The sequence below is a fragment of the Magnolia sinica genome, chromosome 12 (assembly GCF_029962835.1).
Source record: "Magnolia sinica isolate HGM2019 chromosome 12, MsV1, whole genome shotgun sequence".
In the NCBI taxonomy this organism is placed as follows: domain Eukaryota; kingdom Viridiplantae; phylum Streptophyta; class Magnoliopsida; order Magnoliales; family Magnoliaceae; genus Magnolia; species Magnolia sinica.
The window spans coordinates 27,124,390-27,196,478 of record NC_080584.1 but is presented as its reverse complement, the minus strand read 5'-3'; the positions used below and the strand labels follow the sequence as shown (position 1 = coordinate 27,196,478).

Sequence of the window (72,089 nt, the reverse complement as noted above, 5' to 3'; positions counted from 1 at the left end):
CCAATGGCTGGAGTGGATCTGCCCAATGTGGGCCCCACCTATGAAAATCTGTAGAAAAATAGATTTTTTTTTAAAAAAAGAAAAGAAAAGGGAAGTAGTAGCGCTGCTGTTGCAGAGCGCACGCAGCGCAGTTGGCAGACGGTTGGGCTGGCCCTCACGGCCCCAGTTGTGGGCCCCACGGTGATGCATTTCGAACATCGACACCATGCATTTAATGGGTCACCTTGGACCAGGAGGTTACCCCAAAAATCAGCCGATACGGAACTCAGGTGGGCCACACCATCTAAAATCATGTGAAGACATGCCTAAAACATATAAAATCACTTGGTGGGGCCTACCTGAAATTTGGATGTGGCTGAAACTTGGTTTGAACCCTCAGCCAAGTGGGACGCACATAATGAGTGGGCTGGATTTGTGAACCACATCACGGTGGGCTCCCTGTCCATGTGATAAAAATAAATAAATAAATATCACGGTGGGCTCCCTAACCGTGTGACCCTATCAACAGGTTGTATGACAAATAAATGTTACGGTGGGCCCCAGTCCCACCCAGGTCCACGTGACCTTATGAACAGTTGGATGGCAAATAAATGGTACAGTGGGCCCCAGTCCCACCCAGGTCCACGTGAACATATGAACAGATTAGATGCAAATAAACAGTACAGTGGGCCCCAGGTCCGCGTGATCTTATAAACAGGTTGGGTGGAAAAATAAACATTATGGTGGGCCCCACTTATGTATTTATTGTGTCCACACCTTTCATCAGTGTGGACCTCCACCATGAAGTATGTGATTTATCTATGCCTTCCATCCCTATGGGACCTACCATGATGCATGAGTTTCATCCAAACTGTCCAACCATTTTGGAGATTATTTTAAGGCCATGTGTTGCGGCTCATCTTGGTGTAATTGTGGGCCATCCATTAAGGCCCACTTTGATTTGTATAAGGCCATTTGTTGAGGCCCATCTTAATGTATTTGTGGCCGCCCACTAAGGCCCATTTTGATATATATGAGACCATGGTTTGAGGCCCATTTGATGTACTGGAGGTCCATGGGTCAAGGCCCAATAGGACATACATAAGGCCCATTATAGTGTGATTCCACCATGGTATATGTGTCGACCTTTATAGCGGGCTATGCTTTGGGAGAAATGATGGTTTGATGTCCACATTGCAAGGATGATGTTGGTTGAATGTTCGCATTGTCACTCTCCCTAGGGCCCTTTGATAAGCCCATACCTGTAATGTGTAGGCCGTCTAGGCCCATCTTCGTTTTGATCAGAGCCCATCACCACATAACATGTATAGCATAGATCCATGATTCATGATCATACGCATTATATGTATGCCTGATATGAGAAGTGACTAATCATAGCATATGCCTTCGGGCAGATCGTTTATGGGCTCCCTGACAGGCAGAGTTGCCCCACATGAGCCCTTGGTACGCGCAGGATTGTTGCATGTCTGATAGTATGATTCATGCACTTGCATTAGCGTGATTGTGATTACTATATGCCCTAGTGACATCAGGGCCATAGCCTCCACAGACACATCGTGGGTGGCTAGATTGGATACCAAAAATATTGTTACTAAGCATCGGGGCGCCGTAGATGTCCCTAAGTGAAAATTCCTAAACCCGATGGTACCAAAGGATGACTCCAACATCGAGACCGAGTGGATATATGAACGCACAAGGGCCGAATACTAGGAGGCCGCGTCTCTCACTGTATCGTGGTCATTTGGAAAAGGGGGTGGCCTTACTCGCCTGAGGGTAGGGGGCAATACTAAGCTGAGTTTGACCAGCTCGTGAATGGGTCCGCTATCGACATGCCGGATAGGTATTGGCAGACTATTGGCCAGGCGGATAGTGAGGTTTCTTACACTCACTTGGACTGTGCGGCTAGGAGAGCGACAGTGCCACTTGGAGTGTACTAAACCCCGGTGATTATCCAGAATGAGAACTGTACTGATATATGATGAGGGTTGGCATGCTTGAGTTGTATCTCACATCGCATGGCCATGTTATGGCCAATAGCATTCATATCTTGCACCACATAGCCTTGGTACGGCTGATTGCACTCATGTACTCATCACCATTATTCCACATTACTCTGACCTTGCATTCTGAGCATGCTTATATTGCGCACACACTTACACCACCCTTTAAGCTTTCTATAAGCTTATGCACGATCGATGCGTGCAAGTGACGTCAGGACGCAGTCGCAGCCATAGTCCCACCGCAATTGGAGAGTGCAGCTGAGCTTCTCAAGTTTTGTTGCTTTCGTTATATTGTATTTTCCTTTCATACGCACTGTATCCAAAAGTTTTTTATCGTAGTGGATTTTGTGATGGTGTTCTTGTGGTTATTGTTCGTGGGTTATGCTTATGGTTATACTCATTACAATTAAACTGATGATTTAAAATTTTCCTTGTAACATCCCAGGATCGGAACCTGGTGTATGGGTGCCGGGAGCCGAGAATGGGGTACTATGGAGGTTGTAGGTGCCAGATTCGGCGATCGAAAATTTTGTGAGCCCGGTTTCCAAGTTTGGGGTGTGACATATTGACTATGATGAAACCTTTGCACCAGTAGCACATCTTGAATCAATCAGACTCTTTATATCCATTGCGTGTTTTAGAAAGTTTAAGATTTACCAAATGGATGTGAAAAGTGCATTTTTAAATGGTGATCTGCATGAGGAAGTTTATGTTGAACAACCAATGGATTTTGAAGACCCCAAAAATGTTGATCATGTGTGCCGTCTTAAAAAGGCACTTTACGGTTTAAAACAAGCTCCTAGGGCATGGTACGAGAAACTAACAAAGTTTCTATTAAGTCATAATTTTCAACTGGGATGTGTTGATAAAACTCTGTTTATTAAAAAACATAAGGATCATATTGTATTAGTTCAAATCTACGTTGATGATATCATTTATGGATCTACCTGTACTGACATGACTATTGAGTTTGCAGATTTGATGAAATCTCAGTTTGAAATGAGCTTGGTTGGGGAATTGAATTATTTCCTCGGGTTGCAAGTAAAACAAAAACCTGATGGAATGTTCATTTCTCAATCTAAATATGCTATGAACTTGATTAAGAGATTTGGATTTGAGAATGGTAAGAACTTTGATACTCCTATGAGTATAAGCTTGAAACTCTCAAAAGATTCTGAAGAAAAAAATGTGGATCCGAAATTATATCGGAGTATGATTGGTATCTATTGTATTTAATTGCTAGTAGACCAGATATCGCTCTAAGTGTTGGTATTTGCGCTAGATTTCAGTCTGAACCTAAAGAGTCGCACTTGACTGCTGTCAAGCGGATTATACGATATGTCGCAAGTACTATTAATCTCGGTCTCTGGTATCCTCATGAGACTAGTGTTCAATTAGCTGGGTACTCGGATGCTGACTGGGCTGGTAATCTTGATGATCGAAAATCAACCAGTGGTGGTTGTTTTTATATCGAAAACTGTTTAGTTTCTTGGTTTAGCAAGAAACAAAGTTCTATATCACTTTCAACAGCTGAAGCTGAATATATCGCAGCTGGTAATGCGTGTACACAACTTATTTGGATGAAACGTATGCTAAGTGATTATGGAATTAAACAGGATTCTATGTTATTATATTGTGATAATTCCAATGCCATAAATATTTTGAAAATTCCAATTCAACATTCTCATACTAAGCACATTAATATTAGATTTCATTATATTCGGGAATTAGTTAAAGAAAAGGTTATATCTTTGGAATATATTCCTACCGAGAATCAACATGCTGATATTGTTACTAAACCGCTCGACAAAAGCAGGTTTAACAAAATGAAATTTGATCTTGGCATGTACATTTTAAAATGATTAATTATGCCTATTTGTATCATAGTATATATATTTGCTAGTTTAGTTTTCAAATCTGGAAAAATATGCAAAAATTAGATTTTTTTGGCCTGTACTCAACCAGTCGTGAATCGCGTGGATTCACTTAAAATTTGGAGGAAATCACTTTCTTTTTCATTTCAATTTTACTCTCTAACGAGCCGACACACAACTAGTCGAACCCATCTTCCAAAATCTTCAAGGTTAATGTTCCATTTGCATTTTGCTTGTAGATTTATGTCTAGATTGCTTTTATTTCTCTCTTGGAGTTGTCTATTTCGAATTTAGTTGAGATTTGGGTTTTTCTTTTGAAAAATCTGATTTGAGAAAACCTTTTCTCAATCCTTTGCAACTCTCTATATTCTTGAAATCTTTGTTGCATATGGCTTCTAAAGGAAGAAAATCAACGTCCCGTGGTCCGTCTTTTTCTTCCAGATCAGTCCCTATCACTAAGCGTCATCTTAGGGCTCCTGAGGACAATCCATCTTATGTTCGGGACATAAGATTACGTAATGTTATTGTTGAGCATCCAGTAAATATTAATCATGTTGCTCCTTTTGATATTTTTCCTATGCTCCAATCTGTAGGTTGGAATAACTTATTGCTTTGGGGTGGGCCAGCATACTGATCCATTGCCCAATCCATGTTTACATGCATATGTGCTTTCTCACTGGAAAATTTAACTTTTTCTATCTCCACAAGAGAAGAGGCATTTGAAATTGATCGTTATTTGATTTCTGCCCTTATGGATATTCCAGTAAATGATGAGGGTATTCCCATCCATACTTTATCTGATAAACCCTCTGTCGCTGAAAAACGTATGTTGACTAAGGACTTATGCAATTTGGATGTACAATGGACACATAAAGGGAATGCGCTTCCTTCAAAATATCTGTTACCCAAATACAGAATTCTTCACAAAATCTTTGTGTCTAATTTGTATCCTCGGTCGGATAATAAATCTAAATTGATGTCCTTTATGGTTCGTATTCTTCATTCTGTTGTCGGCGGTGTTAAAATTTATTTATTATCCTTGATTTATCACTTCATCATTCAGTTTCGACTCCATCCTGGTCACAGTGACATTTCGTTTGGATATTTGATGATTGTGTTGGCTACACATATGTCAGTCGACATGCCGGTTGGAGAGGCCCCTATCCATCATCTGATATTTAACAATCCTAATATCAATAAGATGAAGCTGGATTTCCTTCCTAGCCAAGGTGATGGTGTTGGCAGTGCCGAAGCTAAACATGAGGAAGAAGCTGGTGATCCTCCTCCTGATGATATTAACATGGATGATATTTTTGAAGAACTTGAGTCCGATTCTACAAATGATCCAGATTATGAGCCTTCTTCATTTGATGCACGTCTGAGTGTATTGGAAGATAAAGTTGAGAATCTAAATATTAAGATGGAAAACATGTCCGTTGCCCATGATTTACAGTTCAAATATATGCGCAAATATCTTAGGCGCTTGAACAAAGGCATGCATCAACTTGATCCTTCTATTCCTGCTCCTTCATCTGGGTTAGATTAGTATTTTTCAGTTTACTGGTCTGTAATAACTGTAGTACTCTTAACTTGTTTTGAGTTTATCACTCTCTTTAACTTAGCTCAGTTTATGAATTATGTGCGTTGCTTATGCTATGTTCTCATATCTTGACTAGTTACCTCTCATATTTCTCATTGATTATTTCTCCTTAGCCATCTATTTTGTGCTTCTTTTGTCCTATTATGACAAAAAGGGGGAGTATGGATATGTTATAGACATGTATATATGGATGTTGTCATGAGGAGGGAGTAACATTGTATTGTATGGTATTTTATAGGTATGTTACTTAAGGGGAGTATGTGCAGAGGTGTGTGCAGAGGTGTGCAGAGGTGGACTGAATATTGGTTTACAAGTCTGCAGGATGCCAGTTGATAACAACTGGTGCATGATTCTTTAATCAGATATTCTGTGTTATGTAACATATCTTGAAAGTGTGTTTTATCACTAATTTGACAAAGGGGGAGATTATAAGTGTCATAGTTTATAGCCTTTTGTATTGTTAAATTTGTGGTGCCAAAGACACTGTTATGAAGCTTGCATCTGTGAAGAACAATGCTCTACTCAAGATCAACTTAGTTTAACAAGCACTATTCACAAGTCAAGAATCTCAAGAAGCTTTCAAGTTCAACCTCAAGTTCAACCTCAAGATCTCAAGAAGCTTTCAAGTTTGAGCTCCATCAAGACTTCAAGCTCCATTACTTTCAAAGGTCACTCGTCTCTGAAGTTTCAATGTCCTTGCTTCACTATTGAGGTATGACTGACCTTAGGTTGACCTTTAGAGTAGACCATTTGGATACATAATTCATATGTTTTATATAAGTGAGTTTGGTCTGTTCTAAGACTAGTCCTGGACTTTGTTCAACTAGTCCTAACACTGCTTCGACCTGTCTAAACATTTCCTAAATTAGTCGTAAATTTGTTACAAAAATTGAAAATTTTCTGTTAGGCTTCAACTAGTCCTGGGGACTGTTTGACCAGTCGTAGGAACAGTGTCGACTGCATCTTCGACCAGTCGTACACCTACGACTCAAAGAACAGCGTTGAAATTCAGCCACCTACGACCAGTCGAAGGGATCCTACGACCAGTCGAAGGAGACCTATGACCAGTCATGAAACTGTCAAATCTTATCGCGTCCGAATTTTCAAATATTTATTGGTTCTATGACCAGTCGTAGAGGTCCTTAGACCAGTCGAAGCTGTGATTTACTCACCTATAAATAGAGCACGAATCTCAGAATAAAACAAGTAATTCAAGTTAATTTAATTCGGTCTTCTAAGAGATAAGTCAGTGCTCCATTTAAGCTAAGTGTGCATATTTAATATTTTCTTTCTTTAGCTTTGTTAATTGATTTTGTTTCTTGCATTCTAATCTAATTTGAAAAGAGGAATTGTTGTTTTCCTTTTTCTGGAATCAAAATTAATTAGAGCTAGCCCTTTTGTTTTAATTTAAAATCTATTAGAACCTAGAACCATTATAAAGTAAGTATTAGACATTGAACTTTGACATTCAAATCTCTACTCCAACTTGGTTCTTCTGGGCTGCTACAACGAAGGAGAAAATCAAGTATTTTACAATTTGTGTAATTTATATTGTTTAGTTTTATTTGAGGTTAAGTCAGAAAAATCTCAAAGTTGTTGGTTATCTGAGGAGAGCCAGTAAACTCAGAAGTGGGGGTTTTTGAATTATGTAAGCTCTTTGAAAAAGACACAATTGTGAAGGTTTTAGGTGAACCTGTGAAAACCTATTTGATAGTGAACGCTAATATCCCCTGTGTGAGGATATTAGGAGTGGAGTAGCATTCTGTGTGGCTGTTGTTTAATAGTTGGTGAACACACAAGCGAACCATTATAATTCTTTGTATTGTAGATGTGTGATTTATATTTCCTATCTTTTATCATTCAAAATTGTGGAATGTACGTGTGAACGTGAATGTTGTAATCATTTCATTTCAAGCACACTGGGGAATGTTGTAATAATTTAGATTTACATTTCAGTATTATATTTTTGCTATCTTTTTATTACGTTAAGCTTCAGTTTCTCTGTTTGTTCTAAAAATAAGGTTGTCCTACTATAAACTTTGGTTTTTGGTGTAAGATTGTCCTTAGAACAATTTTTGTTTCTAATTCTCTATTTTAGGTTGCTTTCTATTCCTATACTGTGATTGGTGTATAGTGCTATCTTTTCTTTGTTTCATATTTCGCAGTATTTAAATTTAATTTGGCATAGTCCTATTCACCCCTCCTCTAGGACATATAGCTTGGCCATTTCAATGTTACTGGACGTTCGATGGTTAGATCTTTCAATCACCTCTTAGGCTTTCAGGAGATTTGAAATGGGAGTGTTCACCACCAATAGTAAAAGGAATTCGATCAATTTAGGCGCATGAGTGTAATATTCTGAAATTTCTCGATACTCAAGTATTAAACGTACTCGAGTAAAACTAGAAGCTTCTCCAATTCAGTAGACAAAAATATATACACATGTCTGAATTTAGACTCAAAAACTAAGAGAATTGGTATATGAAACTCTGATTCTAGAATCCTGACGCCATTAAAATTATGTAGAATCCTTTGATACATAAATCTAGCTGTATGAATTTGATTTAACACCCATAGAAAGACGCTGATTTCGCTTAATCACCCTACTTTTATGCTAAACCCTGTGATTTATAAATCATAGGCCATGATCTAAGAAAGCTATCATGGATTGAACCAAGTAACTGAATTAGAATGGAGATCCACCAAAGAACCTATTTAACCAATGGCTTAGATCTTGATTTTCCTAAGTTCGTGAGTCAAATTGACTCAATTACCCATGCAACATAAGAACTGTATGATCTTAATTGAACGCTCTTAGACCATGAATAAATGCACCTTATAATCTAAATCACATGTCTAATAATGCATGCAACAAATATATTACCTATATCTATGAAATCTTATTCCCTAAATCACCTTAAAACTGGTCAAAATGTCCAAAAGAGCTCTACACCATTCGTTGGTGAGCCAACGATCGTGAAACTATAGGAATACGTTTTCCTTAGTAGGCTTGACCTCTCACATGGATCAGATGTTCGAGATCATACCCTATATCACACAACTTAGATCAGGACCTGGAAGTGTAAGTTGTGTGAGTTGCCTCAGTTTTTTAAGAAAACCATGTATATGAATTTCATTTAAATTTTATATTAGAATTCAGATTTTAGGATTTCTTAAATGTTTTTTTCTAGAATAATTTGATTTTGTCATTGTTTCTTTCATTTGAGTAATGCCTAGTAATAACTTAAAGTCTTCACCATACACTCAATTTGAGAAATTGAAATCATGTCTTTCTTATTTTAATTGAATTTTGTTTGAAATTCTTATATGGTTTTAAGGTTTTTTTTTTTTTTTTTTTTTTTTTGCATTTTTATATCTTAAATGTTATTAGTACCTGGAATCGCATCCTAAGGTGAGGACTATTCTTCTAAGTTAGCTTTTATAAGCTTCTAATGGTTTCAGTTGGTAAATTTTACGTGTTGATTGAAATTATATGTATTCAAATGTTAGAATTATTATATGGTCGCGATTCTTATATATGTGTGGAATTGATAATATGTTTCTTGGGTTGTATGAATTTAGTATTCATCTGGGCTTGATTTAGTGAAAATAAGAAATTGTTCATTTCTCATGCTAAGTGTTTAGTTAAATGTCTAAATGAAAATTTTGATAAAATATGATTAATTCATGCCTATGAACATAATTAGGATATTATTGACTTGCTTTGTTTGAGATTAGTCTTTAAAAAACTGGTAGAATTGTGAAATACCTACTTTAGGTTTGGCTACTACAAATAGATTCGATCAATAGAGACAGAACATGGCCGACAAACTCTAACTTGGGCTATTCATGGGTTGCTTTGCACCCATGGCTGGTTTAGTATATGTTCCCTTGATCCACAAAATTAATTTAATCCGATGATATTCATTATTTTATAAACGTTGACATACATCCAATCGAATCCATTATACCACGATTACCATTGATATATAGTCATAATTCATAGTCGTTTGTACTGTGATTCAACAAGCTACTCGTTATAGCTCATAGACTAGGCATGGTAGTATGAGACACTATGTCTATGTTGTCTCTAACCTATGTAGACAAGAAAGCCTTATGGAGGTAATAAGCCTACCAACATTAATGATTCGAAAATAGTATTAATTTGAAAATTATATGCTCGCGATAGTGGCCTTCTTAGTCGACAAGTAAATCCTTGAATTCATGATTTGTGGCGTCTTAACGTGTCCTTATAAATCCTCGGCAATTCTGTTTTCATGTTAGATAATATTGAACACCGGGTGACAACACAGAATGGATTAAGAACCCTAGTGATGAGCCATGCGGTTCTTGTATACTTGACTCGTACTACAATTGTGGTAATCTAGCTTCGCTAATACTGCTAATTGAATATACAATAATAAAGGCTTGAAAATCATGCATTTATGTGCATGAGTGTTATCAAGTGTTATGTCTGTTTGATGAGAACCCTAGAGTATCACTCGACCCCTAACATAGCATGGTAAACTAGAGAACTCCACATCGTAGTGGGCAAGAGAGCCACATGTTAAAAGTTCCAAAACATGCATCCATGCATTTACACTCATGCATTAAACAAATAGCTTAGGAAAGTGCTTGTGATGCTATGCTTCATTATCTGAACTTGATCGTGTTGATATTATGTATAACTTAAGTAAATGGTAACACTGAGTTGCATACTCACTCCCATCTTGGATAGTGTTTTAAAACACCAACTAGATCTCATGTATGCAGGCGTTACCAAGGTCGTTATTATGAATAACTAAAAATAATTTGGTAGGCCTCTACTTCAGAGTTATCATAAGAGTCGAATACAGAAATATCAAGTTGTGGAATTACTTTTAGACATTAATTTTGAGATCCTTATTAATTGAAGTTATTGGTTATATATAAATGATGGTATGGACACTAGTGTAATTGTATTTTATCATTTAAATTTTTTCTATTATGCATTGTTTCATGTAAATTTCAACAAGTATAATTGAGTTGATGTCAATCAATCTAATCGTTAAATTATATTTCTACATGCATTAGTCACACTCGGAAATTCAAGAATCGTGAATGTACTCAACCCTTAGATTTTGGGGTGTTCTAATGAGATTGGTAGAAATATAAACTTTTGATGTTGTAGGAAAATTTTGAAGTAAGGATTGCCAAAAATTATTCTCTTAGAAATACCCTAACCCTTCTTATTTAAAATCATATCTCTAAGGTGGAAACGCATTAGAAAGTCAACCCTTCCCTTAAGTGCGAGAAGGAACTATTAATGTGCATGTGGACTTCAAGGCATATTATTTTTTAAATTATTATTGTTATTATTATTGTTGTCATGCATCGAGCAACATGATTACACGACCGAGTTAGAGAGCTAAAATAGAGAATTTAATGGCCTACTTAAAAGATAGGCCAATTCACCTCCTTGATCTGATGGAGAAGAAAGTATGCTTACAACACAATCCTAGTAAAAAGCAAGTAGATGAGCACCACATTATATAATTTATCTCCTCCTTTATCTCGGCTCTAAGTGGTTTGACATCACAAAGAGTGGATGCCTAATGCATAACCCAAGGAGTGCAAATACACAGTTCAAAAAGAAAGAGTAAACCCTAAATGAGAATACGAGTGCGTCGTCTACTAGAAAGAGGCAAAAGTACATGATTCAGGGGAGAGGGAGTGAGGCCCAAGGTGAAGCACAAAAGCATGGTTAATGCCTAAAGTGGAGCATCTGTTATGCAATCTAAGGGGGGTAATGAGGATGATTAGAGTGCTTTGCACAATCAAAGGGCATAAGGCCCGAGTGGAGCTCGTATTGCACGGTATGAACCATTTAAGCACTAAAGGAGGAGAGAGAGAGAGAGAGAGAGAGAGAGAGAGAGAGAGAGAGAGAGAAGGGGGGCATCGCTTCTCCCTCTATCCCGTCCTCTCCTCCTATCATGGTTGGGGCAGGTAGCCCCCACTAAAGGTTGTCACATGTCTTACATGTTAATATCTCAACTTTACCTCATAGTGGGAGACCACTTAACCTTGTAGTGGGAGACAAATTTTCTAGTTTGCCTCAATAAAGTTAACGGACATCATATATAAGTAAGAATCGAAAAGGTGGGCCCAATAATGATTATAGTGTTTATATACACAGATGTTAGTATGTTAAATGATCATCACACTAGCACACAACCTCCTAAGGCCTACCATTATATGCACTTAGAGCCTGTTTGATTTTTTGGCTTAACTATAATTACTATGTAAATGAGTAATAATAATTTACCTAGGTAATTCCAACATCTTTCCCAATGCGGATGTGACAACTTACTTTTTTAGCACTTAAATCGAGGAATTTACAAAATCAATGTGGGGCCCATCGTGATGTATGTTACTTATCCACACCGATCATTTATTATACCAGTTGAATTTAGGGCACGAGAAAAAAATGAGGCAAATCCAAAGCTCAAGTGGACCACACCATAGGAAATAGTGGGAATCAAACGCCTACCATTAAAAACTTCTTGGGGCCCTTAAAAGTTTTAGATCAAGCTAATATTTGTGTTTTCCCTTTATCCATGTCTGTGTGACCTTATGAATGGGTTAGATGATGAAAAACCTCAATGTGGGCCTAATGAAGGAAATAACTTTCAACGATGAACGAATTAAGGCCACTGTTTCCTTTCGTGTGGGCCATTTGAGTGTTAGATCTACCTTGTTTTTCGGCTCATGCTCCAAAATATTCTAATAAAATAGATGGACGGTGTGGATATATCATATATATTACTACGGGGTCCACATATTTAAGTCAACACATTTGTATCGATTTTCAAACAAGGTGAAAAAGTAATAATTAGTTATTTATCAGGATTTACATGTATCATGGAAAGTCAAATAGGCCCTTATCCTCTTATTGATTTCAAATCACAAATCTTTTGAAAATAGTCTTCAATGTTAATTTTGAGAAGCAATCGTCATTCCATAAAACTCGATAATGATATGATGGATAAGTCCCAAAGTCCGTAATCATAATCTTAGAAATTTGACGCCACTACCAATGAGTTTTCTCTAGCAACTCGCAAAGTGTTAATGCACTGATTTGTGCACCTATTTGTTAATCATGTCCATCTGTGTGTCAATGAGTTAGTTGAGCCCTTGAAAACTGAAGACCGAAAATACATGAAGACTTGGAGCATTAAGGAATTGAAAAACAAGTAAATTGAAGTGACTTGATTACCATAACTTTAGAACCAAAACAACCTATCCTCTAGGTAAACTTTGATTGATCATCCCTTAGCTTGAAAATCATAATTAGAACATTATAAGTTAGGTAAAAAGAGGTGCTAAGCTGTTGTAAATCAAACAGTTCAAAACAACAACTTCCGAGTGGTCTTCAATCCATTGATAGATTGTCGATGGGTTTCAATGGAATCAATGGACTTCTCAATGCGATCGAAGAAGCAGTCCAACAACCATATACAAAATTTCTAAATTTTCTTAATGGGATCAAATGACAGTTCGATCCTATCAAAGGGCCTTTCGATCCTATTGAAAGAATCGTTATCTAGCCTTTTATAGTCATTGTAAGATGAACTCTATAAAATTAGCATTTGCTTGTTGGGCAAAGTAATGTGTTTTTGGTGCAATAGAAGCTTAGGTGATTCTTCATTCTTATTAATCATCCTAAGCCTATAAACTTATAAAATTTGATTCATCTTCTTGAGCTTTACTACTCTAATAATGATTCTAACCTCAATGATGAAGATGAACTCAATCTCCACCTTGTTCTAGAGATTAAACCAAAACTTATAGTCGAATCATTGTCTAAATCCTCTAAAACACTCATTTAGGTGAATCCCCTAAGAAATCAACTATCCATTAGTTGTAGGAGATTTCACCATCCTCTCTTGCCTTTGTCACCTCATTGGAACATCAAATGCACAGTGAACGATCATATGAGTTGAAGTATTGACATCAACGATTGCGGAAGTACAAGGGGAGCTTATTGAAACATGGGAGAGCATCGATCAAGCAACCTAAACAACATGCATCAACAGGGCTCAATCTAACAAGTAATGTTGTCAATTTAAAGTTCATATACTCTTTCCTTGTGTAGGATTGAGTGTAAGAGTTTGTGGCTAAACTCGATAAGTTCTTGTATGGGACCTAAGCTCTTGTGTAAGACTGAAATCACTGAACATGGGTGTATACGTGTTGGTCTCCGTGGGAGCCTCCAGCAGGAGTAAAACGTAGGTCTTTGGATTAAGACCGCTAGTAGTTATTGGTTAGCTGATGGAAAACCAAACTAGTATCCGCGGGAGCCACCAACACTGGTGGAAATGTGTTCCTCCAACACGGGAGTGTGCGTGCATCTAGATCCTTATGTATGATTATAAAGATTAGGGATAAACCTATTAAAAACTCTTAAAATAGTGAATACTGGTATACTTGAAAAGAGTATGTCCGCTGGGAGTTGAGTAGAAAAATCGAACCACTATACATACTTGTATTTGTGATTATCATTTGATTACAATTTTATTCATACTTATATGTTTGATTAGTTAAACTATGTGAATACTTGAATTGGATTGTATGCTAGGCACTTAACTTGTAACCACACACAAATTCACTATATTTTATAAACTACTTGCTTAATTGTTATATTATTTATATTGTATGTGATTGGACCCACTTTGGCCTAGAAGTTTAAGTGTTATTTATCTTATTAATTTAATCTAATAAATTGCTTTAAGTGATTGGACCCACTTTGGCTTAGAAGTTTAAGTGTTATTTATCTTCTTAATTAAATTTAGTAAATTTCTTTAATTATTCAAGAATTTTTAAAGTGGTCCTATTCACTCTTCATCCCTCTTAGGACTTAGCCGTAATTCTAAGCTCTGTCAAGCTTCCACACGCATAGTAGTAGACAATCTACGCAATTTCACTAAGTTGTTTATCTCGTAATATATCTTTAATTGAATCAATCATAACCATATACATTAAAGTAGTGATACTTAATCCCATCCTCCTATACATAAAGGCGGATAGATGAGGGTACAAGGGTCAGCTATCAGACCATCCTGTTCACACAATACACTGATCAAATTGAATCAAGCACTAATAGATAAATCAGTCCTAAAGCAGAGTCCAACTCGACGATACGAGCACGTGGTCACTCACTCACGCCGCAAATTAGATATTACTAAACATACATGAGTCTACATTAGACAAATTTCACTTAAATCATGTGATTATTGACTCAGCATAGTAGCTATTAATTTATCTCCATGCAGGGCATATATTATCAAGAGATAGAACTTTCGACGAAAGTGCATGAGTACTAGCTCAACAACTCCTAACATCATCAAATAGAGGTCTTACATAAACACGTCAGTGCGAAGTTAGTAAAATAACTCTTAACTCTGTTACTATTGTGAATATCATTCGACTCTCAGAGTCTCATTCCCAGTCACAGAAAGCTATTTCACTATATGATATCACAAACCAAGAAGCATTAAAATATGTGTAAAAAAAAAAAATCATTTCAATATGCCCAACACATCAAGAATCTAATAATAGATATGCATAGCTATGATCACAAGTGGGCATGCCTTGCGCTACTTCATTTTCTACATCGCTAATGAAGGCAATTGCACCTTAGTATGTTTTCTCATCATAAATTTTCATGTGCATGTTTAGGATAATGAATTTCCATAGAAGTGGGGAAGACCGGTGTGCCATAATCCCATCTTCATCCATTCATTCATGTGGTCCACCTAATAGACGAATCTCTTACTTTCCTCTCCGAGTATTCCCTTTATTAGGGATAGATTGGGAGAGACATTGATCGAAAGAGGAACAACGTCTACACCATTTAAGACACAATCACAAGTTCCTAACCATCCTTTTTAAATCTAAGAAATTTAATTTAATCCATATGGAATAAGATCTAAGAAAATAAAATATGAGATTTGCAAAGTTTTACTTCCATATTTCACAAATTCCAAATGATATGCACTTGACTGAAAATTTTCAATTTTGAAATAAGAGGATCTTTAAAGTCGATTAGATTCTAAGACTCTCAAGATTATCTAACCAATTGCAAGCCCTAAGCACAACATTTCCAACAATTGAAACATTCGACCCAACCAACATAATGTGCCTTACACCCAACTCATAATTTGTAATGAAATAAAACATGATAAAATTATACATCAAGTAACATTATAAGACTAGCTTATATATTTGAAGATGACATATCTAGCTATTGAATAGGATTGTAGGCAAACTACCATCAACTATGAAGCATCAATAAACTTAAAAGATGGAATTATAGACAACATGTAATCTACTAAACAGATAAAACTAGTATGAAATAATAATGTCTTATGTTGTAAGTCGTTTTTAGATTCTTTACTACAATTGGGGTGGTTTGGTAACATGAAGATGGTGGTAATCAGTCGTAAAAGCAAAAGGTAGGGGTGTTTGGAATGATGTTGAGTCACGCATTTTGAAATTCCCAGATTGAGGCTTGATTTCAAACCCGTTAGCATGAAAAATCAAGTAAATTTAATTTCAAGATTTGGTGGGCCCAACCGTAATGTTTAAGAGAAATCCACCCCGATCACTAGGTGCGTCATTCCATTTTAACCATAGGGCCCAAATGTCAGCCCAGTTCATGATTCAGTGGGCCATACGAAGAGAAATGACCGGGGAGAGGGAAACCCACCTTGATTTTTTTAGGGTCCATCGTGATGGTTATGTGAAATCCACTCTACCCATTAGATGCAAGACTAAAATTTAGGCCTCTGGACAAAATTAGGCCCATAATTGATTTAGGTGGGCCACACAAAAGGAAATAGTTTGGAGCGTGAATGTTAATGTTTCCCTTCATGACTCACCGAATCACAAACGGGGCTAATTTTTGGACCCTATAGTTGAAATTGAGTGACACACCTTGTGATTAGGGTGGGTTTTGGATAAACATCATAGTGGGCTTGTGTGAAAATTTTTTAAGCGTGCATGGTTCCCATTAGAGACTTCTACATGAAAATGGCCCCAATTTAACTTCAAGAATTAGTGGTCCCACTGTGATGTTTAAGTGAAATCCACCCCGATCACTAGGTGTGTCATTCCATTTTGGTTGTAGGGCCCAAAAATCAACATGGTCCATGATTCAAGTAGGCCATACAAAGGGAAACAACTAGGAAAGATATGCCCCTTATTCTATTTTCAATTGTATGGTCTACCTAAATCACAGACTGGGTTGATTTTTAAGTCCAACGAATAAAATGGATCAACACACCTAGTGATCAGGGTGAATTTTACATAAACATCACAATGGGCCATGTATGGGAATTTTGTTGGCATCCATGCATTTACGTTTGTAACTTATGAAAATGGCTCGAATTGTACTAAATTAATGAGCTCCACTGTGATATTTAAGTAAAATTCACCCTTATCACCAGGTATGTTACTCTATTTTACTTGTAGCGCCCAAAAATCAGCATAATTTGTGATTCAAGTGGGCCATATGAATGGAAACAATTGAGAAAGATGCTTCATATGTTATTTTCCATCATATGAATTCCATGGTAATTGTGATTTGGATTCCAATCTATGTTGTTGTTTGGTGTTGAATGAGGCGGTAAAAAAAAAAAAAAACACAAGCACAAAAAAATAAAAACAAAACCAAAAATGACTTTCAATTGTCATGCATGAGTAGGGGTGTACACGAGTCGATCCGAGTAGAACTGGGCTCAACCCGGCCCAACATGTCCAGCCCGAACTCGGCCCGGTCAGCAATCGGGCTTGTTCGGGCCGAGTTTGGGCCTGCTCCATCTACAAAGGGACAGATGACGTTCTCACTTCTCTGTCTCAAATGATTAGGATAAGGATTTAGGATATAATACATATATATATATATATATATATATATATATATATATATATATATATATATATATATATATATGGGAAAAGGTACTATGTGCTCGACCTCACGAGTCCGTCCCATGAGGTCGAGCTGTGTGGGCCCCACCGTTATGCATTTCGAACATCTACCCCATCAGTCAGATGCACCAGTCCATCGTGGGCCTAGGTCTGAAAAATCCAGTCAATCCGTGACTTATGTGGGCCACACCACATACAGAAGTGGGGAGGGGCCGTGCACCATTAAAACATTCATAATCATTTTTTGGGCCCACCGAGTTGTGGTTTGCAAATCCAGCCCATCCATTATGTGTGTCCCACTTGGATGAGGGTTCGGACCAAGTTTCAGTAGCATTCGAAACTCAAGTGGGCCCCACCAAGTGCTTTTATATGTTTTAACGGTGTCTTCACATGATTTTAGATGGTATGGCCCACCTGAGTTCCGTATACGGCTGATTTTTGGGATATCCCATAATTTAGAGGGGACCCATCAAATGCACGGTGTTGATGGTCGACACGCATCACGGTGGGGTCCACACAGCTCAACCTCACAGGAGCTTATCGTGAGGTCGAGCGCATAATACATTTTCCCTATATTTATATATAACATAATGATGATTCGGACCGAGTCAAGCCGAACTGGGACATGTTTGAACTTGGCCGGAACTCAGTTTCGGGGTGAAGATAATGGCCCGTCCCGGCCCGAACTCAGTTCAACTTGCATCATAATATTTGTTAATCCTGCTTGCTTTTAAGAGAATAGAAAGAATGCTTAATAGCACTAGGATACTGGAAAAAAAAAAAAAAAAAAAGTGGAATACTGAATACCTATATATTTTTTTACATATTTTTGTATAATAACCCTAATAAAATGCACTTTTTGTATGTAAATTTTTTTAATTACTTAAGCTCGGATCTAACGTTGAACATTTTGTGGGAAAACAGAGTTGAGGGCTTTTCAAATTATAAAATAAAAAGTTCACGAGTCGAAATAGATGAGCATAACTATTAGTGAAAGGTATTGATTAGGTAAATAATTGAAATTAAAAGAAGAGAGTGATTTACACTCAAAAATGAAAGATAATAATTGATTTACACTCCCCTTTCTATTGCTTCAAGAAATTTTACCCCAATTCACTTGGTTGAGTTTCGGAATCAGCCAAGTAAATGAAAGACTGGGCCAAGCTGTCAAGAGCTTGGACGAGCTCATATATGACTGAAACGTGCAATAAACCAGCCAGTTTTTTGGCCTATGAATTGACTCAGCTAAGTTCCTAGCCAACTCACCGAGTTCCCAACCAATGCGATTAACATTTATTTATTTTGGTTGAAGTTCAATTAAAATTTACATTCCAAAGAAGATTACTGAAAGTTTGATTTTCAAACAATTGCAATTAAGCTAATCAACATTTATGTCACCAATTTTGAGATATCCACACCTTCATATATGTAAAGATATGAAAATACCAAGGCCAAGGGGGCATAAAAACAAGGGTGTGAATGTCAGCACCCTCGGATGAATTATGACTTTTGCAGAATGCCATTTCCAGATGCTCCGAACACGGCGGTTTGCAATTCAGATGCTCTCCAACAGTTCTGTCAATATGCATGTGCCATTGAAAAATCTGGCTGGCCCATTCATCAGGTGAGTCAAAATTTTATTTTAAAGAATAAATTTATAATTTTAAAAAAAAATAAATAAAATAAATAAATAAATAAAAAATCCTCATATCTTTGTGTCGATTCCTGCCCACTTCTGTGAACAGTCGAGATTTGCGCCCCAATTAATTGCACAAAATCTTTTCCCATAATTAGAGCAGAATGTCTTATGCTTGAATTAGCAAAAGACATCCTAATGGTAAGAAATTTTCCACCTTGAATTGGAAAGTTTTATTTAGAAGGAATATAAATACAACCAACCTAAATCATAAAATATAACAACATTACTCTCTAACAAAGAACTACATTCAGAGATTTTTCCTAGTAAGCAGGCCTACTCTTGTCATTTTAAGAGGCAAGCTTCAACTCTCAGCTGCAAAACAGGAAGAGCACAACCCCCTAATGATAAAACAAACAGCGGTTTTATTGACATTTCATATCCATTCCTTCGGGTTGATGCATGCATCTAGAAGTTTCCATTCCTCACTCCCTTCTTCCGGTTGCTGCTAACAACAAAAACCAACTTTAGTTCCCAAATCAGATTTGCAAAACTAGGATCAGCCAACCGAGCAAAAAAGCTTACATGGTCGTATTCCCATCGGGCCATCAGTGGAAGAGAAACAAGAATGCTCTCGATCCGGCCTCCGGTCTTCAGTCCAAATGTTGTACCGCGATCATACACCTGCATGATTAGCCAAATAGAGAATCAATCGCAATTCATAAGGATCACACATGGTATGAAGAATTATTTGGTTCTTCTTTAGAAGCAGCCATACCAAGTTGAATTCTACATAGCGTCCCCTTCGTAATTGCTGCCATGCTTTATGTTGTTCTGTGAACGGTGTGTCCTTCCGTCGCTCTATCAGGGGTATGTATGCTGGAATCACAGACTTTGTGCATTCTGCACGACAAGAATTTCAGAGCACATGGGAGTTGGCAATAAATACAAGATTCATTTTTTCATGCAATACAACATTCAATACAAATCCAAGCAATTATTACTTCTCAAATACATGATATGCATTTTAGTGTCGAATAATGTTATTAAATTATTAATCAAACCACCATGAAAATTTTGAGTTATAAGCTCATCATCATCTAAGCCTCATCCGAATTAATTGGGGTTGGCTACATGAACCCTGTTCCACCATTCCACTCTTAAGGGCCATACAATGCCCTAGGGTTTGGAATGTCATATTGTTCATCAGATTCATGGTGAAAATAAGGACATAAGTTTGATGCTGGCCACCAACCCGACTTGACCCTTCTTTATCTGTGCTGGGACTGGCAATGAGAGCACAAAACTCCCACAGGCGCAATGTTATAGACAATCACATAGGTCAATTACAATCAATGAGTTTTGTGTGTTATATGATGGATGCTTTAGTATGAGAATGGTATCATTGAAATGACATTCTCTAATGGGTAGATGGGAGGTGCAATTAGAGCTGTCAATGGGGCTGGGCCAAGAAAAATCAGAATTTTCATTTGTCCCAGCTCAACCACATCAAAATCCTGTCCAAAAAGCCAAAGTCAGGCCTGGCCCACTGACAGCCATAGGTGTGATTCAAACAATGGAGAGGTGGAAGGCCCTCACAAGAGAAGAATTCATTTGGTGTATTGGTTGAAGGTGATACAAGAGATCGATCATTTGGATCAAAATTGTTGAACGAGAAATCCAGCCTATGACGTACATCTTTGCCATCTTATATACAACCACCTCCCATTCGCTTGTCTTGGAAACGTCGGTTAACACTCCCTCCAAATGACGCATATGATCGCCAACATTACCAGCCTACGCCAATTAGCCTCCTCTCCATGCCACTGCCACCACCCGGCCACGCTAGTAGAAGATCAGCAATGGATCCCAGCATTACTCACTCTGTGCGAAAGAGAGTAATGAACCTCTCCCACCCCTTGAGCAAAGGTGCAATGTATAAAATAGGTGGTCCACCGTTTGTTCCCCTGTAGCATAGTACATGGCAATTAGGAATAATTATCGACCTCTTCTGAAGGTTGTCAGTGGTAAAAATCCTATTTTTCCCCACCAACTACGTAAACACTGCCACTTTTGGGGAAGCCCCACACGACCATACGAAGGATTACTTCTCATTACCTTCACTCGGGCCCAAGTCACACTGTGAAGCATAAAAGGAACGAAAAAGGAACGAACCGTGAACTTCCCCGATCTGTCCCATGGCCATGCCATAGTATTCTTCTCACTTGGATTCCACCTAATATGATGCATCAATCCAATAATCGAGCATATTCTGCTTCCTCATCAATTAAGTTTCTTCCACCCAGTGAGCCCACATAACTGAATCGCCTACAAAAGAGACGCAACTGTCAATGGTTGCCTCCAAGTCCTTGGCGACCCTGACTACAGATGGGATGGCTAGCAAGTGAGCACTCCCCAATCCATAAATCTTGCCAGGATTGAATTCTTTCTCATCACCCCAAGAGAAGCATATTTCAGCCTTGAACTTGTTCATCATTGATATTACCCTTCCATAACACAGACACCTTATAAAGCAAGGGAAGACTTAACCCACCAACCACCATCCTGTACCCATATTTACTTGTGATTACTTTCCTCCATAGGCTTCCTTCCTCTTTCCTGAACCCCCATAACCATTTACCTAACAAGGCTTCATTTACCTGTTCTAATCTTCTTACACTTGCTCCCCCTCGTACGGCTTACATTCCTCTTCCCACCTTAATAGATGGAACTTGTGCTTCTCATCAGCTCCTTGCCACATCAAAAATAATAATAATAATAATTTTAAAAAAAAAAAAAATCCTTCTTAGCCGATCCAATCTTCCCCTCATAGATGCCGGGCATTTGAAGAATGACATCAAGTACACTGGTAAATTGGTTGCAGCTGGGCATTTGAAGAATCACATCAAGTACACTGGTAAATTGGTTGCAGCTGGGCATTTGAAGAATCACATCAAGTACACTGGTAAATTGGTTGCAGCTTTAATCAGCGTTAACCTATCCCCCAAAGACAAATGCTTACTTTTCTATCTAGATAGTTTCCCCTCTTTACTTTCTACCACCTTGTCCACAAGTGTTTAGCCGGTTTGCCAACAAATAGGGGAAGCCCTAGATAAGTTGAAGGCAATGAACCCACCTTACATTTTAAGATTCCTGCCAAAGCCTAACTCCTCCTTGGCCATGCACACACCTAGCAATTCACTCTTAACTCTTAGGCCCAATACCACAAAAATTGTTACTAGCTTCTTCAAATTATCCACCATGTTAGAGTCTACCTCATAAAACAGTATGGCATCATCTGCAAACTGTAAGTGCGAGATCCGGGGCAAATCCCCTCCCGCCTTAACACCTTTGACGGGTCTGCTTCCTGTCCTTCATCTAGCATTTTACTTAGCACTTCCATCACCACCACAACGAGGAAAGGAGAAAGTTGATCTCCTTTTCTTAAGCCTCTCAAAAAGCCAGGAAGAACCTCTTCGGAGAGGAAGACTGAGATAAGTAGACACAGGCTTATTGACTTTACACCCAAAGTCATGAGCCAAGAACAACAAGTCCTCCACCAACTTGAATCCCAAATACATCAATTTTGGATCTATTGATTTTCTGATTGCAAAGTAAGGGGTCTCTGAAGATTCACTAGCTACTCCTTTTTCTGTTTTTACTTTTTATTTTTATTTTTTGAATGGCAATCTCTAGTTGCTCTATCTTAGCTTCACAAAATAAAATAAACATCATCTGCATACTAGAAATACACCATGTGCCTAGCATGAGCTTTGCTAAGACCACTAAACATACCTCTATATGTTGGCTTATTGATCACTCTGCCTAGAGCTTAGGCAATCACTACAAACAGGTAAAGGGAAAGGGAATCAACTTGATGCACACCGCTTGAACCCTGAAGATGATGAAGAAGAAGAACTTTAAAGGGAGTCAGCCATTAGTGACAATAGAAAAACATGTACAAGCCACACATTCCATCATCCATTTTCTCCGCCGTAGTGCAAAACCCATTATTCAAAGCAAATAGCACAAGAATTCCCAACAACATAGACATGGGCCTTTTCCAGATGAGCTCAGGAGAACCATCTTTGTATTTCAAGTCTGCAAATCTTGGGCAATAAGAGGCCCATCCAAAACTTGTCCATCATAAAGAAAGGCCTGAGATCTAGAATGCATGACCACTCATTCTCCACCAGCAGGGCATATGGCCAAAATTTTGTACAGACTACCTAAGCCAGGAGGAGGCACCCAAATACTTGGACACCCTGCCTCTCATGTGAAACACATATATAAATTCCTTAACCTTTCACCATGTCCCAAAATTCTTAAAAGCAAGCTATAGAAAAACAGTTGGCCCTGAAGCTTTATCTCTACCCAAGTTCACCGTGACCTATTTTACCTCATCTGCCCTAATGGGATGATCTTGCCAATCTCCTCTATCCTCATATATCTGCTCAAATTGAAGGTTATTGAGAGAAGGACACCCATTTCTCTAGTCACCAGATTGAAAATGCAGTTAACAATTTCATCACAAATGTCATTTCTAACCAAGACTTCTCCCATCGACAAGGCTTTGAATTATGTTCTCCCTTCTCTCATTTACAATCCCATGAAAGAATTTTAGTATTAAACTTCCTCCCTTCGGCCGAACCACTCGGGATCTTTGATGCCATCTAAACTCTTCCTTGTGGACCTTTCTCTTATAATCTAACTTGAGTGAGTCCCCTTTGACTCTTTCCTGTATCGGTAAAATGGCACACTCTTCTTTTTGTTCTAGACCATAGATTTCTAGAATAATCCTAAAATTTTCGGGATTCTGTAACTTCTTCAAGAATCCTAAAATGTTCTTTCTTCCGATCATTGATAAAGCTTTTGAGTTTTTTCAACTTATATCATTAAATTGGTGTTATGCTCTTGATTGCACGATCCTTCCAATTGGTGCCATAAGTCATGCTTCTGGTTCGTGCTACCACTATTGCTTCTTTGTTTTCTATACCTCCTAACATTTTGAAATAAATGCCTCCACGATCCCACACCTGAATCTGTTGCTGCTTCGCTCCATGCTTCATGCCAATATAACCTAGTCCACCCATCCACAGAAATGGAACGCCACCAATCTTAAGCTCTTCTGCAAACCACCCTCCTCTGACCACATTAAATTGGAAAAGCACTGGCATGCAAGAGCCCTCAAATGTTTCCAAGCAACTGAGCAAATAATTGAACACTGCTTTCCGGAAACCATACTAAGATAAGGTTGGGAAGTGACTTTCCCAATTCATGCAAAAACAAGAAGAGATTGAAACAAGGCAGCCAGATTCAGCTGGTTATTTGACCAGGTAAAACAGCAGACCCCCATGGGACGTCAATAAGCTTGTGCACATCAACCCGATGAGAGAGAGAGAGAGAGAGAGAGAGAGAGAGAGAGAGAGAGAGAGAGAATCATGCCGGGAGATATCCTGATGCAATCCCTTTTTTCATAGCAAAAGCAAACTAGATTAAGCTCGCTGCCATGTTCCACAAAGCTTTCGCATTGTTAAGCTTTCGCGTTATTAAGTATCAATAGCATGGCCTTAGGCAGCCACCAAGACCCACTTAAATTTACCATTCAAGTCATCAAAACGAGCACAGCAACAGATACTAGGTGGGACACCACGCGTATGATCAGAAGAGTATGATCAACAATTGAAACTATATATATATATATATATATATATATATATATATATATATATATATATGTATGTATATATATACACACCCTGATTAGTGGAGTACCTAGTATCCAGGCCAGGGTATATACCTAGTGGAGCCCCACTGATGTGTGATTCTAGTATTATCCGTCTGGTATAGCACTTGCCACTTAGGACCGCATGCAGTGGGTGGCTGTACATGTATTTGGATTAAGAAGGCACCAGCAGACCAATATCACACCACTTATATAAGGAAACAATACATACTGATCGAGGAAAACTGCTATTTAACCGCCGAAGTCGTTGACTATTCGTTGATATTTCTCTCTAAATATCAAACTGGCAGAAAGTGAGAGCCATATGCATGCACTCAGCTTGTCAGCCACCTTTTCAAAGGCATTCATGTAAGAAAACATAAACCACCCAAATATTAAATTAGAGAGATTGAGATTGGACCATTCTAGCCTCTGATTAGTGGATATTTGTTTGTTGAGTTCAGATCATTGATTATATTTAGTTTCAACCATCTATGAGTGGAATGCATCTTCAGGCCAGGGAATAAACACGGTGGGGCCCACTTGATGTCCCATTCTAGTGTTACACATGTTTTGTGGCACTTCCTGTCAAAGTTGCATGTAGTGGCCCAGTTGTACGCACATGTGGAGTTAGCAGGCATTGATGAAACCAATATCACCCTGGTTTTATAAAGAATCACTACATAATAACCTGGGAAAGAAGAAAGGGGTAACAGTTGATAACCTCCGCAAAAGAAATTTTATTCTGCTAAATGTATGTCTATTATGTTTGCGAGCTGAGGAAACAGTGGAACACCTATTTATCCAATGCTCATTCTTAAGAGAAGTGTGGGATAATTTCTTCAAATTATTTTGCGTTGCATGGGTTTCGCCAGGTTCTATTGATTATTTCTTCTCAAGGTGTCCCGTATCGGTATCGGTTGGCGTAACGGTGACCTCCAAAACCGATACGGATACGGGGTCGTAACGGCGATACGGGGGCGTAACGGCCCGTAACGGCGTAAAATTTTTTTTTTGCCAAAAAAATATAAAAAAATATGTATTAAATCCGGAATATTCTAAGCATTCCAAATATGCATTCATTTATAAATTGGAACATGTTTATGGTGGTGTAACGGTCCACTCTTTGGTGAGAAGCTGTATCGGACTGTCTGATTAATTTTTGAACCAAGTAACCTGAATTTGACTACAAAATGTATATATTTAATTTTCTAAATATCTAATTTATATACTTAACAATTTAATATCTTTCTCCTAGTAGTTCTTTAAAAAAATGAAATTAAATTCAGGTAGATGGCGTTGCCAATTTCGGGCTGACTTGGAGGACCAATCTATGCCCCAAATTAGCCTCAAATTCATGCAATTTATTGTCATTATCCCACTTATGTATTAGTGGACATTTATTGGATAGTGAATCATGGAAAAAACCAAAAGGCCCTATTTTAAAAAATAAGAGTACACCAAATAACAATTAAAAACTATTCAAATAATTTGATTTTGGCATTGTGAGTTAGCAATTGCAGTTTATAATTTAATTAGTAAATTTTAAGTTAATATGTCTTTGGTACAATTTTTTATGGCCCCAAATTAGGTGAGACTTGGATTGTGAAGTGTAGCATACATGTCAAAGTTTTTTGGGCCCCACGCATGATGAATGTGTTATATCTAAACCGTCCATTCATTTGACGAGATTGTCTTAAGACTTGACACGAAAAATAATACAGATCTAATTATCAAGTGGACCACACTGCAAAAAGCAATGGGGGATTGAACGTCTACCATTGAAAACTTTTTTGGGATCACATGACTTTTAGATCAATATGAAATTTGTTTTTCCTCTTCATTCGGGTCTTTTTGACCTTATGAACAGATTGGATGGAAAATAAATGTTATGGTGGGCCTACGAATTGTTTAACGGTGAAAATCATCACCTCCGCTGCTATTTTTGGTGTGGTCCGGACGATCTTTGGATACGATTCATTTTTTAGGTAATGCTATAAAATAATATTTAAAAATAGATGAACGGTGTGGATATAATAAATACATCACTGTGGTGCCTATAAAAATTTTATTTCCTTTTAACCGTTTGTAAAACTCGGAGCTCGAGGAGTGTCGGCGCTCGTCTTCGCGTGAATCGAAGACCCGCGCCCCAAAAAAAAAAAAAAAAGGGAAGGAGAGAGGGAAATCGAAAAGAAAAAGAGGGAAAGAAGAGAAGAAAAAGAGGGAAAGAGGGAAACAACAGAGAGAGAGAAAGAGAGAGGGAGAGGGCGAGAGAAGAAGAAGAAGAAGGAGGAGGAGGAGCTAATTGTAGCCACCTGCGGCCGCAGCCGCAACAGTCCGAGAAGAGGAAGAAGAAGAAGAAGAAAAGAAAAGAAAAAGGTTAGGGTTTTTTATTTATTTTCTTTTCTTTTTTTCAAGGCCGTAATAAGATGGTCAATAACGCCGTTACGCCGTACGGCCCGTAAGCCGTTACGTGTACAAAAAGGGGACTCGGCCGATACGGCCCGTATCGGGTTCGATATTACATACGTATCGGCGACGCGATACGTAACCGTTTTGGGACACCTTTTTCTTCTTGATGTGGCATGGCAGGGGTGTAGGGATGACTGGAAGGAAATTTTGGCACTAAGTCTTCTAGCAGGTATGTGGGCACTTTGGTTTGAGAGGAATGATCAATGTTTTTGGAACCAAAAAAGGCAGCTGTTGGAAGCCTCCCGAAGGGCTAAATGTTGTGTTGGAGTGGGCGCAAGCATCAAAGTTTATTTCTATGTGCCAGAAAGTTGGCGGGACATGTAAATCTGCTTCTGCTTTATGTTTGTAAATTTATGGCGTTGGCCTTTTTGAATAAAATTATCCCCATCCAAAAAAAATAACCTGGGAAAATTTATGTTTCTTTAAATTGCCAAAAAAGTTGGCGGTGTATTTGCTTCTTATTGTCTAAATGGCGAATGGGAGAAATGACTTCCAAAGGGTGAAAGCCATATGCATGCACTCAGCCACTGTACTAAAGTCATACATGCACCTAAATCCAAACAGTCCACATAGTGAGATGCAGTATAGACAATCCTAGCCTATGATTAATGGACATGTTGTTTGTCAAATGCAGACTGTTTGCTTTGGAGAATGCTACATGTTGCTGCATAGAAATTTCATGAGGTTCCCTCACAGTACACATGAAAAACATGTCTGATGATTGGGAGCATTGATCTGGCAGGCCACCTTTTGTTGATGGGCCATTTGACAAAAATTGCAGTTCCTACAATGCTGGACCTGCCCATTATGAATTTGCAGAATGTGGATCATTGTTGTCATAGTTACTTTTCCAGAACACTGGCTAGGATGGCTACCAGAGTCTCATCCCCATAGTTCTTAGCATATGGCCTATCCACACTGGGCTGATTAGAACAGCAGGCCCAATCACAAGTTTGGTGGTTTGGATTTCTGTACGTGTACCAGTGTACAATGGGCTGACTGCATGCACATGGATTGTCATCTCTGCCAGCGTATAAAATAAATCCTCGTGTATAAAAGTCCTCATTGCTAGAAATAGGAGTTAGCTACTACTGAAGTTTTATAATCATTTAGAACCTTCATATCATGGGCTTGCTGAACTTGACTGAGTAATCTTTTTTGTGCATATATATCATAATATGGATAGTTATCGAAGTTCATCAGAAATGTGATCAATATATTTTCCAAACATTCGCACTCATTACCATTTTTTATTCCTTGATACGTAAATCTATTTACTACCATAGAGACATTTTCAATGCTTGATTCCTTTGCTTCTCAACTCTCATTGCATTTTCTACTCACCTCTCTGGTTAGTGAGATTGAATTAGACAATCATGCGCTTTCCTGGAGAACTTTCTAACACCATGTTATAGAAGACTACCCTCAGAATCTCATGCATGAAAGAGAGGTAATGTTCCGTTAGCGGGCCAAACAAGAGAAGCAATCAAATAGATGTGAATGGGCATTACCAGTGGAGAAGGCAAGAAGCATCTCTTGATCATAGTCATTGAGATCATCAAAAAATATTCCACCAAGCCCACGCCTTTCACCACGGTGCTGCAGACAACATCAACCATAAATAAAAAGCAAAACTTCCTCTACAGCATTCTTGATTTCTCTCTTTTTTTTTTAATGACATTTTTCATCGTTTGTCACCCCATCCAAGAACATATGAATTAATCATGTGTTTTGAAAGTTGTAACTATTACAACATCATTTTAAAAGGCAATATATAATGGTTAGTCCAACTTCCCAACATATTCAGTCAGACGATATTTCATGAAGGTGGGGGCCAACCTTTCAGTGGTTCATAATCATACCAATCATCTGGTGGGACACATCATAAACAGCCAGTTCCATCCAAACCCTCCTAGTTGGTGTTGATAGACCGTGATGGACATCTATGATTATGTGTCCCACCTTACATGGAGACAATGGTTACAAGTGGTCATAGATGATATATTTATTAAAAGAAGGGAAAAGGTCAAAAGCAAACAAGAGAATAGAAGGCAAACCAATCACAAAACAACAGAGAACACTCAGAGAAAGCCTTTATATTTAAGGCCCAATCCATTACCTCCAACTTAGCTCTCCTAATGACCGCAGACACTAACACGCTACAATTGCAAAAGCAAAGATTATTTCACTCTCCCCACAACGCCCAAATGCCTACCAATTAGGAAAGCTGCCTCCTCCCTCTCTTCCCTACCCCACCCCCATGCCAAGAATAAAAAATGACCTTCAATAGATCCCAGCATCACCCACGAAACATCAGAGGTCGCCAAGAACCTCTCCCATACCTCTCTAGCGAAGGGGCAGTGTATAAAAAGATGATTGACCAGCTCCACATCTCGCATGCACATCAAACAAACATTTGCGATCATCATTTTTCTCTAGCAAAGATTATCAACTGGGAAAACCTGATTTCTCCCAACCAACCACCCAGAGATTGCTACTTTCAGGGGAGCCCCTTAGTCACATATATTTTTCCCTCAGCTTTTACTCATTGTAGTACAACTGAAGTTTTCTAGCTAACATGCATGGGTTTATGTAATAACTTGAGTAGAGGGGTATTTTTGTCATTTCACAAACATTACGAAAGCCCTAATATAATGAGTGGGGATGCACTGTCTTTCAGCCCTTTCTTTTCCTCTTTACTTGTCCTTTTATTCTCTACTTTTTCATCTCAGTATAAGAATATAAGAATCTTTGGTACCTCTCTCTCTCTCTCTTCAAGTTAAACCTTTAAATTGTTCTGATTTACGCAAATCCCCTCTGTTCATTGTTCAATGACCATATGGTGGGTTGTGTATTTGTTCCTTGTAGATGTTTGTGAGGCCCACTTCTCCCTAAAACAATCGTGATGGTTCAAAGTGGGCCATTGTGCAACTATGGCCAAATTTGAAGATCAAGTGTTTGTGTAGACATCGTGAATATATGCAAAGAGTTTGTCATATCCAACATCAACCTGTAGATAATAACATACGTGTGCAATGACGACCACCAGTCTACATCTCCTTGAAGCAATTGCGTGGTATTGTATTCTTGTTTATTGCTCTGCACTTCTAAGTTCCCCCATTTTTTAAAATGGATGCAAAAAGTGATGTAGTAGACTTTTGATTTCATCTGAGTCAATGCACTTCTAGATCACAACAACAAAGCTTAATGGTGTGGACTACTTATAATAGGCCACACCAGTAGAGGTTCTTCTCACAAACGATAAAAGTTAAACGTATTTAAAGTCACCAAAACCAAGGTATTCAAAATCGGTTACGCAACGACCATAACAGCCGTTATGTAATAGTAACAGTCATAACTGTTACGCATTATGGGGTCAAAACGGCTGTTACAAAAAAAAAAAAAAAAAGCCGTAACGGTCCATAAAGGCCCCATAACAATCCTGTAACAGTTTTTTTCAAAAAATAAAAAAGGGTCGTATCGGCCGATATGGGGGCCATAACGGCCCGTATCATGACAGTAACGGTGGTGGTCGTTACAACCACCATTACCGTTTTGAAACACCTTGACCAAAACCTAATGAAACATCTGTAGATTATGAAGATTGATTTGCAGAGGATGCTCAAACTAGATCCTTGTCATGGAATAGTATGGAACTGAGCATCATCAGCTCAAAATGTTATAATATTCAAAACAGTAATAGAGGTTTGGAAAAACTTACAAAGATGTACTCCAATGGGAAAATTTTAACTTGTATTTATGAGCTATATCAAAATATCTTTGCATTTCAACAAAAGGAGATAAGAGTGTAGGAAAATACTATTCGTCTTTGCGAGGTATATTGAGGGAACTTAATATAATCCGCCCTTGTCAACTAATTATGAGGTTGTGAAACAGCGATGGGAAGAATTTCATGCAGTTAAGTTCCACTTTGGCATTTGCTCTAACTTTGAGCCAGTGCAAGCCCAAATTCTTAGATGTAGTGAGGTCCCATCTGTTAAAAAAGTATTCACACACGTTCATCATGCATCCAGCATGAACATCACGGGGCTCAGTTATTGTAAGTGCTTGTATTTGAAGCACACTTGGAGTTGTCAAATTTCGTAGACAAAATACTGGTTAGATCTCAAGTACACTTCAATCCTCTACGACATCTCATTAAAATCGGCTTGAGATCGGCACAACATCTCAAGACTCAAAGACTTGGCATGGTTTCAAGATAAAGATCTTTGTATATACCAACCAACAGGTTATATGACCCTAGAAAGACCTTAGGTTAGGTCCTTTTGAAAAATGGTTAAAATGTTTAAATTACAGTATAAGCTCACTGAAGTTCAACCAGCCCAACTTACTTCAACTAACCCAACTACAGACGGCTAAGTTTTCATATTCAAAATTCAGAAAATATGTTGCCTGTTCGGCCAACCCAACTTTGGGTTCAACCAACCCAACTTGGGATTGGGCTAGCCCAAAAGTGTCTCGAATCAAGTTTCGAACAATGAATTCTCGGATTTATAAAGGAATTCGGCCAGCCGAACCCTATATTTGGCCAGGCGAACTTATTTTTAGGCTGACCGAATTTCCAAATCTTTTGCCTATAAATAAGGACATTCTCTCATTCTTTTCTACAACGAAATTCAGTAATAAATTTGCTGTAAGTTGGAGAGAAACGCCGGTCCTCCCAAAGCTATCTGTGTGGTAATTATTATTTTTATTTAGCTAATTCAATTCCCTTTCTAAAGTTAGTGTTAAATGCAATTAGAGAATAATCTATACTCTACTTGAGAAATAGAGAATTGAATCTGCGGCAGTTAGGGTTTATTCTTTGAAATACATTAGATCCATATATTCTTTTTGGTTAAGCATATACTGCTTCATCGACACTCAAGAAGGAAGATCGCTGCTTGAAGCATTGACTACATCTTCAAATCGACATCTGAAGATAAGTATTGTTGTTGTTATTGCTTTATCTAGGTTTTTCTGAGATAGGCCGGAAATCTCATTGGGTTTTATTGTGGTACGCCCGTGAAAATCACAAAGGGGGTTTCATTGTGGTAAGCCCGTGAAAATCACAAGAACTGTAAGAGGTTAAGGTGAACCTGTGAAAACCTTGAAATAGTGAAAGCCAAGATTCGTGAGTTATAATATAATGACATTTATTATAATCCAGTTGATTCAATCAAATTCAATAAATACTCAACGTCATCTAAAAGAAATACAGCTGAAATGTTTATTAAATTCAACTCTTTTGATAGTTTATCCTTTCTACATCGAAATTTGAACATAAACTAAACCTAAAAACGAAAAAAACAAAAACAAAAAAAAATGAATTGAATTAAAACTAAACCTAATTTTCTAGAAAATAAAGCTAATAGTAGAAGCCCGCCTGCTCGTAGTATTTCAGCTCTGCATCTGTGCATTTTTTTTTAGTAGGATGAGCATAACAGCCCAGTAGGGTCATTTCTTACCCAAAATTTAACATGTTCAGATAATATCGATTTTATAACAATGAAGGAAAATAGAATACAGATAATGAAATTTAACAACAGAATTGTGAAAATGCGATGCATGTGATATTTCCATGAATACTTGTAACATTTATATTATTTCTTACAACACTGTACCCAAGTAGATGGTCACGTTGCATTAACGCCCACACACTGGTACCTCATGGTGATGGACCCATTTAAACGTTAGATGGTCAGACTACTGATCCGGTTGTACCTCTGACATTTGTCCACGTACACAATTGTACTCATACGTCGTACACAAAGGAGACTCCAAAGGATCCAGTTGGTTCTAGGGTCTTTCACCCAAGGGACACAATTGCCCTACTTGCTGACTTTGGGGTCTCTCACCCAAGGGACACGATTGCCCTACTTGCTAATTTAGGGTCTTTCACCCAAGGGACACGATTGCCCTACTTGCTTACGTTACATCCAACATATTAAATTTGATGCTCAATGAATGGTAGACATACATGTAAGATGAATAATTATTTCACAATAAAAAAATATCAACAATATAATTCTAATTAATAATTCTAGATTTAAATTTTGTTGAAACTTTAATAATTCAAATACTTAAATAAAATATTATTTTACTATTATTTAAATTAGAAATTTTTGTGAATTAATGTATAAGAAATTTTAGTTTCAATTCCAAAATTTTGAAAATTTTCTTAAACTTAAGTTCATTTAAATTTAATTTAATTAACTCTTTAAAATTTTAGAATTAAATTTTGGATTTTAATCTTTACAGAAATAAAAATATTACACTGATTTCTATAATATAACATTAATAATGTAATAAAAATTATTATTTAATAATTTAAGTTAATCTATCTTAAAAAAATTTATCTAATTATTTTAAATCTAAATTTAGGATTTTATTATTATTTATTTTTATATCTAAATTTAATAAGTTTAAGGAAGTTATTAATTTGGACTTTGGATACTACTATTATTATTTTATTTTTTTTACATTCAAATTTTAAATTATTTTTTTATATAATTAATTCTAAGTATTATAAATTATTGGAATTTAAATTTTTGGTTTACTTTTTAACTTGAAATTATATATATATATATATATATAATTTGGATTAATTATACGATTAATTTAATAACTAACATACTCATTAATTAAAAATATTTTTAAAAATAATTCGAATTTACTAATTTAAATAAATTCATAAATTAATTTGAATTTAATCTATTTTTAATAATTTACTTTCATATCAATTAATTTTTAAAATTTTAGGAATAATTCATATTTAATTTTTAATCTTAACTAAAAAAATTTAAGAATTAATAAATTAAAATATAAACTTAGTTAAATTATTTATTTTATTCTGTAAATTTATTTTATTTTATTTATATATAGATTATTTCAGCATTAAATATTAGAAATATAGAAATTCATAAATGAGTACGATTCCCTACATAATAATTAACTGACAATAATATTCCTATCGAAATTTTGGATTAAATAAGCATAATAAATAACTGAAAATGATAAACTTCAGGATAAGATCACCTACCTTAAAAGTCTGATGATCTGGCCCCGCTTTAATCTCCCTCTTGATCTACGGAGCTCTCTCTCTTCCCCTCTCTATTTTTGATTTGATTGTTTCCTTCGTTTCTTTCCCTTTTTCTTTTTCTTTTTTTAATAAAGGGGTGCATAATGGAATGGAAGAGAGGGGATTATGGGACGGTTTCTTTAGTAGGAGGGTTCGGCGCCCATTACCGTACAAAAAGGAAGGAAGAATGGAGAAAGTGGTTTAGTCGGCGTGCGGAAGATATAATTTTTATTTTTATTTTATTATTATTTTTTTAAGATATGGTGGGTCCCACTAACGATAATATAAATCTACTCCGTATATCATCTCGGCCTAGCCAAGAGAAGATGTAATGCCAAAAATGAGGCTGATCCAAAACTCAGGTGGGCCACACGCAAGCGGACGGTGGGGTTAGTTCCCACAAAAAAAATGGGTGGTTACATTCTACCCCCCTTATAACATACCTATCATATGAAGAGATGAGGGTACTTCTTTCGGATTTCATCCTCTCGCTCCCACGAAGCTTCGTCCTCGCCATGATGCCCCCACTGAACCTTCACGAGTGGTATTGATCTTATTCGAAGTACTTGCTCCTTTCTGTCGATGATGCGAATCGGTTGCTCTATGTATGAAATGTCCTCCCGAATTTTCAGCGGCTCCTAGTCAATAATATGCGATGCATCTCTCCCGTACTTCCGAAGCATAGATACATGAAATACATCGTGGACGCCAAAAAGTTGAGGAGGTAAGGCTAGTCTGTAGGCTACGATGCCTACTCTCTGCAAGATCTCGAATGGTCCAATGTAGTGTGGTGATTTTCCTTTCTTCCCAAATCACACAACTCCTTTCATCGGAAATACCTTAAAGAACACATGGTCTCTCATGGCGAACTCCAAGTTCTTTCGGCGATTGTCAGCGTAGCTCTTCTAGCGACTCTGAGCGGTACGTAGACGTTCTTTGATGACGGTAATCTTCTCGGATGTCTCTTGCACTAGTTCCAGTCCCAACAATGCTCTTTCACCCACTTCGGTCCAACAACTTAGTGATCTGCAGGGTTTTCCGTATAAAGCTTCGAATGGCGCCATGTCAATACTGGACTGGAAACTATTGTTGTAGGCGAATTCTACTAAATAGAGGTGGTCGTCCCAATTTCCTTTGAAGTCAAGAATGCAGCTGCGAAGCATGTCTTCGAGGATTTGATTTACCCGCTCCATTTGTCCGTCAGTCTGCTGATGAAAAGCCATGCTGTCATCCGACAGTTTGCAGAGAGTAGGCCTCGTAGCCTACAGACTGGCCTTACCTCCTCAACTTTTTGGCGTTCACGACGTATTTCATGTATCTATGCTTCAGAAGTACAAGAGAGACGCATCGCATATCATTGACTGGGAGCCGCTGGAAATCCGGGAGGACGTTTCATACATAGAAAAACCGATTCGCATCCTCGACAGGAAGGAGCAAGTACTTCGAACAAGATCAATACCACTCGTGAAGGTTCAGTGGGGGCATCATGGCGAGGACGAAGCTTCGTGGGAGCGAGAGGATGAAATCCGAGAGAAGTACCCTCATCTCTTTATATGATAGGTATGCTAAATTTCGGGGACGAAATTTTTGTTAAGGGGAGTAGAATGTAACAACCCATTTTTTTTTTGTGGGAACTAACCCCACAGTCCACTTGCGTGTGGCCCACCTGAGTTTTGGATCAGCCTCATTTTTGGCCTTACATCTTCTCTTGGCCAAGCCGAGATGATGGACGGAGTAGATTTATATTATCGTTAGTGGGACCCACCATATCTTAAAAAAATAATAATAAAATAAAAATAAAAATTATATCTTCCGCACGCCGACTAAACCACTTTCTCCATTCTTCCTTACTTTTCATACGGTAATGGGCGTCGAAACCGTCCCATAATCCCCACTCTTCCATTCCATTACGCACCCCTTTATATATATATATATATATATATATATATATATAAGAGAGAGAAACAAAGGAAACAATCAAATCAAAAATAGATAGAGAGAGAGAGAGAGCTCTGTAGATTAAGAGAAAGAGAGATTAAAGCAAGGCCGAATCATTAGACTTTTAAGGTAGGTGATCTTATCTTGAGATTTATCATTTTCAGTTATTTATTATGCTTATTTAATCCAAAATTTTGATAGGAATATTGTTAGTTGAATTTTTATGTGAGGAATCCTACTCATTTATGAATTTTTATTTTATATATTTCTAATATTTAATGCTGAAATAATTTATATATATAAATAAAATAAAATAAATTCACAGAAAATAAATAATTTATCTAAGTTTATATTTTAATTTATTAATTCTTAAATTTTTTTGTTAAGATTAAAAATTAAATATGAATTATTCCTAAATTTTTAAAATTAATTAATATGAAAGTAAATCATAAAAAATGGATTAAATTCAAATTAATTTATGAATTTATTTAATTTAGTAAATTTGAATTAATTTTAAAATATTTTGAATTAATGAGTATGTTAGTTATTAAATTTAATCGTTTAATTAATCCGAAATTTATATATAAAAAAAATCAACTTAAAAGTTAACCAAAAATTTTAATTCCAATAATTTATAATACTTAGAATTAATTATAATATATATATATAATTAAAATTTGAATGTTTAAAAAAAAAAAAAAAAAAAAAAAAAAAAAAAAAAAAACAATAGAATCCAAAGTCCAAATTAATAACTTCCTTAAACTTATTAAATTTAGATATAAAAATAAATAATAATAATAATAATAATAAAATTCTGAATTTAGATTTAAAATAATTAGATAAAAAATTTTAAGATATATTAAATTAAATTATTAAATAATAATTTAATTACATTATTAATGTTATATTATAGAAATCAGTGTAATATTTTTCTTTCTGTAGAGAATAAAATCCAAATTTTAATTCTAAAATTTTAAAGAGTTAATTAATTTAAATTTAAATGAACTTAAGTTTAAGGAATTTTTCAAAAATTTTGTAATTGAAACTAAAATTTCTTGTACATTATTTCACACTAATTCCTAAATTAAATAATAGTAAAATAATATTTTATTTAAGTATTTGAATTATTAAAGTTTCGACAAAATTATATCTAGTATTATTAATTAGAAATAAAAAAATTATATTGTTGATATTTTTTATTGTGAAATAGTGATTCATCTTACATGCATGTCTATCATTCATTGAGCATCGATTTTAATATGTTGGATGTAATCTAAGTAGGGTAATCATGTCCCTTGGGTGAGAGACCCTAAAGCCAGCAAGTAGGGCAATCGTGTCCCTTGGGTGAGAGACCATAAAGCCAGCAAGTAGGGCAATTGTGTCCCTTGGGTGAAAGACCCTAGAACCCACTGGATCCTTTGGAGTCTCCTTTGTGTACGGCGTATGAGTACAATTGTGTGCGCGGACATACGTCAGAGGTACAACTGGAGCAGTAGTCTGACCAGCTAACGTATAAATGGGTCCATCACCATGAGGTACCAGTGCGTGGGCGTTAATGCAACGTGACTATCCACTTGGGTACGGTGTTATATGAAATGATATAAATGTTATGAGTATTCATGGAAATCTCACATGCATCGCATTTTCACAACTCTGTTATTAAATTTCATTATCTGTATTCTATTTTTCTTCATTCTTATAAAATTGAGATTATCTGAACATGTTAAATTTTGAGTAAGAAATGACCCTACTGGGCTATTATGCTCATCCTGCAAAAAAAAAAAAAAAAAGCCGAGGGTATTAATTTTGGGAGTGGAGTAGGTGTGTGTTAAACACCGAACCACTATATCTCATTGTGCATTTGTGGTGATGATTGGCGCAGGAATTCAATTTTCCACGCTTATGCCAAGTGTGGTGGCAAAAACTACAAGGTGATCATTGATAGTTGCAGTTGCATAAATGTGGTATTTGCTCGCACCGTGGACCGCTTAGGCATGCCAATCATTCCTCACCCTCAGCCCTATCAAGTCTCATGGGTTGATGCATCTTCGATTCCGGTTTCTCAGCGTTGTGACGTTGTCCCATTCCCATGCAGTTTGGTTCCTATATGGACACGTTGTGAAGTGATGTTTTGCCTATGGATATAGGCGACATCATTTTGGGCAGGCCTTGGTTGTATGGCAGGGACGCAACACTGTTCGGTCGCTCGAATACGAGTTCGTTTCTATATGGAAGCAAAAGAAATGTCTTGAAGCCTCTCCCGCCCAAAAGCACCTTGGAAAAGAAGGAGGACGTCAAAAAACGTGGTCCTCAAGGAATGACAAAACTCCAGCTTGAGTCTCTTCCTATAGTTAATGCCAAAGAGTCTGAAAGAGAGACAAACTTATTTAACGTTGTATGCACACATGGCAACTGAGATCACGCCTAAGGTTATTATGGAAATGACACCTGAGGTTACACTTAAGGATAGTGTAGAGTTACCATCTGAGGTGAGTCTGGTATTGGAGGAGTTTAGTGTTGTTATTTTAGAGGGCATACCAGATGAGCTTACACCCGTGCAAGACATTCACGTATTGACTCTACCAAACCTTCATCACAATCAAATGAGTATTGGGGAGGAAGTGGATTTAGAAAGACAAGTAGATGAGCCTAGGACCCCTATAGATTGCATACCCATGTCTGTGTTCCATAGGCCTTCAAAGTCTACACATGCATCTACACAACATATGCATGACTTGCATGTGGAGATTAGAAAATAAATCAATACAAGTGATGAAACATACAAAATGATTGTTTACTTACGCCATAGGTTTAAAGAGTTTGTTATGAGTGATGAAGTCATGATTAAAATACGTCCAAAAGGGTTTCCACAAAGAACCATAAAAAAATTACAAGCCCGTAATACTGGACCATATAAAATCTTAAAAAGACTGGGTTCGAATGCTTACTTGATAGATCTTCCACCTAACATGGGTATTAGTTCCACATTTAATGTGGAAGATTTTGTACCGTTTCATGGACATTCCCCTAACCCTCACATGAACTTTGATGATGATACCCCTAACCTGTCCCATAACCCAGGGCCATTACGTGACCCCTCTTCTCAACCTTTACCATTTGTACCATCCATACCTATGAGAAGAGAGGAGATAGAGGATATCTTCCACATGACATGGCGGTTACCAGGAGTACCTTGTCAAGTGGAAAGATATACCAAAATCAAACAGTACATAGATCACAGAGGCAGAGCTTTAGCAATGAGACCCGGATCTCCTCGAGCATCACTGCGGTTTTATTTCGCCAGAGGCGAAATCTCCTCAGCCGAGGGGAATTGATGGGGACTTCAGAGGACCTACTCAGGTGTACCAAAGATGGAGACGACCACCCACATTAGCGCAGCTTTCTTTGTGGATGGGAGATGAGTTCCAGATGGGACCCGCCGAGCCATTTTGAAGACCCCACATGCATTAGACGTGCATCAGGAAGACCCCACCTTGGGATGATGCATGTGGGCTGCTTAAGAAATCATTTTAGTCATAGGATTTGTATTTCGTGTCGATCCGACTGTTGGATCTTCTTGATCGGGCAATCGGGCCACCAGATCTTTTAAATCTGCGCCCCTTTGACTCTGATCTGACATTCTTTATGTTTTTTGTTATTTTTAGGAGTTATTTGATGGTTGAGATTGATAATATATGTTTTAGTCTTCTTATTTTGGATAATGGGCCACTTCACTTAAGTGAGTGGCATAGTTATAATTATGCTGAATTTTTAATAATAAAAGTAAGGGGGGTGGAGTTCCAACCCTAGTGCAGATTTGAGAGAGAGAGAGAGAGAGAGAGAGAGAGAGAGAGAGAGAGAGAGAGAGAGAGAAGCTCTCTTGTGTTAAAGAATTTTCTTCATTATTTTTCAAGGGTTTTTTTGAAAAATACCCTTCCTTCCAATTAAATTGTGGAAGGGTAGAACCTTGTTTGGTGGTGGATTCTCCAAGGTACATCCTTCTTCATTCTCTTCTTCGAAAGGTATTCTTCTTCTTACATCATTGTGGAGTCTCTATTCTCAGGATGCACAGATCTTCAAAGAGGGGTTGGGCTCCCAAGGTTCACCGCTAGGAGTGATGGTTCTGACATATGGAAAGCCATCAGTCCAAGAGTTGACCATGACAGTAGGTTATCCATTTGAAAGTGTACAAAATTATTCAAGATGGTTCTCAGTTCATCATTGGCCAAGGTGTGAAAGATTTGGTTTGGGGAGGGAACGTGTAGCTAGGAAATGAGTCACTAGCAGCTTCTTTCCCCTCCTTACGTTTCTTGGCTCTTATCATGGAGTGATGATAAAGGAATGCCATGAGGCAGTTGGGGGATCAATAATCTGGAGCATGCTTCTTCAAAGGAACTTTAAGGATGAGGAAATTAGAGCCTTCATTGTGCTACTTGGGAAGCTTTATGCAACTTCTCTGCCAGGATATGAGGCTCTGAAGGAGACATCTAACAAAAAAATTCACTTCTAAATCCCCATTCAAGTCCATTTAAGTGACTGGCAAGCCCCCTTACCCATGCACCAATATTTGTAAAGTTCTTGTTCACCTCCAAGGTTCAAGCTTTTGCCTGGGTCGCTACGAAAATAAATTGCTTACCATAAACAACCTTAAGAAGAGAACTTCACGATCCCAAATACAAGCCTCATGTGTAGAAAGGATGGGGAATCTATTAACCATCTATTCATTGGCAGATCACCTGCATTTTGTGCACTCATTTCATCAACTAATTCAAGATTTATTAGGTTTTAAATGAGTCCATGTTCAATGCCATTGTCGGATTGACAGGTGGTGGTCCTTCCGAAACACAAGGTTCAGATATTTGGCAAATGCTACCTGATGTTATGCTGTGGGGGCTGTCGAGAGGAATAGAATCTTTCACAAAAAGCCCTTCAATATTGGTTCTATCATTCGACCGATCTCCCTCCATGACCTTTGGGCGAGACCTTCATTTGCCTAAATTTAGGGGGTTATCCATGGAGATGTTATGTAGGGATTGGGATTCAATTATATCTGGAGATTTGGGGTAAAGGGCTGCTACGTATTCCCAGGGAGATGGGGCATTGTCAAGGTGAGTTGTGAGGGCAATCCCATTTTTCTTCATGCTTTTCCTAGGAGAATGAGGAGAGGGTTTCTTGCAGTTCAGGTCCTTGTCTCGTTTTTTGGCTTTCCCTTTCTTAATAATATGTTTGTCACATCTACCCACTCCAATGGAATTTAGGAACATACAACCAAGAATAAAGAGCAACCACTTATGGAAATCTGAACACATTCATAGCACCAAACTTCAGTATCCATTAATTTTGGAATACTCACTAATCCATAATAGGAGAACTTCTCCATAAAGAAGAAAAGTTTACCTAGACAAATTATTCCCACCAGTCAACTTCAAAGAGTTTGATAATGAGCTTCAATTTATTGATAAATAGTATTTTTTAAACCAAAAAAAAGTAAATTCTCCAAGCTTAACAGCTGAGAAAATTGATGTTAGCTGGCAAAGGTTTGGTACTCTAAAATTTCCCGAAGTCCATTATAAGCACATACTTAGCAGTGATTGAGGAGAGATTGAAACACAGAAAAATAGAATTAGGCTTTACATCAACATTATCTAATGAAGACAATAATCAAAACATTGAAGAGAATGCATACCTTAATAAAGAAATAATCATCACACCACTTTTTGAATCTGGGATAGAAACTGGGATCGAATTTGTCGCAAGCATGTTTTTGAGCCTACATGGGAGAACACAATGTCAATCACCTTCTAGATGAAAATGTCAGCGTCGAGCATCTTCATTAAATTTGTGCTATCATCAACACATGGCACTTTTAAATTCTAAAGGGCATTAAAAGTTCGAAACATGGCAAATTTATCTCCATTCATCATTAAAAGAACATATTTAGTATATTAATTGGCATGATTCAGAAAATTTAGTATATTTGGTAACAAAAATATAATAATCAATTAAAAAATAACAAAATTATGATATGTTTCTTTAATGGCTTTGACAGCCAATATATGATACCTTACCGCCTTTACAGCTTTGTTTATTACTACAGTGATCCCTAAGGCAAGGAGTTCTGAGCATAATAAGGACCATGACCCCATTAATAAGGACGCTTTGGTTGGCAACAACAGAGAGGTCATGGATAGAGAAACATGTTTACCTCACCAAGATGAGCCTATCAACACCTTGTTCCCTAAGGTAGGGATTCATAATCCTCGATTCCTCAAGCTACCAACTTCGAGGTTATGTTGAAAAAAATCATGTATGACACTTTGGTTGGCAACAACAGAAAGGCCATGGATAGAGAAAAATGTGTACCTCACCAAGATGAGCCTATCTCCATGCTGTTCCTAACATAGGCATTCATAATCCTTGATTCCTGAAGCTACCAACTTTGAGGTTATGTTGAAAAAAATAATGTACACTGTCATCTTGGAGATGGAACTTTCAAAAAGTGGAGGAGGCAGCCTTCTCAATCCAAAATGGAATTTTTTTATGTTCTCTACAAAGAGATTCAAATGGCAAATAGTAAAAGTTGCACCATGCTAGCTCATGATGAGTCATGAGAACATCAAGACTTCTAAATTCACCCCAAATACCATGCTTTTCAATAAACTGTTGTTCCATCAACAGCTTGATCACAACAAGAAGTCAACTAAGGTGCATGTGAACTCGAAAAGAAGACAGTGAGTCGCTACAACCATTCCAACCATAGGAGCCTAGGGATATTGAACCAAACCCCAAGAGGAAGCATGTATTTACAGAGTTTGCTGTGTTAAGGGAAAGTTGCACCATGCTAGCTCATGATGAGTCATGAGAACATCAAGACTTCCAAATTCACCCCAATTACCATGCTCTTCAATAAACTGTTGTTCCATCACCTGATTGATTACAACAAGAGGTCAACTAAGGTGCATGTGAACTCGAAAAGAAGACTGTGAGTCGCTACAACCATTCCAACCATAGGAGACTAGGGATATTGAACCAACCCCCAAGAGGAAGCATGTATTTACAGAGTTTGCTATGTTAATGAAAAGGCAGAATGCCTACTGCGTTGAGACTTGCGAGATACACTCCAAAATTGCAAAAGAAAAATAAAATGCACCACATGAGGTCCTCGATCCTTCTAAAACAATGCCAAAAATCACCATTACACCTTACTAAATTCCGTACTGGTATTTAGCAAAAATGAGATATCAACCTTGTTTCCAGTTTCCACACACCAAGCTTCATATATTGGCATGGACAGATATACAGACCAGAGGGAGTGTGGTGCATTTTCCACACGCCAGGCTTCAAATTCTTTAATCAGTGTTTTCTAGTTCATTTATCCACTTGATTCACACTATTGAAAACCGTGGGCACTTGAAGATGAGATGAAATGTTATATACGCTGCTAGCTTACAAAATGTGTCAGAGGCAAAAAGGTTTCATTGAGAGTGAACAAGGCAACACAGAAATATTCATAAACTAAAGAATTTTGAACAAAAAAGTTAAACCTTCTGAACTTTGAATAACAAAATTAAGATCTACGCATCATAACAAAATTAAGATCTAAGCATCATACTATACCGTATGAAAATGCTTGACATCCTCCTCACAGATATAGGCGGGAGTCAAATCAGTGCCACCACCAAACCACCATTGCCTAGGTGCTCCAGGAACATCTGGATCCATAAGTTAGCCTGTATGTTATAAACATCTTCCAAAAAAAAAAAAAAAAAAACATCATAGAGGTAGAACTCAAAATCTAGTCTATATTATTGTAAAAAGACGATGAAAAGAAATGCATTACTTTAGTTTATCAATCAAAACAAGCCAATCAAATTCCATGGATAGAATTATGCAATATCAAGAACCCAGCCAAAAAAGGGGAATGAAGTAGTGGTATGACTTGGTGGAACAACAAGCTTGAGAAGAAGATTAGAAGCAAACCAGGAGAGGCCATTGTCCCCCAATAAAAATCCAAGCAATAACTAGGTCTGCAACCACAGCTCACAGAATCCAGCACATACAGAAATAGGTCTTATTTTAATGATAACCAATCCTACTATACAATCACCTAAAGTGACATGTCACCTTCTTCTGAGACCATTCTAATCACCGAGATTCTAACTGTCTGTGTACCATTTACCCGCCATTAGAATCCGGGCAACAACCCTTGCAATTACTTCACATCAAACTGCTAAATTTTAAATTCCAAAGGAGCAAAATGGTCACCTTTACAGTTGCTTATAGAATTGATTCTACCAAGCTTGCATCATATATGCTGGAAATATGTATTCCAGAAGTTCCCATCTCACAATAGATGACCAAAACCTTAAGAAATTGAATGCATGAATTTCAAGTTCAAGGTAATAAGAAATTAACCCTTATATAGAAACATTACTTCCATGAAACTCCAAGATTGTATTAGAAATAAATTATCTTGAAACCAAAATAATTGTGAAAATGCGAAGAAAATAAAATAAAATGAAATTGAACTACCTTTTGGAGCATCAGTTTCAAAGTATCGATAGTTGAAATGTAGTGTTGGGGCAAATGGATTTTTTGGATGTAAAACCTGCAATATAATAAAACATTACATCGTAAAAGCCAGTAGTGTTGAGCAGTAAAAGTAGTACATAACACTTTCCTCCATGAAACAAAACTTGATGAGTCTTATTAGTGAATATAACTTGATGTGTTCTATTAGTGAGTCATAACTCCTTCCAGGCCATTATAATTTATTAATTTGATTAGCTATAATCTCTCTCATTTTGGTAAGCCCCCCCCCGGCACATGGGTTGGGCCTCAGGGCCCGAGACTGGCCCCAACCCAAGCACATCTGATCCAAAGTGATTCTCTACATTGGTATATTGACAATGGTTATCCTTAGTCTAAGCATTTTGGTACCTACTACAACCTATTTCGAAATATCGATACTATCGACCGATATTATCGTTATCGCACCACTGCGAGACGAAACTCCTCCGATAACACCCGGAAGATACCAAAAATCCAAAACTTCAGATATCGCACGATATTATCGTCAATATTGCGCGATATATCGTCGAAAGATACCAAGTAAAAAAAAAAACACCAAATATTGTCTGGGACTGTGTCATTATCCCAAAAAAAATTTGGAAAAATTAAAAAAATATATAGAGAAACTTTCAACAGGTGGATTTCGATACCTGTACAAGAGATTTTTATGATTGGAAGCTTCCCTTTGGTGGGCCATTCGAATCAAAGCGTCGTCCGTAGGTTAGTGCAAACAAAATCTCCGATTTGGAAGAGAAATCCATCAAAATCTGGAGAAATCCAAGTATTTAGGCAAAATCCGGCGAAATCCTTGCTGAAATCCGGAGAAATCCTCGCCAAAATCCGAAGATCTATGAGATTTTGGAGAGATTTTAGGTTCCGGAAGGCCGAAACCCTCTCTGCTTCGAAAAAAAGGGCGTCCGATCCCCCTTTTTTTGGAAATCAACGCGGCAGATGTACCGCACACCACCGAGTTGACTGGTGTGTTGACGTCACCAAGTTTCGTGGGTCCCATCATAAGGTATGTGTTATATCCAAACCGTTCGTCCATTTGGCAAGCTCGTCGTAAGGCTTGAGCCGAAAAATAAGACAGATCCAAAGATCAAGTGGACCACACTGCAAATAGGAGTGGGAGATTAAACGTTTACCATTGAAACCCTTTTGGGGTCACGGGAGTTTCCGATCAATATGATATTTGTTTTTCCTCTTCATCCAGGTCTGTGTGACCTAATGAACAGATTGGATGGAAAATAAACATTATAGTGGGCCCTACGAATATTTTAACGGTGAGAATCAGCCCCACTACTATTTGTGGCGTGGTCCAGTTGAACTTCGGATATGGCTCATTTTTGGGCTCATGATCTAAAATGATCTCTCCAAATTCATGCACGGTGTAGATATAATAAATACATTACTGTGGGGCCATGTAACTTTGAACCGTTGGTACCACTCGAGTTGCAGGAGCGTCACCGCCTTCTTCGTAGCGTGGTAGGAAGAGGGCGTAGTGAGTAGTGTACTACATAAATTCTGTGGGGCCCACCATAATTCATGTCTTTTATCCACTCCATCCATCCATTTTACCATATAATTTTATGATTTTTAGCCCAAAAAATGAGCATATCCAAAGCTCAAGTGGACCACACCACAGAAAATGGTGCGAATTAAACATCTACCATAAAAAAAAATCCTTGGGAGCCAAAGAAGTTTTGGATCAAGCTGATATTTGTTCTTTTCCTTTATCCATATCTTTGTGATCTTATGAAGAGGTTGGATGAAAAATAAACATCACTGTAGGCCCTAAGGGAGGTTTCAATGGTGCAAATCATTATTCGTATTGTTTCTTGCGGTATGGTCCACTTGACCTTTGGATATGTTTCAAATTTGTGCTCAACCCCTAAAATGAGCCGAAAAAACACATAGACTGCATGGATAAACCAAGTACATTTATGGTGGACCCAATAAGTTTACTCAGTACTATAGGAGTGGATTAGGTGAGACCCCGCCTCACCCAAGACCACACAACCATACCGTGGGGCCAACTTGACGTGTGTATTCTGTGTCCACTCCATCCATCTGTTTTTTCAGATCATTTCACAACATGATCCTAATAATTAAGAAGATCCAATTATCAGGTGGACTATACTCAAGGAAACAGTATTAGTTGAACATGGTACCATTAAAAACTTCCTAAGGTGCACCTTAATTTTTCCTATATTTTATTAGGCATCCAATCCGCTGATAACTTCACATAAGTTTGAATGAAGAGAAAAAACAATTATCAGCATGATCCAAAACTTTTGTGGCCCACTAATGGTCAATCACCATTGTTACCTATGGTATGGTCTACCCAATTATTGGATCTGCTTCAATTTTTGGATAATGTCCTAAAATGATATGGAAAAACAGATGGATGGGGTGGATACTGAATATAGTTCTTTGAGTTCAATAAGACAACGCATAGCTTAGACCCTATACAAAGGAAACCTATTATGTGCACTTCTTTTTTAAGATTTTATGATTTAAAAGTGTGTATTAGGGTCTTTTTTAATAATCCCTGAAGTTTCATTGAAAAATTCAACCATTTTCCCAATGTTTCCCCATGTTTCTCAAAAAGTGCGATAAATTATGCGATACAAACGATATATCCCATGCGATAACCGATACGTATCTGTATCCCAAGGGTGCGATACATTGGGCGATAGCATTTTGGTACCTACTACAACCTATGAACTGACCATACTGCTTAACATCTAGACATGTCGACACAGCCAAGGTGTGACGTAAGCGGCCAAACAAGTCAAACCTGTGCCCAACCAGTTAAATATGGGCCAAACCCATCAAAGAATCAGGTTGCTTGAGTTGTCCTGTAGGCTAACCCAATCTATTGCTAAACTCCAAATTCTAGACTTGGTGTACCACGAGTGTCTGTATTACTAAAACCTAACCATGCAATCAACCTATGTCCATATAACTGAAACCTAACTATGCAATCAACCTATGTCACCAGCACCCCTGCTCCACCAAGGGTGCCGAAGCATGGAACTTAAATACCCTCTTGGTCCTTCCAAAGGGCTTGAACTTCAGATATTTAGAACTAGCAGAAAGTTGACAGATCAACTAGCTGGGGACTATTTCAAAGGACAAAATTCTCAATTTGTATTTTTTATGATTAGGTTGTTCGGTAAAGTCCAAACTTTCCTTCCAAAACACCCTACTAGTGAAAAAAGGATTCATTAAAATCCTTTTCATTCCAAATAAGTCTACAATAAGATGTGCGCCTTTCAGATGTCTTGGTTTGGCAAGAATTCAATGTAGGTAGTTCGAACTAACTACCCCAAAGTGGCCATATCTTAGTTTGATTTTGGTGAAAAGTCTGATTTTGGGTTGTCAACACAGTGGGAAGTTCAATGTATGGACATTGATTAAAGCGAAAGGGCCTGGAATGAGAATGGGCGGACAGCCTAAAAGGACTCAGATCCAAGTGATGAGGGGGATACCATGATGTCATTGAAGGGTTGCATAGAGATCTCTAGAAGTTTCTAGAGAGCTCTAGTGGGGTCTTGTGTAGAGAAGTGGGGAATATTCTAAAAATATTCCAGAGAATTCTTGAATGTTGGAGAGTGTCCTGTGGCACAATCCTAACCATACATGTGTCGGTTCTAGAGTCTTTCTAGCTGTATAAGAGAAAGGGTCCTCATTTGTAAAGCATCCAAAAGAAGTTGTAGTTTTCAGAACTCCAGTGAAATACAAAGTGTTCTTTCATACATTTGTCTCTCTCTTGCATCTAGTGGGCTTTGGTACTTTGCAGATGGGGTGTGCACTTAGGAAATGTTGACTTATTTACAATGGGATTGTGAGATGAGTGTTGCATGATCTACCCTTAGAGAAGCACTAGGGCCATGACAAGTTGCCAAATAACACTAGCAGGGCAATTTTCCAAGCTCAAAGAATTGACAACTAAATTTCAATTCTACATCAATCTAGAAAACCAATATAAATTCCTATGCATTATTTAATACCGTTGTGGATAACTTCAAATCTGAACAATCTCCATTCCACACCATTCAAGAACAAGCACATCCCAAGCAATAACAATCTTCCAAAATGACTGGTATGATGATCAATTAGGACTTACGGGTACCTAAAAAAAAAAAAAAAAAAAGGACTTGGGGGACCAATCAAGGTGACTCCCTGTTGAGTGTCAATTGGCAAAAACAATGGGGCCAGCCTGTAGCATGGTGGAGACCCCTCATGACAATTTCCACTTTAGGGGGCCCCGAAATGTACGGTGTGGATCCCATCATTCCTACGACAGGAACAGGGAGACAGACTAAATTGATAGTCTGGCAACAGCTTAACCAATCCCCAGATGAATTGGTGGTTCTCCATAGGCAAAAACAGTGGAACCCAGCCATGAATTGAATGGAGCAGGTCCAATCATTAAAGCAACCCCAGCTGAGCTGGTAGTCCACAATCTATCCCCACAGCCATCGAAAATCAGAACAGATGAGATTTAGGGCCTGTTTGGATGCCTGTAAGTTCTTTTAAGTTGTAAGTGACTTACAGGTGAAAGTTACTTACAGGTAACCTGTTTGGATGCAAGTTGTAAGTCACTTACAGGTAAGTTAGTTTTTCTGTTTGGATGACCTGTAAGTTACTTACAGGTAGAAAGCTGAATATTCACATCGAGCAGAGCTTAGATTGGGTAATCATTCTAAAATGTTATAATCATATAAAAAAAAACGTGGGATCAAATATGTTATTTTGTTAAGCCCATCAAGATGAATATTTGAGATAATTATTAAGCTAAACCAATCATCAAGTGGGCTATAAAAGTGGGCCCACGAATTCAAAATATCTATAATATGGAGTAATAACTCAATTTAAGCATTGACAATAAACTTAAAAACATTAATAGAAAATCTACTAATTAAATTACATTACCAATGTCTTCTTTAATTATAGAAATTACATTTAAAACTTTTCACTTGGGAATCATCCTCTCCAATCATTCATTCCTTTGAATAGGACTTATTCCAAAGTGTACATCAATGGCCCGCGTTAAATTGAAGAAATGCTATCCATGGTTAGCCCTCATTTTACAACATGATCATAATAATTAAAAAGATCCAATTATCAGGTGGACTATACTCAAGGAAACAGTATTAGTTGAACACGATACCATTAAAAACTTCTTAGGGTGCACCTTAATTTTTCCTATATTTTATTAGGCATCCAATCCGCTGATAACTTCACATAAGTTTGAATGAAGAGAAAAAACAATTATCAGCTTGATCCAAAACTTTTGTGGCCCACTAATGGTCAATCACCATTTTTACCTATGGTATGGTCTACCTAATTATTGGATCTACTTCAATTTTTGGATAATGTCCTAAAATGATATGGAAAAGCAGATGGATGGGGTGGATACTGAATATAGTTGTCTTAGTTCAATAGGACAATGCATAGTTTAGACCCTATACAAAGGAAACCTATTATGTGCACTTCTTTTTTGAGATTTTATGATTTAAAAGTGTGTATTAAGGTCTTTTTTAATAATCCCTGAAGTTTCATTGAAAAATTCAACCATTTTCCCAATGTTTCCCCATGTTTCCCAAAAAGTGTGATATATTATGCGATACAAACGATATATCCCATGCGATAACCGATACGTATCTGTATCCCAAGGGTGGGTTATCCTTAGTCTAAGCATTTTGGTACCTACTACAACCTATGAACTGACCATACTGCTTAACATCTAGACATGTCGACACAGCCAAGGTGTGACGTAAGCGGCCAAACAAGTCAAACCTGTGCCCAACCAGTTAAATATGGGCCAAACCCATCAAAGAATCAGGTTGCTTGAGTTGTCCTGTAGGCTAACCCAATCTATTGCTAAACTCCAAATTCTAGACTTGGTGTACCACGAGTGTCTGTATTACTAAAACCTAACCATGCAATCAACCTATGTCCATATAACTGAAACCTAACTATGCAATCAACCTATGTCACCAGCACCCCTGCTCCACCAAGGGTGCTGAAGCATGGAACTTAAATACCCTCTTGGTCCTTCCAAAGGGCTTGAACTTCAGATATTTAGAACTAGCAGAAAGTTGACAGATCAACTAGCTGGGGACTATTTCAAAGGACAAAATTCTCAATTTGTATTTTTTATGATTAGGTTGTTCGGTAAAGTCCAAACTTTCCTTCCAAAACACCCTACTAGTGAAAAAAGGATTCATTAAAATCCTTTTCATTCCAAATAAGTCTACAATAAGATGTGCGCCTTTCAGATGTCTTGGTTTGGCAAGAATTCAATGTAGGTAGTTCGAACTAACTACCCCAAAGTGGCCATATCTTAGTTTGATTTTGGTGAAAAGTCTGATTTTGGGTTGTCAACACAGTGGGAAGTTCAATGTATGGAGATTGATTAAAGCGAAAGGGCCTGGAATGAGAATGGGCGGACAGCCTAAAAGGACTCAGATCCAAGTGATGAGGGGGATACCATGATGTCATTGAAGGGTTGCATAGAGATCTCTAGAAGTTTCTAGAGAGCTCTAGTGGGGTCTTGTGTAGAGAAGTGGGGAATATTCTAAAAATATTCCAGAGAATTCTTGAATGTTGGAGAGTGTCCTGTGGCACAATCCTAACCATACATGTGTCGGTTCTAGAGTCTTTCTAGCTGTATAAGAGAAAGGGTCCTCATTTGTAAAGCATCCAAAAGAAGTTGTAGTTTTCAGAACTCCAGTGAAATACAAAGTGTTCTTTCATACATTTGTCTCTCTCTTGCATCAAGTGGGCTTTGGTACTTTGCAGATGGGGTGTGCACTTAGGAAATGTTGACTTATTTACAATGGGATTGTGAGATGAGTGTTGCATGATCTACCCTTAGAGAAGCACTAGGGCCATGACAAGTTGCCAAATAACACTAGCAGGGCAATTTTCCAAGCTCAAAGAATTGACAACTAAATTTCAATTCTACATCAATCTAGAAAACCAATATAAATTCCTATGCATTATTTAATACCGTTGTGGATAACTTCAAATCTGAACAATCTCCATTCCACACCATTCAAGAACAAGCACATCCCAAGCAATAACAATCTTCCACAATGACTGGTATGATGATCAATTAGGACTTACGGGTACCTAAAAAAAAAAAAAAAAAAGGACTTGGGGGACCAATCAAGGTGACTCCCTGTTGAGTGTCGATTGGCAAAAACAATGGGGCCAGCCTGTAGCATGGTGGAGACCCCTCATGACAATTTCCACTTTAGGGGGCCCCGAAATGTACGGTGTGGATCCCATCATTCCTACGACAGGAACAGGGAGACAGACTAAATTGATAGTCTGGCAACAGCTTAACCAATCCCCAGATGAATTGGTGGTTCTCCATAGGCAAAAACAGTGGAACCCAGCCATGAATTGAATGGAGCAGGTCCAATCATTAAAGCAACCCCAGCTGAGCTGGTAGTCCACGATCTATCCCCACAGCCATCGAAAATCAGAACAGATGAGATTTAGGGCCTGTTTGGATGCCTGTAAGTTCTTTTAAGTTGTAAGTGACTTACAGGTGAAAGTTACTTACAGGTAACCTGTTTGGATGCAAGTTGTAAGTCACTTACAGGTAAGTTAGTTTTTCTGTTTGGATGACCTGTAAGTTACTTACAGGTAGAAAGCTGAATATTCACATCGAGCAGAGCTTAGATTGGGGAATCATTTTAAAATGTTATAATCATATAAAAAAAACGTGGGATCAAATATGTTATTTTGTTAAGCCCATCAAGATGAATATTTGAGATAATTATTAAGCTAAACCAATCATCAAGTGGGCTATAAAAGTGGGCCCACGAATTCAAAATATCTATAATATGGAGTAATAACTCAATTTAAGCATTGACAGTAAACTTAAAAACATTAATAGAAAATCTACTAATTAAATTACATTACCAATGTCTTCTTTAATTATAGAAATTACATTTAAAACTTTTCACTTGGGAATCATCCTCTCCAATCATTCATTCCTTTGAATAGGACTTATTCCAAAGTGTACATCAATGGCCCGCGTTAAACTGAAGAAATGCTATCCATGGTCAGCCCTACTACGGCCTATTCATCTGGATTGTTGAACCATGGCTCCAGTTATAGAAATCAAGAATCAAATGTACCGTGGATATTTGCAGTTGAACAGTTATTAATGATCAAGTGAAGAATTGGGACATGGTCCATCCATAGTGGGTCCATTTGAACAATAGCCTTGGTTGTAAGGGCCATAAGAATAAATAGGATTTATGTACCAGATACATGATGCATTCATGGTTTTCTGATCCCACTGGTCCATATAAGGGAAGTGTGGTTGTTGGCCAATGAAAACTTACACAGTAAGCATACGTCCCACCAATCAAATCTCAATGGGCGTCTACAATGAATGGAAATGCCCCACAGTCCATGCAAACTAGAAAATCCAAACCATTTAGAAATGTCAAGCAAGGTGGGCCTAAAATCCCTAATAGAGAAACTATAGCATATTTTAACATGTCATTTCTTCCTCTGTGAAAAACCTGGCAACATAAGCAAGGTGGGCCTAAAATCCCCGATGGAGAAACGGTTGGGCGGAGTGGATATATAACACATCATCAAGGTGGGCCCACGGCAGGGGTAACACCCACTACCTTGTTACCAGTAACGCAATCAGATTGCGTACTGAGTTGTTGCTATACTTTTTTTATACTAAGTAAATTCAATTGGGCCCACTGTAAATGTATATGGTTTATCCAATCCGTCTATCCATTTTTTCATCTAGATGTAGACGTTAAGCCATAAATTTAAGAATATCCAAAGCTCAAGTGGGCCATACCACAGGAAACAGTGGAAATACTGATTGGATCATTGAAACCTTTCTAGTGCCCATAGAGATCTTTATTTGTCATCCAATATGTTCATAAGATCACAAACACCTGGATGAAGGAAAATAAAATAAAATCATCTTGATCCATAGCTTCTGTGGCCTCCCAAAAATTTTCAACGGTATAAACTCAATTCACACTATTTCTTATGTTGTGGTCCACTTGATCTTTGGATATAGCTAATTTTTAGGATCATGACTTAAAATTAAGTATTAAATTGGATGGACAGTGTGGATCTAATACATATATCATGGTGGATCCCACAGATTTTACGGAATACTCAGCACGCGATCCCTTCCGTTTTCAAAGGAGGAAAAAAAGGGTAGATGAAACCCTACCGTTTTAGGAGGAGAAGAGACGGAAGGCGGTAACTGCAGCGAGAGATTGCAGAGACGGAGAGAGATTGCAGAGAGGAAGGGGGAGAGATTGTAGAGACGAATATAGATTGCCGTTTTCAATAGTTGGTGCTTCTTCTTCATTGGCAGGAGCTTCATGGCTATAATGGTGGTTGGTGGGTTGGTGTGTTTCTCCCTCTTCCCCTCTTTTTAAAAATCTGACCGTTGAGCCTGTAAGTGACTTACAAGGAAGTGACTTCCCACCCCCATCCCCCTGCAGTTTTTTGGTAGATTTGCCTGTAAGTGACTTACAGGTTGTTACTTACGGGTGATTTTTCTCCCCCAAACACCACCTGTAAGTCACTTCCCTGTAAGTCACTTCCCACTTACCCAACTTACAGGCATCCAAACAGGCCCTTAGTACCTACATTACACTCAAGTTTACATTTTGTAATGAAGGCCCATGGTTCAGTGAGCCAAATCATTTATAAGATGGTCCCCACAATCCGTATCCCATGAACCGACCCTCAGACTAGAAGATCCTAGCCATCGAAACTTCCGCCTTTTTTCACTGAATTTGAACCACTATAATATCATCTTTCCCAGCCACCTATTTTCTGGCCACCAACATAACAGTTACGATTCTCCCATCCGGGAGATTTTGTTGGATGGGCCATCCAAAGACAGGATAACACAATCAAAGGTTTGATCTCCAGTATAACTACTAAACCCAAACAAATAAAGTGATTAAGCAGCTAAATTATTAGAAAAGAACAGAAATATTTTCATCTTTTTATCATTTTTTCAAGAACAGACAATCGAAATGGAGTACCCACCGAGCTGATTCCAGCAGCGAAGAACGGGACGGGCCCGGCTTTGGTGTCAGAATTACCTACAGAGCTCTCGCCTTTGGCAGCCCTATACGCCTCCGGCGGCATTACCCCATACACGACCGACACATTCACCCCAGCCTTCTCCCACACACTTCCATCCTGCAATACCCTGCTGATGCCGCCACCCCCGCCGGGCCGCGACCACACGTCCTCCGTGAACTTTCCCCCGTCGACGGCCTCAATCGCGGCGCACACACTATCCTGCGCCTCCCTGATCATCTTCTCGAACCGGCCACGGACCGAAGAGGAAGACGAGGAGGAGGTAGCGGCATCGTCCGATTGCCGAAGGAAGGTTTCGGGCCGTTCGTTCTCGGGGGTCTCTTTCTCGATGGCGACGGCGGATCGGACCCGGAGGCGGAGTCGGGGGCGGGTGAGGCGAGTCGGGTAGGGAGATGGAGTGGGGAAGAAGGAGAGAGATGGGGGTTTGGGTTTTAGAGGAGGGAAGAAGAGAGGGGCGGAAGGGGGAGTGGAGAGAAGAGCAGGGCGCGGCATTGGTGGAGTGCGCACCGTGGTACACGTTAGCAAATGCGTGGGGGAGAGAGATGACCGGCCGCTGGTAAGGAGGCAGAAATAGAGGGGCGGATTTCTTTCGGATAAGGAATCGGGATTTCCTTTCCTCCTTTCTCGTCAAAGATTGAGGAAGACGCACACAGATTCGTCGAGATGGTGGGCCCACACTTACAAGCAGCAGCAGCAGGGGAAGTGGATTGCCTGCCGTACCCGCCCCCGGGATAGGAAGCGGATTAGGTGTTGCCCGGGTAACACCTTAGTGGGTGTTATGCTTACCGTATGGAGCCCACTTTGATCAACTTTTTTTTATATCCACACCGTCCATCTATTTTATCATATCATTTTAGTATATGCTTCCAATTTTTAACTAGATCTAAGTCTAAGAAAACCACGCCACTGAAAAAAGTGTTGAATAACCATTAAATTATTTGAAAGCTACTAAAGTATTTTATGATATTTATATTTCCCATCGTCCAGATATGGTTGGATGCAAATGAAACATTATATTTAGGATTATGGTAAGTCTTAGGAAAACTTTTATCTACTTAATTTTTAGAGAAGGTCTTGAAGTTGGTTGGAAAAATACATGAACAACGTAAGCAACATAGATATACAACATATCATAAGAACTGTACACAAACCAGGATATCTGGGTTAACTCTATGCACTTGACTTGAAAAAGCTCTTCAAGCCGAGTTGAGCTGATTTTTAGAGCCAGAAAAACTTTGAAGTTGAGTTCAAGCTTGCTGAGCCTGAATCGACTAGGATCAGACCTCAACTTAAATCGTAATGTTGTTTACTAAGTTATTGATGAAATGACTCAACGAAGTATTGTTTCAATTGCATACATTCTCTGTAAGATCAGCTGGTGACGAGGAAAGTATGAATATGAAACAAATCATTATCAAAAAAAGAAACATTATATGATAAAACTATCATTGTATCTTAATTTTGATGACGCCTATTAAGAATTTGATTAAATATTTGTAAATTGTTGCTATTGTTTTGTATATTATGATAAATTGAAGGTGCGTTTCATGTGTTTGAGAAAATGTCGAACTCAACTTGAATTGACTCAATCTACTAACCGAATTGAGTCGAGCTGGCCAGTTAGGCTCGAGAATTGAGTCAAGCCGAGTTTGAGCTGGGGTCAACTAGTGGCCGAGTTGAGTCGAGTTATGCCAAACTCGACTCATGTACAGCTCTACTTATCATTAACGTGGTCCCACATAAGGTGACATCAACTAAGGTATTGCCTAAATAACATAATTGAGTTTCTCATAATATCCTAGTGACATGAGGTAGCCCAAAAAATTAAAAACCATAAGCATGCAAAACTCAAGCGAACCATATCATAGAAAATAACAAAGATTGAAGACTTGTCATTTAAAACTCATGGACCACAGAAAATAACGGAAGGTTGAAAACCTATCATTGAAAACTTCTATTGAAATTTTGGAGAGTATATCACTGAGGCAAGGCAAGGTTAGGCTTATATTTTCTTTCCTTCATCTAAATTTGTGTTAAATGACAAATAAAACAACCGGGTGCCCCTTAGAAAATTTCACGAGCCTTCAATCTCTACCGTTTCGTGTAGTCTATTAAGCTTTAGATCTGCACCATTTATGTTCATGCGGCAGAAGTATGGACGTGATGGATAAAACACACATCACGGTGGGCCCCACAGAGCTTGTGCCAAGTTATCCGAATGTCGCGTGCGGCAAGTAATCGGCGGGGGTAGGTACAAATCTCGTTCTTCAAACTTTAACGTGATATTTTAAATTTTTATGTTCTTCTTAAAGATATTAACGTGAAAATCTGACCAAAGTATGCGTACGCATGTCGCATGTCATATGATAAATTTATTATTTCACTATTTTCAGGTTAATATCGTGGCAGAAATAGGAAATTTGAAGGTCTTCCCGGATTTTGAAAATATCATATTTTCCGCGATAATATCACAATATTTAAAAAAATCTCGGCAATATTTGTTACACTGGTTGGAGTTATTTTGATACTCAGACGGAGTGTGATGAATGATAAGCAGGCCTTGCTTTTGTACATTTAGCATCTCTGTAAATTAAATCAGAACGTACAAATCATGGTCCCCACTCTCCAGTATAGCTAGGTCAGAATTCAGTGATTGTATTCTCTGCTTGAGGAAGATTTAATTGTTGAATTTGAACCGTTGATATAATTCTGCTGCCCATCAAATTTCATATTAATCTGCCAGTTAAAGCATTGCTTCAGTATAATTATTTGTTTTATAAATCATATTAAGTGGGGCCACTGTGTGGACGTTTTAGTTTGAGTTAATAGTATAGCAGATGTGTAATTTCTGAGTGCCTGAGTATCATCTAAGGAATTTAGCCAGAGTATTAAAGTTTTTTCCCAAACAGGGGGTGTCCGTCTTTTCTTCCAACGGCTATTAGCAGGTAGAAATTTGATCTCTCGGTCAATCTGCACACGTCGAGTTGCGGCTGTGCTCACAATAATGAGGGCGACTTGGCAGCGACAAGGATCCAGCGGACGCGGTTTGGCTAGTGACCCAGCACCAGCTAGTCAGCTGATGTCAAAGCTCTGTGGGGCCCACAGTGATGTATGTGTCCATGTCATTCGTTCGTTCTGCCCGCTCATTTTAAGGCATGAGCCCAGAAGTGAGGAAGATCCAAATCATAGTTGGACCACACCACAAAAATGAGTGGGATTGGATGCTTATCGTTGAAAACTTTTTTGGGGGCACGGAAGTTTAGGATCAAGCTGATATTTGTGTTTTTCCTCTGTCCATGTCTGTGTGACTTTATCAACAGGGTGGATGGCAAATAAACATTACAGTGGGCCTTGGGACTTAATATTGTTTTCAGTGGTGTGGTCCACCTGACATTTTGATAAGTCTCAGTTTTGGGCTCATGCCCAAAAGAAATGGGTGCATGGCATGGATAAAACACATACATTATAGTAGGGCCCGCATAGCTTGGACACCGGCTAGCTGGCTAGTTCTAGGTCAGTAGCGAGACTGCCTGGCCTCACCTTGATGCAGGCATTGTATATCCACACCATCCATTCATCTATTTTGCCAGCTTATTTAACACCCACTATTAGAGCTGGGCACGAGACGACTCGACTCGCCTAACTCGACTCATCCGACTTGTTCGGACTTGACTCCGACTCGAACCAAATAGGTGAGTCGGACCGACGAATTGAATTCAAGTTGCCCAATAACTCAACCCAACTCGACTTGAAACTCGATCCAGTTAGACTTGACTCGATCTGAAACTGACTCAACTCAGATTCGGGTATATATATATATATATATATATAATTTAAAAAAACCCTAATTTTTAAGTATGTCTAACTCTATACGCTACACCCGACCTCACCCTGACCCAATCACAAACTCTCTCTTCCTCTCTCATCCTCCTCTTCCAATCCCGACAACCACCCACCACCATCATCACCCTCCTCTCTCTCCTCTCCACTCCCAGCAGCCACCCACCACCCTCTCTCTCTCTCTCTCTCTCTCTCTCTCTCTCTCTCTCTCTCTCTCAATCCAAAATCAGTGCCAACTCGAACTGACTCGATACTTTTTACCGGCTCAGACTCGGTCCAAATTGGTCCAGGCTAGACTCGAATTCGGATCGGTTTAGGCATGCCTAACTCGATATCGAGTCGAGTCGAGTTCGGGTCAGGCTTATTTCAAAATCAGATCGAGTCGAGTCAGCCCTAACTCGGTCCGACTCGAATCGATGCCCAACTCTACCCACTATTAAAAATATCCTAGGATCTACTGTAAATTTTTGTTGACCATTCAATCTATTGATAATGTTAAATAAATCTAGTTGAAAGGAAAAAAAAAAAGAGTATCAACTGGATCCAAAACTTTTATGGCTCACTAAAGGTTTTTAATGGTCAATCACCACTATTTTTGATGATGTCATCCACTTGAAATTTATTCTTTCATTTTTTGGACCAAACCTTAAAATAAGCTGGGAAAACAAATGGACAGCATGAACATGCAATGCATGCATTGAGGTAGGACCTATGGTCAGGGCTAACCCACCTAGCTAATTTTGGCATCTCAGCCAAGTCTTTCTCCAAAATAATGATCGGTTGTGCTCTCAGGAATATCCCTTGATCATGACATGGCCAAGGCTTAGTGTGGCCCACCACTATGTGTTTTATACACACTGTCCATTGATTTTGCCAGCTCATTTTAGGATATGAGCCTAAAGATGAAGCAGATCCAAAGCTTAAGTGACAATGGGATTAAATGCCCGCTACTTGGAGGCCATGAAAGTTTTCAATCAAGCTAACATTTGTATTTTCCCATGGTCAGGGTATGTGCGACCATGTGAATAGGTTAGATGGCAAATAAACATCACCATGAGCCTTAAGAAGCGTTGGAATATATATATATATATATATATATATATATATATATATATATATATATATATATCTATATATATATATAGTTTGTGTGTGTGTGTGTGTGTGTGTTGGGACAGTAGATATATTCGAAAAACAACAAATAAAATGAAAAATAAAGTAAAGAAAATATGACTTATTTATTTAAGGCTTGACTGAGTCATGCACCTTGAAACCAAATCTGCCCTCCTTGGACTATGTCTAAAGTGCAACAGGAATCTTGAATAGTTGCCCTCCACTATACAACAACTATGACCTGGTCCCAACAGTGCACTCATTGTGCACTCATTGTACATAGGCTCGAACCGGCGTGCAAAACATAGAATTGAAGTGAATTAACTTGACAACAAACTCAGATGCAGAAAATCTAGAGACAGAGTTTGAAAGACAGATAAAACTTGATTTTTGAGTGTTTTATAATGGATTAAAGATATTCTATTTTATATCATAATCAGGTGCTTAAAGCATGGAGTGGAGATACCTCGTTTCAACACTTGAGGTCTTGGTATCGATCCCTAGCGGGGGTGGCTAACATGGAGTGTGTGTACTGACATGGGTGTGTACTAATGGGCTAACCCAAAAAAAAAAAAAAAAAAAAAGGTGCTTAAAGCACTATTTCAATTCAGTTAGGTATATTGGGTTCGAACTCAATTGGTGCAACCACCTAAACAGACGCATCTCCATTTTTAATTTTGTACAAAACTAAAAGGTGGGAGTATACTTGTGGAGCAAAACCGTTAGCGCATGTCAACACATAAACCCAGACACAGACCTAACATGAGCGTACATCACACATCACATGGCCACGGCAGGGTCTCAGCTCAGCTCGACTCGGCACACGTGTTATAACGATATAGTCCAGCCTAAGTGTTCACTCCTCCTTGGCAACTCAAGCCTTATACAATCCACATCTCATATATACATGACATTTTCTTTGATCATTTACAATGTAGGACAAGAGAGTCAGACTAAAAGATTTAAAAAAAAAAAAAAAAATCGAATGTAGAAACAAGAAAAAAATTTAGATATGAAATACCTTTTAAAATACAACAATATGTTAGTGCCTCGGTTTGTTAATAACGTGAGTTTGTGTCTTGAGTCGGTTGAGCCTCCATTAAAAGACAAAGATGATCAAAGACTTAAAGACTTGCAGTATCAAGGCTTAAAACACAGGTAAAATGAGGTGTCTTTGTGAAACTAGACCTATATTCCTTAGTTCCCAAACAACCTACCTCTAGATGATTCATTCTCCAATAGGAAAATCTTTAGTTGATTATCCTAAAGCCTTAGAATTTATTTGCACAAATTCAGCGGCTTTTAGAGGTAATGCATTAAACTACTGATTGAATCGACCGTCCGTCAATTGGAGTCGATTAGAGTTCAATCGAATCGACAAACCTGTCGATCGAATCAAAATTGGCCAAAAGTATCCAGCAAGCTATCCAATTAAATCATTTGAACTATTAATTAAATCGATAGTGTCTGTCTATCAAATCAATGATTGTCAATCGAATCGAAGATCCAATCGAGAAAGGCCAAAATTGTCCAGTGAGCAAACTAAAAAATTATGTGACCTGTCGATCGAATCAAAGATCCCATTGATAGCCATCAATTCAAGTCGATCAAATCGACATAGCTATCGATCGAATTGACAGTTAGTTGTTATGTGTTCGTTGGAGCTTTTTCTTTATAAAACTGGCACTCAAACCTTTGCAAAGATAGGAGTTTTTCAATAGTTTTAGAGGCTCTATGCATACAAATTCTATCCCTTGCTTTAAGACTTTAAACCAAAGAGATTCATGTGCATCTTCCTTGTGATTCATCACTCTAACAAGAATTCCAAGCTCCATTTGAAAATATACATGTTCTCAAGCATTTTTTAGAGGTTAGACTTTAATCCCACATGTAAACCCCTTTGTCTATCATCTTTTAGATTGCCCTTTTAAGTGAATCCCCAAATTGGCACATTCAATAGGAAGATCAATGCAAGGTATCTAATTGTAGGAGATGAAGACGATTCACATCAAATATCAGGAAGGGGCTAAAAGAGAAGTCGCATTAAGATTAATTGAGCATCTTAAAAAATCTTCCGCGGCATAGTATCATGTTAGATAACCATGTAATTTTATAATCCCCCACATGTTTCAAATTCAAAACACTTCGGTCTAAGATAAAAGAGTTGTGTAACAGAGTTCACATCTATCAGACTCTAATCGACATTTAGAGTAAGTAAGACATGTTTACAAGAATCAGGTGACCATCGGTCTTTAACCTCACCTTTGAAGCATAAACATCTATACATGCCTCTCACACTACTTTTCCACTATGACTAGTTATGTGATTTGATGCCTTTTGGCCATATACTTTTACTTGGATTTATAAGTACTCCTAAGAAACGAGCTATATATTCTCATATAAACTAGCCCCACTTCCACACTCATATAGGTGAATTTCATCAAGTGTACACAACAACTCAATACACTACAACATATGTTTATTGATTCATTAAGAGTTCAAAAACTCACCCTCCCTCATGTTGTTGCTTATACTGTCTGCACCATAGGAATGGGCAAATTCTCTATAGTACTTCATAGTCTTCTAATGCTTTATTGTTTATCCATTGAACCTATCGTATGAGATCTCCACTTGTATAAGTTGGGATGTCAACAATAGTAGTTCATTCGTTTAGGCTCAGTCCAATTCCCTTCGACGCTTCCATGACTAATCCTTTAGATAATCCTTTGGTTAGAGGATTTGCTAAATTCTTTTCTGATCATACGAAATCAATATATATATAACTTCATCATTCAACATGTATCTTACAATATTATGTCAAAGTCTAATTTGTCTACTTTTACTATTCTATATCTTACTCTTGGCCCTAGCAATACCTGATTAACAGTCATAGTAAATAGATATAACAAATATAGGTGAAATTGCACATGGTAGGCCCAGGCGCTATACGTGGAAGCTTGGCAAAGCTATGGAATAAAGGCTATGTCCTAGGGAGTAATTATGACCAAATAAAGTATAGCCTTTTAAACACACAATTGCTTACTTAAACTAATATGCAACTAAACTAAATAAAATAATGTAACACTAAGGCTTCCAAGCCAATAGTGTGTCCAATCACATAAACTACAAATGATATGTCATTCAAGTAACTAGTCTATAAATGAGAGTGTACATGTGTGTGGGATGTGCTATATATCAACTTCTAGTATTCATCTAATCATATATGCATATAAATAAGCATTAATCACATCAGCATGATTAAATAAATGCTCAAAGACAATCCTAAACACAAGCGCTCATATTGATTTGGTTTCCCTACTCTACCCCTAGTGGATGCACTCAACCCATGAGTTTATTGGATTTCACTATGAGAGGTTTTAAATAAGGTTCACCTCTAACATTTACAACCCTATACAAGGACCCTAGCATACACTCTCGTTGGAGGCTCTCACAAGATACTTGAGTTGGTTTTTTATCGGCTAACCAATAACCGTAGTCATAATCCAATGACCTACGCCTACTCCCGCTGGAGGCTCCCTCGGAGACTAACACGTGCACACCCATGTCTGGTGGCCTACACAAGGACTTTGATTAGGTCCTACACAAGAACCTAGTCGAGTCTGGCAATCAAACTCTTATACTCAATCCTACACAATGAATGAGTATATATAAACTCACTCGATGACACTTGTCGAATTGAGACACGTTAATACGTCGTCTTCGGTTGCTTTATCATATCCCAAATTCAGGAACCAGGCTCACTAAATTCTCAACCATCAAATTCGGTGTCAATAGCCTTCGTGGTACCCCATTATTGGCACCTAGCTCCCATATGCTAGGTTCCGATCTTAGGATCCCACAATTAGGCTTTTCAGGGTGATTTTTTTCGTAAGGGAGCATAGCCATAAGTGTACCAAATCGTAAAAACATTATCATCACATATTCACTAATATAATCTTTGAGTACACTGCTCGAAAGGGAAATACAGTATAAAATCAAAATTCAAGAGATCAGGCACATGCTCTGGGCTCAATATTGTTGATACGCGCTATCATCACCTGCAGCGTAAACAAATGCGCACAAGCCTCCTACGAAGCTTGGTAGAGTGCGTGTGTGCATGCACAATGTATATGAAAAGAATACAAATATCAGAGTGTGTGGAAGATGATGGAGAGCTAAACCGGCAAGTCCATGAATGTTGTTAGCCATACCAAGGCTATGCAATGCAAGGCCTACATGGTCGAGTGTCATATGCTAGAGATGAAAGGCAAGCATGCCAATCCTCAATCAATCCACATATTAAGACAGTTCATAACTAGAAATATCATCGGGGTTTGGTACATTATAACGTTGGCTGCCGCCCATCGTACTCATGACCAAGTGAGTGGAAAAGATCTCATTATCTACCTCGTTAGTGGTATGCAATGCCTACCTGGCTCATTGATAGAAGGCCCATTTGACGAGCTGGTCAGACTCAACCTAGCTTATAGCCCTTTACACCCAGGTGGATAAGGTCACACCCATTTCCATCCAACCTCGACATAGTGGGAGATGCGACCTACTAATATTTATCCACTCGATCTCGACGTTGGAGCATTTTACTGGTACCACAAAGTTTATAGACTTTCACCCAAGGACATCTATAATGGCCAAGTGTAAGAATACATATTTTTAATATCTAATTCGACCATCCACGATAAGCCCGCGAAGGCCACAACCCCGATGTTGCTAGGGTGTAAAAGTAATAATGACATACAGGATATAAAATACATTAGTTATACTATCCAAGTCATATATCAAACATCTGCATACCACACGACCATGTGGGGCAACTCTATCTCATATAAAGTCCCCTAAGTGTCTCAAGCCAGAGGGCATATGCTATGAACAATCGTCATTCACTACAGGCATACAAATGATGCATATGGGCATATAATTGGGCATGATATTTATTACACTAAGCATGTTATCAGTGTGTCCTATCAGGCCAAGTACATTGGCATGTTATCAGACATATGATGTGATAATCAACCTTAAACGCCACATCATATACAAAGAGCGGGACCCGAACGGCAAGCCTATTAGAAATATAGATGTTTATGTGGTGTGGCCCACGCTAGACTAACATTGGCTCTTCATGTAGCTTGTCCATAAAAAGGTTTATTAACCAGATGTTAAGGCATGGATAAAACACATACACCAAGGCGTGGCCAACTGGGAATGACCCGAATGGACACCCATATGTGCACACATGTGTGCCACTAGGCTACCGATTTATTAGGCACATGGCCCACTGATGATATCCTAAAACAATTAGATAATCAATGGTATCACTATAATTACTTTTATCGGATGATCCACACCGTTTGAACATTGCCGTCATAAATTGGTTGTTACAAATCATTGGTTAGTCACTAGGATGTGATCCTGTGCTTATGGCCCATTCGAGTATTTCATCATTCACAGGAAAAGTATATATTTCAATGGACGTATTACAACCATAGTGTATTGCATATGTACACTAATTAGATATATTAAAGTTAATTTAATAATTAAATTCAAACCCTTGAAAACATATAATCCATAGTTACCTTGGGATCATGAGGATTCTGGATTGAGGTTACCAAACATAACTAGGGGATTCCAAGTCTAGGGACACCAAGTCTAAGGGAATTCCAAATCCAAGGGATCCCAGATCCGGAGGATTCCCAAATCTAAGGAATTCCCAAATATAGGGATTTTCACCCCCACAGTTTCCTGTGGTGTGGATCACCTAAGATCTTAATAGGTCTCATTTCAAGGCCTAAGGCCTAAAATGATCCGACAAATAGGATGGGTGGCGTGGATGGAACACATCCATCAAGGTGGGTCCCACTCAGGACCCAGTCGCTGAAAAGGGGCAGTCCCCCTTGGCCCATTGTTTCCCTCGGTGCGGTCCACCTGAATTTCGGATATGCTTGATTTTTGGGCCCTTGGCCTAAAATGATTTGGTAAAATAGATGAATGGGCGGATTAAATATATATCATTGTGGGTCCCACAAGTGGGCCCCCACCCCATGCCCAAGGAGGCCATGTGCCATCTCTGGATGCTGGCAACAACATTCTGGTATGCTGGCCACCATCTTTATTATTATTAATTTTGTTTTTCCACCCAAGTGGGCCCAATTTGGATGATACACTACATCCACTAGTGCCAACTTGAGAGGGGCCTAATGAGCCTTGACTTGGGCTAGTTTGTACCAACAGGGACCTCACAGTGGGCCTTGGAACAACAGGGCTTAATCCGTGTGGTGCGGCCCACTTGAGACTCGGATCTTCCCCATTTTTCAGCCCATGGCCTAAAATGATTCGGAGTAACAGATGGACGATGTGGATCCAACAAATACATCATGAAGGGTCCCATGTGTGGGGACACCACTCCCCACGTCTGCATGTGTAGACGATAACGTGAGGGTGCTTCCCAGCCCCACCGCTTCTTATGGTGTGGTCCACCTGAGGGTTAGATCAACTTCATTTTTGGGATAAATGTCTAAAGTGAGCTGGAAAACAGATGGACAGTGTGGATCGAAGAAATACTTCAAGGTGGGTCCCACGAGTGGGAACCCACTTCTCCAGCCCCCATGCATGTAGTGTCATGGACGCTGGGCTTTCAAGCCCACCGTTGCTCGTGGTGTGGCCCACCTGAGATATGGATCGACTTCAAGTTTGGGCTCAATGTCTAAAATGATATGGGGAATCGGATAGACGATGTGGATATGATATATACATCATGATGGGACCCATAAGGGTCCGCTCAATGGCCCTCAAAGTCCAAGCAGCCCACGCTATGGGGCAACAGCGTCTCTGGACGTTGTTGCATCCATCAGCAGTAGCCGCTGCCCCTCCCTCTCGCTTTGGTTTGTTTAAGTGGGGTGGTGGGTCTCACCTAGAAGATCTACTCCGTCCATCAGATCGACTAGCTCATGGTGGGCCAAGGAGCTTTAGATCAACCTGATTTTGGTATTTTTCTACCATTCATATATGTGTTACCAAATCAATAGGTAATATTGGAAATAAACATTACGGTGGCCCACACAAGGTGGTCCACATTGTGATAGCGTGCAAGGTACACTATCCAACGACATGTCTCACTTGTAGGCCCCACAACATCATCAAAGTAAGAAGAAGAAAGGAAAAGGAAAGTGAAAGAAAAAGTAAGGGAAGAAATATTCGACCATCAGGGTGGCCCCTGCCACTATGGGGTCCACCATATACTCCATACATGTTCAAGGTAGGTCTCACCCTTGTGGGTCTACCAAAAATAGAATAATACAGAGAAAAAAGACTCAAAATGTCGGATGAACGGTCAGATTGGGCCGAATTAATGATCAGACAATCCAACAAGCTTCTCTCTACTCCTAATATCCTCTAATCTCTCTTTCATCTCTCTCTTCCTCTTAACTTCTTGATCTCTCCCTAATTCTCTCTCAAGCTCTCTATTTTATTCAAACCATCTCTCTAACTTTCTTTATAATCTTCATTTCTTCTCTCTCTCTCTCTCTCTCTCAATCTCTCCTAAATCTTTCTAATCTCTTTCCTTCTCACTCTTTCTTACTAGGAAATATGGTTGAAATGAGAGAGGATTTGGGGCTTTGTGGTAGAAATTTTAAGATAGAGAGGGAAGAGGGAAAAGAAGGAAGGGTAAGATGGGGAGAGGAAAAGGAGGAGGGTGGCTTAGCATGGGGTTAGCGTGGGCTCTCATGCCTTTGAAGGGAGAGGGGAATGTGTTATTTTGACTAATGAAGAGAGAGAGAGAGAGAGAGAGGTGTGAGTAGGGGTATTTTGGGTATGGGTAGGGAGTGTAGGGTACTTTGGTAAGAACTTTTTGGTCATTAGGCAAATGGTGGTTATGAGGGCATGGGTGAGGGTAGTTTAGAGTTTTAAAAATGTTACCTTTAAAGATTTCATGATAGATTCTTTAAGTAGGCCCCACGCCCCACGTACGTAGTGTAGACTACCTCAATTAGTGCAACATAAGCATCTTTTACTCTGGGTATCGTTACAGGACGTGCCGTGTGGCATTGAAATCGCAGTGCTCGCAATTGCTAGGGTACAAAGTCTCAAATATTGTAGTATTAAAATAGGGTCACGTTCAAAATTCGTTGATCTGGTCTGCCCAAAACACCTTAGTTCCGAAGTTGAAGTGTACGGTCGATTAATCGGGGTACGAGTCATATAAGTCTCCCCTCCTAATAGAAAACTTCGCCCCTGAAATTTATAATACAATGCAAACTAAACAAAGTAAACAAGAGAAGGGAATCACACTAGTATTTATGCATATAACAAGATAAATAAATATACATATACAATTAAATGTTTAAAAGATAGGGATAATGCTCATGAATCTCAGTTTCTCGTTCCCGAGACGCCTCATCTACACTATGACGGCCCCAATGAACCTTCACCAAATTAGTAACCCTGGTCCAGAGGACATGCTCCTTAACAGTCAAGAATATGAACTAACTTCTCAATGTAAGAAGCATCCCTACGAACCTCCAACGACTGCTAATTTTTCATGAGAACCACATCTGACGCATACTTCTGTAACATAGAAACATGAAAAATGTTGTGGACACCAAACAACTGAAGTGGTAAGCCAAAACGATAGGCTATGACACCAACACATCCAATAATCTTAAAGGGCCAAATGAACCTCGGGGCAAGCTTCCCTTTAGCTCCGAAACGAATTACACCCTTCATGGGTGAGACTTTGAAATACACACGATCCTCAACAACAAACTCCAAGGGATTACGCTGACGATTTGCAAAACTCTTTTGTCGGCTCTAAGTTGTTCGCATCTTCTGCCTGATGATATTAATAGCCTTTGATGTCTTTTTATACAAGCTCGGGCCCTAGGAGACGATGCTCTCGAATCAAGATCCAATAACTTAGGGACCTGAAAGGTCTGTCATAAAATGCATCGAAGGGAGCCATGCCGATAGTCACTTGGTAGTTGTTATTGTATGCAAACTTAACCAAACACAGGTGCTCATCCCAACTATATAATAAATCCACCACGCAAGCTCGAAGAATGTCCCCAAGGATCTAGTTAACACTCTTAGTTTGACTGTCAGTCTGCAGATGATATGCGGTGTTGAACTCCAAGGCAGGCTCCATCACCTTTTAAAAATCCCTCCAAAATTGAGACGTGAATATCGGATCTTGGTCAGAAATGATCGAAACTAGGATACTGTGAAGTCTCACAATCTCCTTGATGAACAATCTATCAAGTCGGTCTAAAGGTCAGGTCGCACGTATCATAAGAAAATGTACTGACTTCGTCATACGATCATATGCTCCCACTTCCATGACAAGACGCTCAATGGTTGCAAGGGACTTGCAGGTCTCTAATGATCAACCTTGACATACTAGCAGATGTCACACTTGGCCACAAAACTACCAATCTGATACTTCATCCTGGCCCAAAAATAAAATCTCTTCATATCATGATACATTTTGGTGGAGCCAGGGTAGATAATGAATCTCCATCGATGTGCCTTGATCATAAGATCTTTGCGCAACTCTAGAATATCTAGAACTCATAACTGGTCTCTAAAGTGAAGTCTACCATCATACTTAATCTGCTAAATCGTCTAAATCTCAGAGAGGGCCTCTGCTCGGTAATCTTGCAACATCTAATCTGCCTGTCGAGCCTTGATCACCATTGCGATAAGGGATGGCTGAATCGACAAGCTCAAAGACTGTACGATGAAAGACTGTATGCTTGACTCAAAATCATACTTAGCAACATCCTCGAGCATCCTCCACTCATAAACCATCATATGTGCCACCAGGCCCATGCCAAGGTGGTACCGAAGATTGAAGTCATAGTCCTTCAGGAGTTCCATCCAATGCCTCTGCCTCATATTCAACTTAGATTGCGAGAAGAGATACTCCATGCTCTAATGGTTAGAGAAGAGCTCGAACTTGACACCATAAAGAACAGTGCATCCATACTTTCAGTGCAAAGATAATTGCGGCCAATTTTAGATCATGCATGGGGTAGTTCAGCTCATGGACCTTAATCTGGCGAGACATGAAAGCCACATGTTTTCTATTCTATATCAGTACAACATCCAAACCAATATGCGAGGCATATGTAAAAACCACGAACCTTTCACTCCCCAAAGGGAGAGTGAGGACTAGTGTCGACGTTAGATGGTCCTTCAGCTCAACGAATGCTTACTTATATGCATTACTCCAAATGAACTCAACGCCCTTCTAGGTCAACTTGGTTAATGGGGCTGCAATATGGGAAAAGTCTTCAATGAAACGATGATAGTAACTCGCTAACCCAAGGAAACTTTTGATATCGGACGCGTTCGTGGGCTAGCCCCACTGATGCATGACATCAATATTCAAAGGGTCTATTGCTACTCTTTGCCTCGTTACCACGTGACTAAGGAACTTTACCTCATCCTGTTAGAACTTGCACTTCTCCATCTTCACATAGAGCTGGTGTGCATGGAGGGTCTACAGGGTGATCTCTAAGTATCGCTCATGCTCATCTTGAGTCCTCAAATATATCAAAATGTCATCGATGAAGACCACAACAAATTGGTTACGATATGGATGGAAGATCTCGTTTATCAACTGCATGAACATAACGGGAGCATTAGTCAATTCGAAGGACATAACATGTAACTCAAAGTGGCCGTAATGAGTCTTGAAAGTTGTCTTTGGGATATCCTCCTCTTAGACTCAAATCTGATGATAACTGGACCGTAGGTCAATCTTAAAAAAAGAATTGTGATTCCCGCAACTGGTCGAACAAGTTATCGATCCTCGAAAATGGGTACTTATTCTTAATCATGCTCTTGTTGAGCTCGCAGTAATCCACACAAAGCCTTAACGAGCTATCATTCTTTTTCATGAAGAGTACCGGTGCTCTCCACGTATAGTAGGGAAGGTCAAGAGTCAGGTTGGTTCTTGAAAAGAAGAATGGAGAGACCAGAGACCGATAGAGCACGACATTGTCAATAACTAGCCAATTGAACGGGGGTTGATTGCAAGTTTTCTGGGTAAATGGATAGGGGATACATTGAACTAAAATGAGTTGTCAATCGAGCAAATTCAGATAATAATAGTCGATCTTGGCCTTAGCATTCTTACCAGAATTGATCGTATTCCCATCCGAAAGGTCATGGCTGATGAGGTAACTTTCCCAAGCCATATGCATCTAGGATGCCTCATGGTCGTTATCTTGCATGAATCGACTAGTTAACCAAGCATAACCATATTCTCCATCATGAAATGGAGTGAACGACCAATTCCGTTTGCTTTTATTTAAAGAGAAAAATAATATATTTATGTACACTAAAAATGATTTAATTTCTTGAGGAGAGTCGAGGATGCGCTCACCATATGAAGTATAAATTGCTTTGGAATGGATGGAGTATTGTGCAAGGGAAGGCTAGAAGTACACATAGATCCGCATATGAAGAAGCTACAACAGTCCTCCTCCTAAAAATAGACCTTTAGTGGTGACTTCATAAATTCTTATGTCCAAATGGTCAAGTATGAAAGGTGCTAAGGCAAGTTTTCGACCTTGAGTAAGGGCCTCAGCCAGAGGGATGTATTCAGTGGTGATCTACAGGATGTTCACATAGAGCAGGTAGCGATAGATCCAAAGCAACATGAAAGTTGTATGTTCCCCATGATCGACTAGTCCGCTGAGATTATGGTAGGCCTACATGAATTGAGAATAGGCTTTGCCAGCCTTATTCGAGAAACGCTTGGCTTCTTTCTGCGTGAAACTTGGTTAAACGGCTTCACCAAATGGGAGAAGTTGGGTTAAAGCTGTGATGTAAAAAATGGTCGGACTCACGGGACTACAGTTGAAGAAAAAAATATTAATTAACGTACTCTAAAATGTCGAAGCTGCGATAAGAAGAGATGAATCTGATGAATAGTCGTAGATGGAGAGCTTGATACACTTATAGATGTCTGATTCTCTCCATGTTGTCTCAATTGGGATGAGACAGGGCAAACTAAGCATCTTATTCTGGAAGAGACTTCGGCCATGATCGAGGGTTCTTCAAGGCATTGGCGAAATCAGGGATAGATTCAGATTGGATCAACAGAGTTTCGCCAGGGTA

The 72,089-nt window shown here is 38.5% G+C and overlaps 1 protein-coding gene and 1 long non-coding RNA gene across 2 annotated transcripts; both read right to left on the bottom strand.

Moving 5' to 3' along the window:
* Positions 1 to 19,281: 19,281 nt before the first annotated feature.
* LOC131221146 (coproporphyrinogen-III oxidase 1, chloroplastic) lies at positions 19,282 to 55,663 on the bottom strand. The gene is made up of 8 exons (XM_058216296.1): positions 54,942 to 55,663; positions 44,829 to 44,904; positions 43,914 to 44,008; positions 41,983 to 42,066; positions 28,789 to 28,876; positions 19,859 to 19,983; positions 19,666 to 19,764; positions 19,282 to 19,585 (listed from the first exon to the last, which is right to left on the bottom strand). The coding sequence occupies exons 1-8, from the start codon at positions 55,488 to 55,490 to the stop codon at positions 19,517 to 19,519; spliced, it is 1,185 nt and encodes a 394-aa protein (XP_058072279.1). The 5' UTR covers positions 55,491 to 55,663; the 3' UTR covers positions 19,282 to 19,516.
* On the bottom strand, positions 20,896 to 24,785 carry LOC131221147 (uncharacterized). Its single transcript, XR_009159025.1, has 2 exons — positions 24,673 to 24,785; positions 20,896 to 21,624 (listed from the first exon to the last, which is right to left on the bottom strand). It is a non-coding gene; the product is annotated as an uncharacterized LOC131221147 (long non-coding RNA).
* Positions 55,664 to 72,089: the final 16,426 nt, after the last annotated feature.

What these genes read in the sequence shown, in the direction of transcription:
- LOC131221146 (XM_058216296.1), bottom strand. Translation starts at nt 55,490, where the DNA reads ATGCCGCGCCCTGCTCTTCTCTCCACTCCCCCTTCCGCCCCTCTCTTC. An exon ending in TCGCTGCTGGAATCAGCTCG is followed by an intron (nt 44,905 to 54,941) that starts GTGGGTACTCCA and finishes ATTATATTGCAG; the next exon opens with GTTTTACATCCAAAAAATCC. An exon ending in ATGATTATTTCTTTATTAAG is followed by an intron (nt 28,877 to 41,982) that starts GTATGCATTCTC and finishes TGTTGTCTGCAG; the next exon opens with CACCGTGGTGAAAGGCGTGG.